Source organism: Sphaeramia orbicularis, chromosome 1 (genome assembly GCF_902148855.1).
Source record: "Sphaeramia orbicularis chromosome 1, fSphaOr1.1, whole genome shotgun sequence".
Classification (NCBI taxonomy): domain Eukaryota; kingdom Metazoa; phylum Chordata; class Actinopteri; order Kurtiformes; family Apogonidae; genus Sphaeramia; species Sphaeramia orbicularis.
In genome coordinates this window covers 279,468-344,704 of record NC_043957.1, presented here as the reverse complement: position 1 = coordinate 344,704, position 65,237 = coordinate 279,468, and the positions used below count along the sequence as shown (strand labels likewise).

Genomic DNA, 65,237 nt, shown 5'->3' with positions numbered 1-65,237 from the left:
CTGGAAGGTGTTGACTGTTTCCATACAGGATGGGCAGATGGATGGATGGATGGATGGATGGATGGATGGATGGATGGATGGATAAACGGACGGACAGATGGATGGATGCACGGACAGACAGACGGAGAGAGGGAAGGAAGGACAATCAATGAATGATGGAGTGATGGATGATGGACTGAAGCAATGATGGATGAATGAATGGAAGGAAGGAAGAAATAGTATAACATCCCTACAGATGTAAATGACTAGTGTATTTTCTTGTTCTTCTTTGCAGTTTTTTGGACGTATCATCTTCTACTGACTAACGTCTTTGTCCCAGAGTATCTTTCCTCCTGGTAGTTGTTTATTTAGAAGCTATAATCCAAATCATAACTGCTGACTTTCTGTCTTTTGTGTAAATTTTCATACAAAAGAAGCAGGTTCCACTGGTTTGAGATCAGCTCTGAATTCCTTTGTCACTATCTTTCAAGTAGAAAAAGACTAGAAACCCTGATGTAGACCACCCAAAGAACCACCAAACATGTCATATTTCAAAATCTATCCATATAAAAACCCCTCAACCGTTAAATGAAATCCATCTTAAAGTGTGATTGGATCATTTTCAGTTTCCATTCATGTTCTCCTGTGAATTCAGCTGTTAACCCTCAGGTTCAAACCCAGGGCTTTACCTCCAGATTCCATCATACCAGTAGAACATAAAAAAACAAAACAAACAAAAAAAAAAAAGACTCTCATCACATACAGTGTGTGTACAATAGGGCATGTCTGAAAAACAACAGAAACACTTCACAGGAAAGGTCAGAAGAATCTGACTCCATCTTAAAGGAAATCCACAGGTTTGATGTGATCCTGTCACTCTTAATAACCTGCTTTAGGTTCCACTTTTCCTTCCCTGTGAAAACGTGCAGATTTACATTAGGTTTGCGACCCTGTGCTTTGTGACTGATAGAAGTGACTGATTATGGAAAAGGCTAAAAGAAGCATCTGAATACAGCCTATAGAATCTCTGCACGTCTTTTTATTCGTTGTGACAGATTCTGTTTAGTGTTGTTTATCCAAATGACACATTACTCATGGTGTGTCAGTTTGGGTTTATGGTGGAAAATCAAGAAGCTCGTGAAAGTCTGGATGTATATAATGCCCTTGGATTAAAAGGAGAAATACCTGCAACAGTTAAAGCAAAAAAAAAAAAAAAAAGCATAGATGCTTCAAAAACAGTGAATGTAGTCACTAGGTTTTAATTCATTTGCATAAGTTTAACCATGAACCTCCACATCTTCATTTTATTTGTTTAATTAGTTGTTTTCATACACATTTCTAAATATTTATCCCATATAAATACACTACAAAGATAAAAACTACAATAAAAACATGTAATATAGCTTCTGAATTTTGATCACTTAGTATTTAGAGATAAAGTGAAGGCATGATCTGCTGCTAATGCCTAGAATAGAATAGAATAGAATAGAATAGAATAGAATATTGTTTGTCATTGTAACATGTGCCTACAGCCAAATAAAAATGACATCCAGTAAAAAAAAAAAACTGTAAGATCAGATAAAAACAACTAAAATAACACAACTACTCTTTCTGATCATTGTACATTTCCTGTATTGTACAATCCAGACACCCCCCCCCCCCCCCCCCCCCCCCCCAGTTCTTTGACAGTAAACATTCCTTCACATGAATCCGTCTGACTGCTCCATTACTCGTTCCTCCTTTTCTTTGCGGTTGCTGTTTTTTTTCTACTTTCACAGCGTAATTACAGAAGCACTCATGGCTTCGATGACACAGATGCTGACACACTATAGACAGAGCCCCCCCGCCGTGTGAACTGACAGTGACATATGGTCTTCAGTGAGGACCATTCATCAGCGCCAGAACCAGACTGGAAGTAGGACAAATGTCACCATGTTCCCACCACGTCTGGACTCGGCGTAACCGTCGGCGACAGCATCTCATACCACATCCCTCCATGCAAAGTGACACCAGTTAACCTTGACTTTTCATGTGCGCTGCATGCGTCGTGTATCAAACCTACGATATTCATTTACTTCATTAATCATTTCCGGGCAACAAATAGTAGTGTGCAATTTTTGTGTCCTTTTTACTGTGTTACATGCGGATTTTTGTATTAAAAATAATGTAATGTAAAAAAAATATAAAAATGTGTTCTATCTGAAAAATAGTTTCTCTTTTATCCCAGTACATATGTATTTTTCAAATAGACCCAAAGTGCTTCCAAACTTGCTTCATAGCATTCATCCACACCTGGTTTGAATTTCAAAACTAAATAAGTCAACTACAATGAAAAATCCAAAACTATTAGAACCTTGGAGTAGATCAGGGTTGCAGATTCCAGTTTTATGGATGTTGAACTGAAGGTGAAGCAGAACTTTAGAAATAAACCCCAACTCATGCTATGTTGTCGTCCTTGGACACATAGTCGCAGAAAAAACTAGAAAAGCACTCAGAGAGCGGAGAAACCCCCCCCCCATCACAGGCTAATGAATAAGCAACAAAATGAAGCCAAAAACAGGCAAAGTGATAAAGAAAATGAACAAAAATTAATAATAAACTAACAAAATAATAAGTAACATGAACAAAATCAGTCACAAACTGAACAAAATTGAAGAAAAGTAAAATAAAAAAAAACAACTGTATGAAGGAAAATACACAAAATTAGCAAAGAAAATAATAACTAACATGAAAAAAATTACTAAAATTGGCATGAAGTATTTGAATTTGGTCCCAGTAGTTTTTGCTTTGGTTCTTTTTGTCTAAATCAGTCCAGCTGTTTTTTGACACCTGTTTAACTCCATAAAGCAGTTCCACTGACAAAACTCAGTCAAAACACAGTAAAAAAAAAAAAAAGGAAAATCACCACAACTCTGGAAACAACAGGAAAAACAAAAAACACATGGAAAACAAAAAACAAAAAAGTCCAAACTGTCTATTGTTATGAGTCGGTGTCACTCACCGCTCTGTGTTTAACCCCTCATTCCACAGGTGGTGGGGGGTGAACTGAGCATGCTCGGATGTCTATGGAAAGAACAAGGTCTGTTCTATCTGCATGTTTGTAAAATTTTCCTATTGAGCAAACAGTTGAATTTAGATGAATTTTTAAAATAAATCCTACATTCAGAACGCTCACCACAGACACATCAGGGGTTAAAGCTGGAGAAGATACAAATATTCAAGTAAAGGACGAAGGGTAAAAGCTGTGTCAAAACTATCTATAGAAATAACATCTCCTTCACAAATGGAAAGCGTAGAGTCAGTAAAAGTTGCTTTTCTACCTAAAATCCAGCCATTAAAGTCAGCCTGGTGTTCGTCCAGCTCAAGACGCCAACAGAACCGTGTCTTTACAGAATGTCCATCAAATCCTTTAGCCAATCACCTGTCTGCATCAGACACTGAGGCTGTGGGTCCAACGAAGCAATGTTTGTCTGATTATTTCCACACTTTTCACACTTACCAACGATTTTATACCAGAAACTGAACTGATAAGAGGGTTTTTACTGAACTGTAAATACAACATATTAGATGGAAACAAACTAAAGTAACTTAACCCTCTGGTATCCAGGTGTGCCTTTTAGGCACACTTTGCACTTCGTTTTAAAAAAACTTCATATTATTTTTCACAATTTAAATAAGGTTCGAATTCAAAAGTTGTTCATTTTTGCATGATCTTTAAAATTCTCTCCACCAACTCAAATGTGCACATTGTAAACAAAAGAAAATTACCAGACTAGCATCTGTCTGCCAAGTGTGCCTAAAACGCACTGTTTCTAACTTTTGATCTGTATGATTAGGACTGACCTGGATTTACAAAAATAAAATCAAATTAGAGCAGAAAAATAAATCAATATATAATATTTAATAGTTTGATTTATAGGTGTGCATTTTACGCACACTTTGTGAATGATGCTAGTATTTTTGAACATTTGACCTTGCACCAAAAATAATAATAATGCAAATTAACCGATGTTGGAGTTAATCATTGACATATGCCAGGATGATAAAATCAAATAATATGTGATCCTCTTTTTATGGCGTATATTGAAAAAAAAAAAAAATTGTGTTTTTTTTCATCCAAAAAAAGAGATTTGTTTGCATTACAAACGCGGCATTTAAAGAGCTAAAAAAAAATGTGACAGTTATTGAGTATTTGGTATTTTTATTTACAGCTCAAGTGATTAAATAGAAAAAAGTGTAAAAGAATTAAAAACAAACTGTATGAAAATTCTTTTGACATTATTCCACAAGTGTGCCAAAAAGGCCCACTTGGTGCTTAGTAAGGGCCTTGGTGGACGGGGTACCGGAGGGTTAAGTTTGAATGTAATATCATACATAGATGGAGTCCAGCTACACACATAGGACATTTCAAACCTACGATATTCATTTACTTCATTAATCATTTGTGTGCAAACAGCGCTGTCAGGAAGTACCTATGTGGCCTACATTTTAGTGCAAACAAGGCAGACTTGGCTGTGATTCTTCCCTATTGTCATCATGCGGGCACGTTGCACATAAACGTGTTTATCACAGCCTCCATAAATAGAAGCTGTGCATTATTCCAAACAGGAGCGCGGCTTAAACATGTACAGTAATCCGTGTGTCATGGCCTGTACACACAATCCATCAAAGAGGAACGATCAAGGATAAACACAAATGAGGGGATGGTGTACACAGGAGGAGGGAACGGACGGCAGCAAAATCTGTACCAATACGTGTTGAAGGCGGCGTCGGTGATCTTAAAAATGAGATGTCAAGGATGTAAATAATTGCACGACGTCTGAAGAGGATGTAGCTTTCCTTTACAGCTGCTATTGTATTTGAGGATGTGATGAATATGGATTTATGCAGCCAGCGTGAACCATTTATCAGACCAAGATGGAGAGTCTGGGATTGGTGGATGTTTGTCCACGTCTTATCTGTTAATGGAAGATGGTTTGGTTTTCTCTCCTCTTTTTTTCCTGTTTAATAGGTCTGCAGGTTTGTTGTATAATTATTATTATTATTATTATTATTAATAATATATATATATATATATATATATATATATATATATATATATATATATATATATTTTTTTTTTTTTTTTTTTTTGTATTGTGTCTGTGTGGTCTCTTATGTCTAAGTACATGTTTAAGAAAATGTATAATTTAGAAAAATAAAATAAAATGGAAGAGAATTACAGCCATTCCTGTCATTCCACATTCTAAACCTCTATACTGTGTATATTTTTTCCCCTTTATTTTTCTTTATCAAATGAACTAACAAATAACATTATCCCAAATGCACACATACAGAAAATACATACCTAAAAGTCCTTACCATAAAATTGAGGGTTTTCTAGATAAATAGAAATAAATAAACTAAATAAATGAAACTAAATAAAAGAAATAAAATAAAATAAAATGACAATGCAATTATAGAACTAGAAAAAGCACTCAGAAAGTGCAGAGGATTGCCAAGGCAGATCACCCCCCCCTTTTGTGTTTAATAGGTCTGTAGGTTTGTTGTATTTGGGTTTTTTTTTTTGTATTGCATCTGTGTAGTTCCTTATGTCTAAGTACATGTTTATGTAAATGTATAATTAAAAAAAAAAAAAAATCAATTAAAATGGATGGAGAATGAATGGAGAATTACAGCCATTCCTGTCATTCTACATTCTATACCTCTCTCTCTATTTTTTCCTCTTTATTTTTCTTTAGCAAATGAACAAAGAAATAACATTACCCCGATTACCCCGATCCTGGCAGAAAAATACAAATACAAATGCACACATACAGAAAATACATGTCTAAAAATAATTACCATAAAATTGAGGATTTTCTAGATAAATAGAAATAATAAATAAAATAAATAAATGAAACTAAATAAAAGAAATTAAATTAAATGACAATACAATTATAAAACTAGAAAAGCACTCTGAGATTCGCAGACCTCTGCTAAGGCAGGTCACCCCCCCCCCCCCCCCCCCCCATCACCACCAGTATCAACATTTCCTGAAAATGTCCTGAAAATCCATCCATAACTTTTTGACTTATCTTGCTAACAGACAGACAAACCCAGATGAAAGCATAACCTCCTTAGCGGAGGTAATAAAAAAAAAAAAGCGAAAATGATTAGAAAATTTCAGTACAAAGTTATAAAATCTTTATAAAATGATTTAAAAATTCCAGTATCGTATTTGTAATTGTATTCTGACTCTGCACAAAAGCGACTCCAACACCAAATGATCGAAGCATGTGGAAATCTTACCTATCGTCACCGTTACAGTCTATATCATCTTTTTTTTTTTTTTTTTTTTTTTTTTTTTTAGATTTTTCAGGAACCACAAAAACTTATCCAGAAATTGAGTATTTGATGAATTAGGCAAAAAATAGTTTTTTTTTTTCTTTTTTTTAACATTTTTACATTTTTTGAGCATTGTAAAGAGGAGTTGTTAATATTATTTGTTTTGTTGTGGGTTTTTTTTTTTTTTGTTTGTTTTTTTTGTTTTTTACCTCCACCAGGAGGTATTGTGATCACTTTGCTGTGTGTGTGTGTGTGTGTTTGTTTGTTTGTTTGTTTGTTTGTTTGTTTGTTGTCACCTTTCCGGTAAAACTCTTCCACCCATCTTTTCCAAATCTTCCCCACAGATAGGCCTAGGCCCTGGGACCAACCCAGTCCATTTTGGTCCCAGTAGGACAAAGTTCAAGGTCACAACAAGGTCACAACATCTAAAGTTTTCCATCTGTCATCACTGAGACATTTTAGAAAATTAATCCAAAATTCCAAATGACTCCGATTAGCCTCCAATTTGATCCATCTGCAGTTTAGAACAGTATCTTGTATGTGGAACTAAATTGTCCACATCCACTGTGGAATGTGGACTCTGTGGACATTTACATTGAACATTGAAAATCCCATTTACCACACATTTAAAATTAGAACTCAACTAATATTGATCTTCTCTTCAAATTAAAATCCAACAAATAGATAAATAAAAACAAACTACAGACCCCCTGTATTGAAGACCTATAGTTCAAATCTTTTAATGCAATCAAACTATAACAATTTAAAACCTATAAAAATTTATTACCATGTTTGACCGCAATTTTTCTGCTGTATGGAACAACCTGGAAACTGTTGAATTTAAACAGAAATAGTCAATCCACACATGCACACCGTTCATGGTGCTTGGAGGAGGTTCGTGTTCTCTGAACACTTGTTTGTTTTTTTCTCTTTTTTTTGTGTTTAATAGGTTTGCTGTATAATTAGTTTTTGGTTTTTTTTGTATGGTGTCTGTGTGGTTCCTTATGTCTAAGCACATGTTTATGTAAATGTATAATTAAAAAAACTGTAATTTTTGTCAATAAATCTGCAAAAGCCTTATCCATGAAAAACTAAATGAAGTGACAAAATATTTTCTGTACAGATTTGCTAAACAACATAAAACGATGTGAGGTCAACGGCTGAATTCCTCATAATTCAGGCATAAATGGGAATAATCTTATTTTACGTTGTGTTATATTTGTTCTGTTTATCTGTGTTTGGTCCCACCAGCTTTTGATCAAAACACGTCGACGCTGACATAAATCCTTGTGTCTAATTTTTCTGTCAGACTGGAGGCCAGGTGTTTGACAGTGTAAGCATGGAAGTTGTCTTTTTAATCAATTTAAACCTGAGATAAAAGATTTTTTTTGCTTCTCAAATTCAAATATCAGTCGTTGAATCAGACTGACATTATCAACCAATGTGTGAGGGCTCAGGTTAGATTTAACCGAAGGATGAAGTGAAAGCGCTGGACTGTGGAGCAGAAGCGAAGGGAGGGATGTATGACCGTGACCTCCGTCTGGTCCCAGTCCTCCACCCCCCCTTTACTGACTGAAGGTTTATCCACCTGATTACCTGGCAGGTATCCCTGGGTCTGGTCCCTGTCTCTGCTGGTCTTTGCTCTGCTCAGCGTAAACGGCCTCTGACCCACAGCTTATTCCAACATCAGCTGCTTATAACATCAGTTGAAGATGGGCGGGCAGGCACAGTGACTCTGGTCCTGGTCTAGGACTGTGTCCCACACCTTACCCATAGTCACATACAGTGACTCTGGTCCTGGTCTAGGACTGTGTCCCACACCTTACCCATAGTCACATACAGTGACTCTGGTCCTGGTCTAGGACTGTGTCCCACACCTTACCCATAGTCACATACAGTGACTCTGGTCCTGGTCTAGGACTGTGTCCCACACCTTACCCATAGTCACATACAGTGACTCTGGTCCTGGTCTAGGACTGTGTCCCACACCTTACCCATAGTCACATACAGTGACTCTGATCCTGGTCTAGGACTGTGTCCCACACCTTACCCATAGTCACATACAGTGACTCTGGTCCTGGTCTAGGACTGTGTCCCACACCTTACCCATAGTCACATACAGTGACTCTGGTCCTGGTCTAGGACTGTGTCCCACACCTTACCCATAGTCACATACAGTGACTCTGGTCCTGGTCTAGGACTGTGTCCCACACCTTACCCATAGTCACATACAGTGACTCTGGTCCTGGTCTAGGACTGTGTCCCACACCTTACCCATAGTCACATACAGTGACTCTGGTCCTGGTCTAGGACTGTGTCCCACACCTTACCCATAGTCACATACAGTGACTCTGATCCTGGTCTAGGACTGTGTCCCACACCTTACCCATAGTCACATACAGTGACTCTGGTCCTGGTCTAGGACTGTGTCCCACACCTTACCCATAGTCACATACAGTGACTCTGGTCCTGGTCTAGGACTGTGTCCCACACCTTACCCATAGTCACATACAGTGACTCTGATCCTGGTCTAGGACTGTGTCCCACACCTTACCCATAGTCACATACAGTGACTCTGGTCCTGGTCTAGGACTGTGTCCCACACCTTACCCATAGTCACATACAGTGACTCTGGTCCTGGTCTAGGACTGTGTCCCACACCTTACCCATAGTCACATACAGTGACTCTGGTCCTGGTCTAGGACTGTGTCCCACACCTTACCCATAGTCACATACAGTGACTCTGGTCCTGGTCTAGGACTGTGTCCCACACCTTACCCATAGTCACATACAGTGACTCTGGTCCTGGTCTAGGACTGTGTCCCACACCTTACCCATAGTCACATACAGTGACTCTGGTCCTGGTCTAGGACTGTGTCCCACACCTTACCCATAGTCAAATACAGTGACTCTGGTCCTGGTCTAGGACTGTGTCCCACATCAAATACAGTGACTCTGGTCCTGGTCTAGGACTGTGTCCCACATCAAATACAGTGACTCTGGTCCTGGTCTAGGACTGTGTCCCACACCTTACCCATAGTCACATACAGTGACTCTGGTCCTGGTCTAGGACTGTGTCCCACACCTTACCCATAGTCACATACAGTGACTCTGGTCCTGGTCTAGGACTGTGTCCCACACCTTACCCATAGTCACATACAGTGACTCTGATCCTGGTCTAGGACTGTGTCCCACACCTTACCCATAGTCACATACAGTGACTCTGATCCTGGTCTAGGACTGTGTCCCACACCTTACCCATAGTCAAATACAGTGACTCTGGTCCTGGTCTAGGACTGTGTCCCACACCTTACCCATAGTCACATACAGTGACTCTGGTCCTGGTCTAGGACTGTGTCCCACACCTTACCCATAGTCACATACAGTGACTCTGGTCCTGGTCTAGGACTGTGTCCCACACCTTACCCATAGTCACATACAGTGACTCTGGTCCTGGTCTAGGACTGTGTCCCACACCTTACCCATAGTCACATACAGTGACTCTGGTCCTGGTCTAGGACTGTGTCCCACACCTTACCCATAGTCACACACAGTGACTCTGGTCCTGGTCTAGGACTGTGTCCCACACCTTACCCATAGTCACATACAGTGACTCTGGTCCTGGTCTAGGACTGTGTCCCACACCTTACCCATAGTCACATACAGTGACTCTGGTCCTGGTCTAGGACTGTGTCCCACACCTTACCCATAGTCACACACAGTGACTCTGGTCCTGGTCTAGGACTGTGTCCCACACCTTACCCATAGTCACATACAGTGACTCTGGTCCTGGTCTAGGACTGTGTCCCACACCTTACCCATAGTCACATACAGTGACTCTGATCCTGGTCTAGGACTGTCCCACACCTTACCCATAGTCACATACAGTGACTCTGGTCCTGGTCTAGGACTGTGTCCCACACCTTACCCATAGTCACATACAGTGACTCTGGTCCTGGTCTAGGACTGTGTCCCACACCTTACCCATAGTCACATACAGTGACTCTGGTCCTGGTCTAGGACTGTGTCCCACACCTTACCCATAGTCACATACAGTGACTCTGGTCCTGGTCTAGGACTGTGTCCCACACCTTACCCATAGTCACATACAGTGACTCTGGTCCTGGTCTAGGACTGTGTCCCACACCTTACCCATAGTCACATACAGTGACTCTGGTCCTGGTCTAGGACTGTGTCCCACACCTTACCCATAGTCACATACAGTGACTCTGGTCCTGGTCTAGGACTGTGTCCCACACCTTACCCATAGTCACATACAGTGACTCTGGTCCTGGTCTAGGACTGTGTCCCACACCTTACCCATAGTCACATACAGTGACTCTGGTCCTGGTCTAGGACTGTGTCCCACACCTTACCCATAGTCACATACAGTGACTCTGGTCCTGGTCTAGGACTGTGTCCCACACCTTACCCATAGTCACACACAGTGACTCTGGTCCTGGTCTAGGACTGTGTCCCACACCTTACCCATAGTCACATACAGTGACTCTGGTCCTGGTCTAGGACTGTGTCCCACACCTTACCCATAGTCACATACAGTGACTCTGGTCCTTGTCTAGGACTGTGTCCCACACCTTACCCATAGTCACACACAGTGACTCTGGTCCTGGTCTAGGACTGTGTCCCACACCTTACCCATAGTCACACACAGTGACTCTGGTCCTGGTCTAGGACTGTGTCCCACACCTTACCCATAGTCACACACAGTGACTCTGGTCCTGGTCTAGGACTGTGTCCCACACCTTACCCATAGTCACATACAGTGACTCTGGTCCTGGTCTAGGACTGTGTCCCACACCTTACCCATAGTCACATACAGTGACTCTGGTCCTGGTCTAGGACTGTGTCCCACACCTTACCCATAGTCACATACAGTGACTCTGGTCCTGGTCTAGGACTGTGTCCCACACCTTACCCATAGTCACATACAGTGACTCTGGTCCTGGTCTAGGACTGTGTCCCACACCTTACCCATAGTCACATACAGTGACTCTGGTCCTGGTCTAGGACTGTGTCCCACACCTTACCCATAGTCACATACAGTGACTCTGGTCCTGGTCTAGGACTGTGTCCCACACCTTACCCATAGTCACATACAGTGACTCTGGTCCTGGTCTAGGACTGTGTCCCACACCTTACCCATAGTCACATACAGTGACTCTGGTCCTGGTCTAGGACTGTGTCCCACACCTTACCCATAGTCACATACATTTCCAGGTAGCAGTCCCAGCAAAAGGAATTTGGGGTCCTTAGGAATTGTGAGGGTCATTCATTCATTCATTCATTTTCTGAACCTGCTTTATCCTCACTAGGGTCACAGGGGTGGAGCCTATCCCAGCTTCTTATGGGTGAAGGCGGGGTTCACCCGGGACATGTGACCAGTTCATCCCAGACTGAACATATAGAGACAAACACACTGTCACATTCACACCTATGGGGGATTTAGATGAACCCAGGAACCTATCAGAGCATGTGTTTGGATGGTGGGAGGAGCCAGAGGACCAGAGAGAACCCACACAGACACAGGAGAACATGGAAACTGCACACAGAAAGGTCCCACCCCCATGGACTAAAGGCCCCACCCCTATGTCTGTGAGGCACCAGTGCTATCCACTGCACCACTGTGTCACCCTGTGAAGGTCATAATACCCTCAATTATTTCAAAAAGCCTTTCTCAGAAAAATCTCAATTTTATACAAGTCCAGACAATATGAGAATGATTAGCATTTGCGTGACCACACTGTCTCCAACAATATTGTTAATGTCCCTTTACTTTAGTATTGATATGTGTTGGAATAAAGAATCTGATCAGGCTTTTCCACCCAAATTCCCTCCATCTTTTAGAGCTGGTAGATGTTTGTTGTGTGGCGCACAGCAGACCAATCACTCTCAGACAAGACAATACCCATCCCATCCTCCCATTTTGATTTCATATATAATGTGTTATATATAATAGTATATTTAATATATAATGTGTTGTTTCCTTTAATTTCTGGGCGGCTGTGGCTCAGTTGGTAGAACGGGTCGTCCAATGACCAAAGGGTCAGCAGTTTGAATCCTGACTCCGCCTGTCCACGTGTTGAAGTGTCCTTGGGCAAGACACTGAATCCTAAACTGCTCCCAGTAGGACCAGGCAGCGCCCACTGGTGTGTGAATGGGTGAAGGTGAGGAAGTGTGAAGCGCTTTGGGCACCATGAAGGTGTAGAAAATGCGCTATAGAAGTTCAGTCCATTTACCATTCTGCAGCCCTTTATATAATTTAGGAACAATTGTACTTGGCAGACCTTTGTAAGCATCTGTAAAAGTGTTTATGAAGTCAGCCCCAATACTTGAAACCCCTTTTCCTATTTAAATAAATACGCTTCTGAGGAAGACTGGAATCACAGTCGAAACTGTCAAGCAAGTAACATCTAAAAACTATACCTTGTCTGAACAAAAGAAAATAGTATATTTACATAAACAGAAGACAAAATGAACGTCTTTAGCCCTTTTCGTATTTCCGTATTGTAAAATGTTGTACTTGTAGATATCGATACAAAGTGTTTTCTTTTTTTACTTTGTTGTACGCTGCTGATCCATGTTGTGTTCTTATATAAAGTTGTATTACTGTCTGAATTGAAGCAGGAGGGAGGGATGGGACTCTGGCTGCCAAATCCTGGTGTAGATGAGGCGGCGTGGAGGCCCTGGAGAAGCCCAGCTCCAGTTAATGATCCTTCTGTATGCAAAGGCCACAGTTCAAAAGGGGCTGGGAAGATAGGAAGTGGCAAAACCCCATTAAGTCCATGACAGAAGCTGCCATCAGTAATATGTTCTCTTCCGCTTTGGTTGGGTCTGCGGCTTGTTTCATTTTCATTGTCTCACTCCGGTTCGTTGCGTTACTTCCTCTCTCCTCCTGTCTCTGCCAGCCTTCCTCCTCTGTTTCTGTCTTTGAGGAGATGCATGTCTTTGTCTTCTACATTTCCCCTTTATCTTTTCTCCCTCCTGCTCTACTTTTAACCCATAAAGACCCGAAAAACTACAGGTGACCAAAACCATCTACTGACCTAAACTGTTTAATACCTGTTGATCCATTATTCCTATCGATACATGTAAATAATTGGTGTAAAATACAGTTTTTCATCTTTTCATGGTCATGTTTCATTTATGACAGAACATAGAAAACATATTTAAACTGAGAAAACAGACCATTTTAAGGAAAAATAAAGATTAAAAGGGACAAAATGCTGGTACAATTAAGAAAAAAATTACTAAAAAAACTTGAAATGTGGTATAAAAGTGAAGAAATACTTCTAAAATTAGGGGGAAAAAAAGAACAATATACTTGGAAAAATGAGCAGAGTTCATTTGTTTTATTCATGGCAACATAGAAAACATGTTTAAAATGAAAAAAAAAGACTGTTTGAAGGACAAAATGCTGTAAAATGAAGAAATAATTATTATACTAATCCTATCAATACATGTAAATAATTCAATAAATCAATAAATTAATTAATCAATAACTCTCCTTTAGATCAGTAGCTAAGAGCTGATTTTTTTGCATTTTTGTTTATTTTAGGGGGAAAATGATCTTGTTTTGTTTGTAAATTTAAAACTATTGTTGTTCATCTAACCCTCAAAGACGTAAATATTCACCAGAAACTAAAACAATCCACTGATTTTTAATATTTAAGAGCTGTTGATCCGATAATTGGTGTCATGTTTTCATCGTCACCAGATCTATGATCCATCTGGACGTTCAGAGGTCATTGTTTTGGATCCCAGACCCCTGTTAGAAAAGAAACACCTGAATACAACATGTCCACATACTTTTGTTCATTTGTGTTTGACTTAGGTGTTTATGCTATGAGGCTAACGATATGTTTTTATCTATTTATTACCCCACCCCCCCGAAGGGGAGGCAAGGGCTGTTGTTTTTGGTTCGTTTTGTTTGTTTGTTAGTTTGTTAGCACTTTAGCAGCAAAACTGTTGGTTGAATTCATACCAAATTGGGTTTATAGTGATGCAGAATAGATGTGATTACATTTTGGTAAAAATAGGTTCAAGTTTAAATTTTTTCAGAATTTTTAAATCCTTTTCTCCTCCCATTTATTTATAATGGGTGAAAATTCACATGTCTATAAAAACATCCATTTTGTTTCAATTTACTTCAGACTTGGCACATATATACAGGTAGTTGATATGCTGACATCAGCACATGCATAGACATGACATCAGCTGGATCGATGCCAAACTAAGATACAATATGTGTGAGGGGCGGGGCTTGTTGTGCCTGGAACCGCCTTGCTAGTTTATTATGATGCTTTTTACCTTCACATTCAGACATGGAGGATTTATTTGCTACAACAGTCTTCAGCAGGTCCAGCTGAATGATTGAAAGTTTGTGTTATATATCACATAGCAGACGCTGAGGCCAGACGCAAAGACAGGGCCACAGACGGGGCATGATATGTCAGACGAACCCAGTACAGACACATACTAATGGTGTCAGACGAACCCAGTACAGACACATACTAATGGTGTCAGACAAACCCAGTACAGACACATACTAATGGTGTGGATGAACCCAGTACAAACACATACTAATGGTGTGGACGAACCCAGTACAGACACATACTAATGGTGTGGACGAACCCAGTACAGACACATATTAATGGTGTCAGACGAACCCAGTACAGACACATACTAATGGTGTCAGACGAACCCAGTACAGACACATACTAATGGTGTCAGACGAACCCAGTACAGACACATACTAATGGTGTGGACGAACCCAGTACAGACACATACTAATGGTGTCAGACGAACCCAGTACAGACACATACTAATGGTGTGGACGAACCCAGTACAGACACATACTGATGGTGTCAGACGAACCCAGTACAGACACATACTGATGGTGTGGACGAACCCAGTACAGACACATACTGATGGTGTCAGACGAACCCAGTACAGACACATACTGATGGTGTCAGACGAACCCAGTACAGACACATACTAATGGTGTGGACGAACCCAGTACAGACACATACTAATGGTGTGGACGAACCCAGTACAGACACATACTAATGGTGTCAGATGAACCCAGTACAGACACATACTAATGGTGTCAGACGAACCCAGTACAGACACATACTAATGGTGTGGACGAACCCAGTACAGACACATACTAATGGTATCAGACGAACCCAGTACAGACACATACTAATGGTGTGGATGAACCCAGTACAGACACATACTAATGGTGTCAGACGAACCCAGTACAGACACATACTAATGGTGTGGACGAACCCAGTACAGACACATACTAATGGTGTGGACGAACCCAGTACAGACACATACTAATGGTGTCAGACGAACCCAGTACAGACACATACTAATGGTGTGGACGAACCCAGTACAGACACATACTAATGGTGTGGACGAACCCAGTACAGACACATACTAATGGTGTGGATGAACCCAGTACAGACACATACTAATGGTGTGGATGAACCCAGTACAGACACATACTAATGGTGTCAGACGAACCCAGTACAGACACATACTAATGGTGTGGACGAACCCAGTACAGACACATACTAATGGTGTGGACGAACCCAGTACAGACACATACTAATGGTGTCAGACGAACCCAGTACAGACACATACTAATGGTGTCAGACGAACCCAGTACAGACACATACTAATGGTGTGGACGAACCCAGTACAGACACATACTAATGGTGTGGACGAACCCAGTACAGACACATACTAATGGTGTCAGACGAACCCAGTACAGACACATACTAATGGTGTCAGACGAACCCAGTACAGACACATACTAATGGTGTGGACGAACCCAGTACAGACACATACTAATGGTGTCAGACGAACCCAGTACAGACACATACTAATGGTGTGGACGAACCCAGTACAGACACATACTAATGGTGTGGATGAACCCAGTACAGACACATACTAATGGTGTCAGACGAACCCAGTACAGACACATACTAATGGTGTCAGACGAACCCAGTACAGACACATACTAATGGTGTGGACGAACCCAGTACAGACACATACTAATGGTGTGGACGAACCCAGTACAGACACATACTAATGGTGTGGATGAACCCAGTACAGACATACTAATGGTGTCAGACGAACCCAGTACAGACACATACTAATGGTGTGGATGAACCCAGTACAGACACATACTAATGGTGTCAGACGAACCCAGTACAGACACATACTAATGGTGTCAGACGAACCCAGTACAGACACATACTAATGGTGTGGACGAACCCAGTACAGACACATACTAATGGTGTGGATGAACCCAGTACAGACACATACTAATGGTGTCAGACGAACCCAGTACAGACACATACTAATGGTGTCAGACGAACCCAGTACAGACACATACTAATGGTGTGGATGAACCCAGTACAGACACATACTAATGGTGTCAGACGAACCCAGTACAGACACATACTAATGGTGTGGACGAACCCAGTACAGACACATACTAATGGTGTGGATGAACCCAGTACAGACACATACTAATGGTGTCAGACGAACCCAGTACAGACACATACTAATGGTGTGGACGAACCCAGTACAGACACATACTAATGGTGTCAGACGAACCCAGTACAGACACATACTAATGGTGTGGACGAACCCAGTACAGACACATACTAATGGTGTGGATGAACCCAGTACAGACACATACTAATGGTGTCAGACGAACCCAGTACAGACACATACTAATGGTGTGGACGAACCCAGTACAGACACATACTAATGGTGTGGACGAACCCAGTACAGACACATACTAATGGTGTGGACGAACCCAGTACAGACATACTAATGGTGTCAGACGAACCCAGTACAGATACATACTAATGGTGTGGACGAACCCAGTACAGACACATACTAATGGTGTCAGACGAACCCAGTACAGACACATACTAATGGTGTGGACGAACCCAGTACAGACACATACTAATGGTGTCAGACGAACCCAGTACAGACACATACTAATGGTGTGGACGAACCCAGTACAGACACATACTAATGATGTGGACGAACCCAGTACAGACATACTAATGGTGTCAGACGAACCCAGTACAGACACATACTAATGGTGTCAGACGAACCCAGTACAGACACATACTAATGGTGTCAGACGAACCCAGTACAGACACATACTAATGGTGTGGACGAACCCAGTACAGACACATACTAATGGTGTCAGACGAACCCAGTACAGACACATACTAATGGTGTCAGACGAACCCAGTACAGACACATACTAATGGTGTCAGACGAACCCAGTACAGACACATACTAATGGTGTGGACGAACCCAGTACAGACACATACTAATGGTGTCAGACGAACCCAGTACAGACACATACTAATGGTGTGGACGAACCCAGTACAGACACATACTAATGGTGTGGACGAACCCAGTACAGACACATACTAATGGTATCAGACGAACCCAGTACAGACACATACTAATGGTGTCAGACGAACCCAGTACAGACACATACTAATGGTGTGGACGAACCCAGTACAGACACATACTAATGGTGTGGACGAACCCAGTACAGACACATACTAATGGTGTGGACGAACCCAGTACAGACATACTAATGGTGTCAGACGAACCCAGTACAGATACATACTAATGGTGTGGATGAACCCAGTACAGACACATACTAATGGTGTCAGACGAACCCAGTACAGACACATACTAATGGTGTCAGACGAACCCAGTACAGACACATACTAATGGTGTGGACGAACCCAGTACAGACACATACTAATGGTGTGGACGAACCCAGTACAGACACATACTAATGGTGTCAGACGAACCCAGTACAGACACATACTAATGGTGTCAGACGAACCCAGTACAGACACATACTAATGGTGTGGATGAACCCAGTACAGACACATACTAATGGTGTCAGACGAACCCAGTACAGACACATACTAATGGTGTGGACGAACCCAGTACAGACACATACTAATGGTGTCAGACGAACCCAGTACAGACACATACTAATGGTGTGGACGAACCCAGTACAGACACATACTAATGGTGTGGACGAACCCAGTACAGACACATACTAATGGTGTGGACGAACCCAGTACAGACACATACTAATGGTGTGGACGAACCCAGTACAGACACATACTAATGGTGTGGACTTGATGCCATTTAGTCGCTGTGATACCCAGTGTGTCTGAAAATGCCACCGACTGCGTGCGTATAAATCATCATTCTCAGACACACACAAGAGCTTCAGTGTGTATTTACAAATAAAAATGAGCCACACAACCATTCATTACTCTGTCAAAAGCTGTTTTTCTCTGATTTGTTTGAGATTTTGCTGTAAATTAATTTTGTCGGGTTTAGTTTGGAGGACGTGCAAACACCGGCTTCAAAAATGACAAAAAGCAGAAAAAGAAACAATAATAAAAAGAGGCACAGAACTCATATGCATATAGTCTATTATTGTGTTGCAGTGTTGTTGTCATGATCATGACAACTGAAGATGACAAGAAAAGACCAAAGACGTGATACATACAGAAGTCACAATGAGATCATGTGACCACATTTTTCAAATATTACACATTTATATATTACCACCCCTCATCCATCCATCCTTTACTTTTTTTTCTTTAAACTAACTCTATCCAAAACTAGTGCACTGTTTCATTCATAGTCAGTATTACTGTGTATTTTGTTTTTTAAGGGTTTGGTGGGATTATTTTGTAAAAACCTCATTTTAATTGAAGTGAAAAGACAAGAGGAAAATGTGAAACACCGTCCTATTACTAGACAAACAAGACCGATAAGCCTCACTGAAGCATCTATAAATTAATTATTGTTGTTTGTGTTTGCAAAAAAAAAACACCGATACCTCATCCTCTGTTTTTTGGGGGTTTTTTTTCTCCCAAACACACACACACACACACACACACACACACACTTTTAACCTCCTTCAGTTAGATGTCACCAACTCGTGGCTTGACACTTGTTAGCGTCGCCATCCGACTCCAGAATTGGTAAGAGAGGAACAGAAGCTTTGGGGAGCGTAGTGGGAGAGCACAGACCAGGCCCAGTCTGTTGGATTGGTGTTGACAAATGAGCTTGGTAACGGAGCATTAGCCTTTTGCTGTCACAGGGGAAATCCAATGCTGCAAAATGACATCAAACCCTGGTCGCTCGCCGCCTGTCACAGCAGTAGAACTACTATCTGTCTCACTTAGGAATCCCAATGTTCAGGCACAAACCAAGTCACTTCAAAGACACTATGTTTTGTGAGCATCTCCAGAATATGGTTTCTTTCCTGTTTAGCTGCTGCTTTGTAAAAATCTACCATCCCGCTGACTTCCTTCCATCGCTCTGTGTTTTTGTGCAGGTCCTCAGCGGCAGAGTGAATGTGTGCGACTGTGTGATATTTGCTCAAAACCCACGTATATTTATTATAAAGGCACAGGAACTGACAGCCTTAGTTTTATTTCAAACAGGGAAAACCCAGCAGGAGTGAGTTAAAGGTGGTGAACTGTTGCCACCTACTGGTCAAATATAAAACTACCACAAAGGATGCAGTGGGACAGCAACATTAATAATTAACTCATAAAGACCCAGTGCTACTTTTGTGTTATGTTGTGTAACATCATGCCTATAAATAATGGTAACACCAATTTTCTCTCTTTGATTCATTGCAAAGAACATTCAATTCTGATCTCCTTTAACAATAAAACATCAATAACCTGAACAAATATGAACAACCTGGAATGTCTAAAGAAATATAAGTGTAATTTTAACAATATTCTGCCTGTTGTGTGTCTTGGTAGATCAGATCTGTAATGCACACGTACAAATCATAAGTTGAGGCAGAATATCGATCACATTTTTTAAATTATTATTTCTTCTTATTTTTCTTCAGAAATTTGTGTTTTTTCAGGTTATCCACATCTTTTGTTGTTTGGATAGTTTGTAAAATGTAAATGTTTTCATAATTTAATGTTATTTTTTGCATAAAAAATTTGGAGTTGTCATTATTTATAGGTTATTCTGTTATTATTTTCCTGGTCTGGCCCACTGGAGGTCAAATAGGGCTGAATGTGGAACCTGAAAGAAAATGAGTTTGACATCCCTGATGTAGATGTTCATAAAACATATGGACTAAAACCTCCAGGTTTAGGAACAGTTGTTTTCCTTCAGCTGTGTCACTGCTGAACTCTAGCCCTAAACATATACACACACATACCCAACAACCCACCACTCCCCCCTCTGGGGATAAACATTCTGATTTTCTGTGTTTATAGTAATCATCTCATTTGCACTACCGTACATAATAGACATTCAAGTAGATATACAGCATTCATACCACACTTCCTGTACACACTGTATAATAGGTATAATACCTATCATATACTATTTTTTTTACTTGTAATATAGAATTTTTAATCACTGCTAAAGCACTTCTGGTTAGATGCAAACTGCATTTCGTTGCTTTGTACTTGGGACGTGCAATGACAATAAAGTTGAATCTAATCTAACCTGAAAAATCAGATTAAAGTTGATGGTTATTCTATCAAAAACAGAGAAAACTGAAGAAAAACTGGCTTTTTTCAGTCCAATCTCTCATTAACTGACATAAACCCAGTGTGTCCATCCACTGTCATGGATCCAACTCCATGGGTTTTGACTGGGGAATCAATGTTTGTAGAAGATGACGGTGTTTCCAGGTAACTACAGAGCCTCTGAACATCCAAATATGGGTCATATCTGATGACCATGAAAAGATGAAGAACTATATTTTACACCAATTATTTACATGGATTAATAGGATTAGTGGATCAACAGGTATTAAACAGTTTCAATCAGCAGATGGTTTAAAGTCTTTTTTCAACTATTTTGTTTCATTTTCTCCTCATTTTCTCAGTATTTTTTTGCTTTTATACCAGATTTCAAGTTTTTTTGTTTCATGTTTTCTTCATTTTACAAGCATTTTGTACGTTTTAATAGTTTTCTCAGTTTAAACGTGTTCTTTGTTCTGTCATGAATATAACACATGACCATGAAAAGATGAATAACTGTATTTTACACCAATTTAAAATGGTGTACACACCATTATACATTAACATGTGTTGATGGGATTAGTGGATCAGAAGTTAATAAACATTTTACATTGATAGATGATTTTGGTGGTGGTTTGGGTCTTTATGGGTTAATCTACGACTGGATTCTTAAAGAAACAAAGGGAGCAAAGTTAAGTTCCATTTATTTTCTACTTGGGTTATAATCTAGTGCACAGGTGTCAAACATACGTCCCAGGGGCCAAATCTGGCCCGCCAAAGGGTCCAATCTGACCCCTGGGACGAATGTGTGAAATGCAAAAATTACACTGAAGATATTAACAGTCAGTCATGTAAAAATCATTTTATTTCAGGTTCCATACATACACATATAAACCAATTAGATCTCAACTGGGACAGACCAGAAAAATACTATCATAATAACCTATAACTAATGACAACGGCAGATTTTATCTTTGTTTTAGTGTTAAAAAAAAAAAAGTAAAATTACATGAAAATGTGTACATTAACAAACTATCCTTTAAGAAAAAATGTGAATAACCTGAAAAAAAATATGAACAACGTGAAAAGTCTTGAGAAAAGTAAATGCAATTTTATCAATATTCTACCTTTTACTAAATGTTTTGTGTATTTGTAATTGTAATGTAAGTTGTAATGCACATGTGTAAATGATAAACTGATAAACTGTTAAAACTGCACTTGTTTTCCTTAAGACATTTCAAGTTGTTCATGTTATTTAGATTGTTAAGGAAATGAAGTAGATGTAAATATTACCATAATGTAATTTTATTTTTTTTCACTGGTATTTTACTGCAGATCATATTGGGGTGACCGTGGAACTGAACTAAAATGAGTTTGACACCTCTGATCTAATGTAAATAGGTTTCATATTTTTTCCTCTAAATAAATGCTGCTTGAGGCCTGTTCATGCAGTGGAACTTCTCTGCTTCACTTTTGGCGCAGTGGTGCAACATTCAAACGGATCTAACCCACGATTATGCGGAAACGCACGTTGGTTCACTTCCTTTAGGTTTGACCGCTCAGGACGCAGCGCAACCTTCCGCGGACGCGCTCCAACTCCAGAACAGGGCTGGATTTTCTTTTCTTTTTCCTTTTTTTTTAAACCTCTTATTGCTGGAAGACGTGAAGCCGTTTCAGGACGCATTTGTCAACGCAACAAAGAGAAAGTCCAAACTGAACATTAGTGTGAAAACTTTGTCAACCTCTTCCACTCATGTTCGTGTTGCGCGTTCTCCGGGGGCGCGCACATGTGTGGCTTGTCCGCATCCCGTTACGCAGGACTTAAAGGGGGGAGTCCAGACCTGAAGGGACACACCTCATTTACTTTGCGTGGCTCTAACGGCACCCCCACCCCGCGTCTGTGCCAGGTAAGAAGAGACTAACCTCCAATTCTCCAAAGGGGAAAATGAGAATGTGGGTGGGGCCAAACCTCCAGCTGATGAGATCAGACACTGAACTTTTTTTTTTATTTTTTTTTACCTGTGAAACCTCAGGGATCAGGTATAATCAGTGACATCAGTAGATGATTTTGGTGGATATTTGGGTATTTTATGCATCAAACAAGGAATTGAGGGTGTCTTTTGGGAAACACATTTCCCATTTTAAGTCCAAACTATTAAGTGACTAACAGTAAATAATCAACCGATTAATAAAACAAGAAACTACGTACTGGGACTGATAACCACAGGACGCAATGTGGTTTTGCTGTTTCACCCACTGATGGCGGCTGTGAGAGCTCAGTTCATTCTGTTCTGGGTTGATTTACACACAGAGCCAACATTTACAATGTCAGAGTTTCACAATAAAAGAGATGAGAGGGCTGAACTAAAGGAAGCAGCCCACACATGCTTAGGCCAACACGCACAAATGAACAGGTCTTTGAGGGCCAAGAACAGAGCAGATGTGACCAGAGGTGTAAGAAAAGCTGCTCCGACAGGAAGTAGGTCCAGTCAGTGAAGGCCTCATAAAGATCTGCAGATGAGGAGAGAACAGAGTTCCACCCACAGTAATGGGGTCTTTGGAGCATTACTTAACATCACAGGGCGACTTTTCACAGTCATTTCTCATTTTATGGTGTATATTGATACAAAATGTGCTTAAAATGCCTAAAAGCAGCCAGATATAAGTTAACGTCACTTAGTTTTTTACTGTTGGTTTAGAATAGAATGTTTTTATGTCTTGATTGTCATTGTACAGGTACAACGAAATTAAAAAGAGCAACCGTCCTAGGTGCCATATAAAAAGTATAAGTTTAACCCATAAAGACCCAAACATCCACCAACAACCAAAACCATCTACTGATCTAAATCATTTAATAACTTCTGAATCACTAATCCTATAAATCCATGTCAATAATTGGTGTAAAACAGTTCTTCATCTTTTCATGGTCATCAGATATGACCCATTTGGACGTTCACAGGCTCTGTAGTTACCGTGGAAACACCATCATCTTCTTCAACACAGATTCACCAGTAAAACCCATGGAGTTGGATCAATGACAGTGGATGGACACACTGGGTTTATATAGATTAAATAAAATGAACAAATATAAATTTTAAAAACCTATACAAAATAATAAATAACATGAAAAAATATGCCAAAAAATTTACTAAAATGAGCTAAATTAGAAAAAGCAACGATATTAATAAAAAGATCAATAAAATGAACAAAAATGAACAATAAATCACAAAATATTAAGTTACGTGGACAAAACAAGCCACAAATGGAAGAAAAAACTATAAAAGAGGAAACACAATAAATAAAACAGTAATAAAATGAGTAAAGATGAACAAAATTAATAAAAACTGTGCAAAATAAGTGACCTGTTTAGACGTTCAGAGGCTCCGTAGTTACCATGGAAACACCGTCATCTTCTCCAACATTGATTCTCCAGTCAAACCCATGGAGTTGGATCAATGACGATGGATGGACACACTGGGGTTATGTTAAGTTAATGAGAGATTGGACTGAAAAAGTCAGTTTTTTCTTCAGTTTTCTCTGTTTTGATAGAATAATCCTCAAATAGAATCTCAGTATGATGATTAAGGTACATGATCAATAAGTCACATTGCATTTCCCTTTTTATTTGGTCGATCTTTAACTCTATTCAGTGTCTGTTTCTGAACGTCTTCAGTCTTTGTTCTATTCATGAGATCAAACGCAGCCAGCTCTTCCTTCAGACTTCCACCTGCTCTTCCCTCCATGTTTAACTCCACCTCTTCATCGACCATCCCAGAATAGATCCCTCCACATTAGGGATGGAACCATATGAAAATTTCATATCACAGTTATTGTGACCAAAATTATCACAGTTATCATTTATTATCGTCATATTGTTGAAATTGTGCTCAAAATGTTTAAAAAGTACTAGTACACACTGTAGCGGCCAGGGAGGCCTCCATGGGTCAGAAAAGTTAGAAATAAGACTGGAAACAGCTCTTTACCGTCACACTGCACATTTAATGTTTGCAGGGAAGCTCAGACATTCTTCACATGTTGCACAAGCACAGTTTTGTGGAGGAAAAACATGAAATCAATGTATTAAGAGTCCAAACTGATGAATAGCCGCAAAAAGGTAATGACAGTAACTGTGGTCTGGCCTCGAACTGTCCAGGTTACGTCCTCGCGTTAGCGTAGCATCATCATAGAAACCAAGAGCTCTTAAAGAGACATTACAGAGAAAGGCGATCAGTACAACACACTGAAACAATTGAACCAAGTTGTATTTAAAAAATAAATAAATAAATAATCGTCCCAATGTCCCTTCTGTGTCAGAAACATTCAAATATTAACCCTTAGTGGTCTATTTTGTCTGTTTTTCAGTCAGTCCTTTTGATTTGGCCTTTATATACTATATAAACAAATGTTTACTATACCCATGTTTGGGATCTGTTTTTTCAGCACAACTTTGTCTGTTATTTTTTCACTTTAACCTACTATAAAAAATAAAAGGACAAAAAACACATAAAATATAAAATCTGATTTGAAAAATGTATATAATTTATTGCATAAATAACACACAGATTTTTAATGAACCTTTTCACAGATTTTAAAAGTGAATATTGGTTCCGAATATAGGTATAGAAAATTAAAATTGTAATAAATTCAAACTATACTCAAATATTGACATAAAAGCAGATCTTTACTTCGGGTTTTTTCCACTAAAGTGTGGTAATCAAACACAGTTATCATGAGAATTAGAATTTGAATGGTAATACTAACTGTCTGCAATTTTACCGCTGTTTATCGTTATACCGGTAATGGTTCCATCCCTCCTCCACATCCACTAACCCTTTCCCACTGGTATTTGTTGTTCCCTTTACCCATCATCCTCTCTGCAGATCCGGGCTGGGGCTCGTGCACCCTGGGAGTGTTCATCGGTTTGGAATGTTCTGGGTCAAGTCTGTGAGCCTGTCCCACTGGGAGGAGCACAAGCTGCAGATGACACCCTCCATTTAATAAACCGAAAAACACACCTGAACAGGTTTGTTTTTTTTAGGTTTTATTATAGGTTTATCTTAACTCTTTATAGGTCACTCATTGAAATATTGAAAAAGTCAAAATTTCAACCTTAATGTGTTATTGGAGGACTTTATTTTGTGACATTTTTCAACATTTTTTATTGTCACGTTGAAAATAAAGGTCAATGAAGTTACCATATTTGGTTCCTTGCCCTAAAAAAAAAAAAAAAAAACACTCATAGAAATGCTCTGAAATTCAAAATTCCAACCTTAGTGTGTTATTGGAGAATAAAAGACTTTTTTACTTTTGCAAAATTTTTCCAAATTTTTTATTGTCTTGTAGAAAACCAAGTCAATGAAGTTACCATATTGGTTCCTTGCCCATAAATGGTTAAAAAAAAAAATCCAAGAAGTATTTGTAAAAAATACAAGATAAACACATGTAAGGTGAAAGGAACATGTATTTTCGAACATTACGTGTGTGGAAATGACCAAAAATAGTCACTTACCTGATAAAGGTTTAACACTCATAGAAATACTCTGAAATTAAACCTTTCAACCTTAGTGTGTTATTAGAGGACATCACAAAACTTTATTGCATTTGTGAAATTTGTCTTTTGTATTATTATTATTATTATTATGCAGAGAATCAAGGTTAATGAAGTTACCATATTTGGTTCCTTGCCTGTATGTGGCCAAAAAAAAAATAAAAATTAAGAAGTATATAGAAAAAAATAGAAGAAAAACATGTAATATGAAAGGAACTTGCATTTTCTAACATTAGACCCCTATGTGTGCTGTTCCAGACCCCCATCATTCCTTACATTACCTCATCTTCTTTCTGCTCATTTACCTCAAATAAATTAAAAATAATGGTCTGAAATGATCTGAATACCCGCTTTTTAGGCTTAAAAGACACTCAAAGACAAAATACGACTTTGAACGAATGATGAATGAGGAAAAAATGTGCAGTTAGCTTAAAAAATAGATGTATTAAATGAGAAGGAATCAATGAAAACAGATTTTTTTTTGGCCCAGATTTTAGGATTGGAAACCATTTCTTAGAACATCATGGAATATAAACAGAGATGATCCTCCCCATTAAAGAGCAAAAGCTGAGAAAAAAACACATTTTTTTCAGTGCTTTCATCATCTTCTCAGCAGATGCTGATGCAGAACGTTGGTTTGAAGCCTATTCATGTCTTTGCTGCCGTTCATTTTCTCAATTGTCCTGGAATAAAATGAGCTCCAATACAGCATGTCTTCAGAAGGAAAGTGCTTTAGATCTCACAAACACACCAAAATCATTAAATATCTTCTCCGTGGAACACTGAAGACTTTCAAGACCTCGTGAATAATAAGTCTATCAGTTGTAATAAATGTGACAACACCACATTTTTGCACAGATTCCTTTTTCTGGTGAAATGTTGCAGATAGTAAATGATGTCGGTACCATGCACGTCTTTTTTTATCTAAAAGTTTTCCTTCCATTTATCACCTTGGTTATCTGAGTTATTAGATTCTTTAAAGGTCAATAAAGGTTCAGTTTGTTTGTTTTTCTCCTTTTGCAGAAATAAAATCAAATACATCTGAGCCTGTCACTTGTCTGTTGAATCTAATTTTTCTCATTTCCTGTCTTTTTCTTAGTTCATGGCTGAGAACGTAATGAGGCGATGAAGGGTAAATACGAGTCGGCCGTTCCAGTCTACTACTACGAACCCACCCACAGAGACTGCCAGTCAGTTACCGTAGCAACGCATACACAGTACAGTCGTATGTAGAGTGTGTGTGACCATGTGTGTGTTTTTATGTCAAGGACTGGAAAAAACTATTCCAAAAAAAAGATGAAAGAATATGAGGGAAAAAAAAACACTGAAAAAAGTGTTCAGAGAACACAAACCTCCTCCAAGCACCCTGAACAGTGTGCATGTGTGGATCGACTATTTCTGTTTAAATTCAACAGTTTCCAGGTTGTTCCATACAGCAGAAAAGTTGTGGTCAAACATGGTAATAAGTTTTTATAGGTTTTACATTGTTATAGTTATAGTTTGATTGAATTAAAAATTTGATCTATAGGTCTTCAGTACAGGGGGTCTGTAGTTTGTTTTATTTATTTATTTATTTAATTTTTAAAAATTCATTAATTAATTAAAGCTGCAAGCAGCATTGCGCGGGACCTCGCACCGGACGTTCCGCCTCCCGTGCGTTTCACCTCCCTGACCGTCGACACCTCAGCTCCACTCACACCTCCCCGTCCCAATACGAGCTCCCACCGTTTTGTGTCCATCATCCTTACATCCATACAGCGACCAGCGACCCACCAGCGACCCTCTGCTGAAAGCACCATCACTTTTTAATGAGGATTTTATTTTGGAAAAACCCTACTGTGTGTGTGTGTGTGTGAGAGAGAGAGAGAGAGAGAATCAGTCTGAACTAGAAGCACTCGGAGAGCGCAGACCTCCGCCAAGGCTGATTAGTGGCCCCCCCCCGTGGGCCCCCCCACCCCCGATCACCACCAAAATTTAATTGTTTCTTCCTTCCCCCCAACAAACCCTGAAAATTTCATCCAAATCTGTCCATAACTTTTTGAGTTATGTTGCACACTAACGGACAGACAAACAAACAAACAGACAGACAAACAAACAGACAAACAAACAAACCCTGGCAAAACATAACCTCCTTGGCGGAGGTAATGAATTGAAATTATACAAATAGTTGAGCATAAAAGTCATGATTTACCACATTTAAGACTTTTATTTTGAAAAAAACTATTTTGTGTGTGTGTGTGTCTTTGAGAGAATAGTTTTTAATGAATTAAAACCGTAGAAACACTTGAGCGTTTGGCATAAAAATGGAGAAGTTATTTAATAGTCATTATGTATTATTTTTAATAAGGCTTTTATTTTGAAAAAATGTACCTCTTGTACTCTGCAATGTGTGCAAAATATCAAATATCCACAATACAGTGCAGCAAAACCTGTTTTAAAATGAATGGGGGAAAAAATAAATAAATAAATTTTGGGATTGGATTTGAACAAGGGTCCTCTGGTTCCATGGGCAGCAGCTCTAACCACTACACTATCCACAGACTCATGTGAACCAGGACCAGCAAGAGTTTTCAGGGATTTTTTTCAATGTGATCAGTAAAAAACAAGTACTCTTCAAAAAATTGCGATTATTCCATAACCGTAGGTCATATCTCAAAAATTCTTTCACTTTTGGATTCTGCAGACTTGTGGGAATTTAATGAAGTATAACATTTGTGAAAAACGTTGGAAATGAATAAGCAGTAATTGCAGAAACATAGAGTAACTTTCAAAGGCAGATTGCCAACTTCCTGTTGGAGTTAGGTCATCAGTGTCAGTGGATGATTTGTCGGCTCAATCAGACCAACATTTTGGCATTTGTTTCATGTTTCTGTGACATTCCTACTGGCCACTAGGGCAGATTTTGTGTGTTTTTTAGTACATAGGTGGCGCTACAGAGTCCATTTTGGCACCCAAGGGGTTAATTTGGATATTTTATCAAAGTGTTCACCAGCCATGAAATACATGGCAAATTTGGTGAGTTTTGGAGCATGTTAAGGGGGTCAAATGGCAGTCTAAAGTGGAAAAAGTATGAAAATAAACAAATTGTTATAAATCAATAACCATACATCGTATCTCAAAAATTTTTGCATGTGAGAGTTTTGGTTAATCCCGTGAAAGGATAGATATGTCACATGTGGGGAAAAACTCCAAAGTGAAAAATTAGTTCCAGACATTGCAACTTTCCAGGCTTATAAAAAAAAAAAACTAGGGCAGATCTGAAAAAGTTGTGAAATCACTTTTTTGAGGAGGGTTCACTCTATGTTCTGGTGCTATTTAGAAGTCAATACAACAAACAGTGTCATTGGAGTTAGTTTTAGAAATTTTATTTTGAAAGGCGTATTGCAAACTTCCTGTTGGAGTTAGGTCATCAGTGTCAGTGGATGATTTGTAGAGCATCATCCAACAAACATTTTGGCAGTGGTTCCACGTCTCTACAGCATTCCTACTGGCCACTAGGGCTGTTGGCATTTTTTCCACATAGGTGGCGCTAGAGAGCCCATTTTGGCACCTATGGGGTTAATTTTTACATTTTATCAAATTTTTTGCCACACCTGACGTGTGTGCCAAATTTGTTGAGTTTTTGAGCATGTTTAGGGGGTTATAATCCAGTTCAAAGTGACGCCGGAAAAATAATATAAGGGTGGGTGGGGCCTTTCTGTGTGCAGTTCACATGTTCTCCTCATGTCTGTGTGGGTTCTTTCTGGTACTCTGGCTCCTCCCACCATCTAACACAGCTCTTGATAGGTTATGGGTTCATCTAATCCCCCATAGGTGTGATTGTGACAGTGGTTGTTTGTCTGTATATGTTCATTCTGTGATGAACTGTCACATGTCCAGGTGAACCCCACCTTCACTCATAAGTAGCTGGGATAGGCTCCGCCCCGTTGACCCTAGTGAGGATAAAGCGGGTTGAGATAATGAATGAATGAATGAATGAATGAAAAACACTTTAAGGTGAAAAAAAACATCACTTTTGTAACATTACATCCACAACCCCCCGCTGGTTGAAAAAAACCTGACTCACGCATCACGTTAAAGTGAAAGTGAAAGTCTATAGACGCTTTATTAATTCCCACTGTTGTGCAGCTAATTTTCAGTTTCCTTCACCTTTGGAAACTTTAATTTCAGGGAGCAGGACGTGTGTTTACCTCTGCCCCAGAACCAGGTCTGGATCGGCCCGATCTCGTGACTAAATCCAATCTGATCTCTAAAACGGGGGGTGTCAAACTCATTTTAGTTCAGTTCCACGTTCAGCCTAATATGGCATAAAGTGGGCCAGAGCAGTAAAATAATATAAATAATAGGATAATAATAACTTTTAGTGAAAAAAAATTTAAATTCCATAATGAAAATGTTTTCATCTATGAATTGTACTCAAACAAATATGAACCAACCTGTAAATTCTTAAAAAAAGCAGTGCAATGTTAACCATATTAGGCCTTAGTTTATCATTTATACATGTGCATCACAACTTACAGATCACAGTGGATCTACAAATACACAAAACATTAAATAACAGGGAAAAGATTGATTAAAATTCCACATAATTCTCTTAAGAGATTTCGGTTATTCACTTTTTTTTTTTTTTTATAAAAGGCTTGTCTGTAAATGTAAATATTCTTGTGTAGTGTAACTTTTTTTACACTAAAACAAAGAGAAAAAATTATAGTTTTCATTATTTATAGGTTATTATGATAGTATTTTACTGTCTGATCCACTTTAGATTGAATTGACCTACAAAATTTTTTAACATCCTTGAGTGTTAAATATCTTTAGTGTAATTTTTGCATTTCACAAATTCATGCCAGGGGCCGGACTGGACCCTTGGTGGGGCCAGATTTGCCCCCCGGGCCTCAGGTTTGACACCTGTGTTCTAAAAAATGACAGGTCGGCAGCCGATACCGATCTGTAGATTGGATCAGGACATCCTTAATTTCAAGTCAATAATTTCCAATAAGAAAATGACAACGTCCAGATGCATGTGTGCAGTAGATATCTGCATTAACTGACAGATGTTGAGAATATTAGATCCTGAACTTGAGCAGATACAGTAATGTACTCATACGTACTCAAATGTTCCTCCCACTGTTGACCCTGTCTCCTGTCTCTTTTACTCCACCCCCCCTTTCCTCCAGGCTAAGGAGCCAAAAGCAGTGATTAAGGTGGACACCATCACGACGCGACCTTCCAGCCTGAGAAGATGGTAAACCGAACGGTCTGCAGATCGCCGACCTCAAAGACTACAGCACCCGCAACATCTTTTTTTATCATGAAAAACGGCAAGGTTTGCATCACTGTTCTGTTCTGTGTGTCGCCACTAGTTGACACTGTAAACCTTCAACCCTTAAAAAACCTAGTAGAGGTTTCTTGTCTGTGTCATTTAAGCGGGTACACACATAAGGAGTTTCCTAATCTGAGAGAGTTTTTCTGTGTTCCAGACCGCACACATGAACATAAAAAAGCAGGGCATTGAACAGTTTGGATGGTTCTGTGTGAGTTGAACTCCTACATCATCTCAACACAGCACACCGCACATTCCTTGTACCTGGACTTTTTTCTCTTTTTACATGATCAGATTTTCGAACACTTTCTCCATATAATTTCAAATTGGGGTTAATTTGTTCTTTTCCTGTGGCTATTGCCTTTTCTATGTTCAAATAATAACTCAACTCTTGCTTCCAGTGTGACAGTGAAGGTGTGTAGGTAGATTTCCAGTGCTCAAGTATCAGTTTTTTCAATACAACTGATGAAAAAAAATATAATCCACCTATGTGGATGCTTCACTGTATCTTGTAACATATCTTGAAATACACAAAGTGATGAATCAAAATTAAATTTCAAACCCGCACTACGGACAATCAGTGTTCTACACCTATCCAAATCTGCCAATATGCCAGACCAGTCTTGAAAAAGAGATTTGCAGTCACAATGAGCTGTTTTAACGTGGTTAAATAAAGGATATATGTATAATTCCTCTGTATTTTACTACATTCCGCAAAATGCATGGATTAAACAAGTCCCTAATTCCACATTTAAGAACACTCCCTGACGTAGCTTTGTTATATTTATTAATTTTATCTCTGAACAAGGTCTGTTCTATCAACACGTTTTGAAATGTTTCCTAATGAAGAAACGGTTGAATTTTTAGGAATATGTAAACTAAATTATACATTCAGAAACATGTCACCACAGATACATCAGGAGTTAAAGGATTAAATGTCAAAAACCTGTTCTAAACTAAATACTTTTCATTTTCAGGTGTGCAGTTGCAGGCCTGGACTTTGTTGGTCTTTCATGCAGTTGGAGAATGTCTTATTCTGCCGTTTGGTGATGGAAGTGTTTGCTCTGAGTTCCAGCAGAGCACGTCCTTTAAACCAGGGTTTCTCAACACTCCTGTTCTTTCAGGTTCCACATTCAGCCTGATTTGATCTCCAGTGGACCAGACCAGTAAAATAAGAACAGAGGAACCTAGAAATATATGTCAACTCCAAATTATGTCTGTTTCAGAGCAAAAAAAAAACCCAGATTAAATGATGAAAATATTTACTTTTATAAACTATCCAAACAAAAAAATTGTGAATAACCTGAAAAAAACTGAAATTCTTCAGTAAAATCAGTGTAATTTGCTCATGTCTTCTTCTCCACTTCTCATTAGTCCATGTGCATTTGGATCAGATCTACAAAGACACTTAACAGTGAGGAACAGGAAGAAAAGAGTTCAAATTTGGCTGAATTTAATACAGACATGTTCAGGTTGGACACATTTGTTCAGGTTAGTCACATTTTATTGGTACAGGAGAGTTTGGAAATGGAAATATTTTCATAAGTTAATGTGAGTTTTTGCACTAAAACAAAGACAAACATTTGCAGTTGTCATTATTTACAGACATAACTGTAATATTATTTTTCCCATCAAACCCAGTAGTAAATCTGCAGTCCTTCTTTTGTGTGGGTTCTTCTGCTGTTATTATTTGACTGTAGATCAGATGGTCTGGATGTGGAACCCACACTAACAGGAGTTCCACAGCCTGGACTGTGGAATTTATACACTGTGTAAATTCATCCAGGGGTCGGACTGGAACCTGTGATGGGACGCATTGATCCCTGGGACGCATGTTTGAGACCCCTGTTTTAAACAGACTGTGAATAAATGTAAAAAAGAAGACTTTAAAAGAAACTAGTTAATACAGGAAGATTGGATTGTTTTTGCATTAATGCATCATGTGTCTGTCAATTATTCCAGGTGTGTGTAACAAAAGATAACAGCTAACGGATGCCATTTTCCTGTTTTTTTCGAAGCTGTTCTGTTATTTAAACTGTGCCACAAGGGGTCTTTCAGTCCAGATATTTGTCATGTGTCATTTGAAGGGACAGACGGGTGCTGAATCTACCTGCTTTGTGTTGTTGTGGGCGAGTCTCCAAACCTTTTCCCACCATTTGTACTGATGTACAGGCTGGTGGAATCCATTAGCAGATGACATTCAGAACGCTAATTGATCATTCTGCGTCATTCGGAGACACATGTTGAAGTAAATGAAAGTGTTCGGTGTCACGTCAGGCTGAGAATGTAGTTTGTTGAGGTTTAGTGTTTGAGAACTGAGAGGAAACTCAAAATACTTTATCAGTGGTTTATTAATCTGCACATAAAGGCATCATGAGCTTCATTCATCATTGTTTGGAATATGTGGTGACTCGACCTTTGATGCTTTAATATGTGAACCTTTACCTGGAATCAGGGCTTAAAGGGATAAATTATCCACGTAAAAAAGGTGTACACTGCAAAAATCTAAATCTGACAAAGTGTATTTTACTCATTTCTATTTTTTATTTATTTATTTAACCTTTATTTAACTAGGAAATGTCCCATTGAGATTAAGAACCTCTTTTACAAAGGGTGTCCTGGCCAAGATAGGCAGCAGCAACACAGCACATAGTTACAAGAATACATACAACATAGACACACACTCGACAAAAACAGATGATAAAAATTGCATGTACAGGCAGATTAAGAAAAGCAGGTGCAAGATATGGAATTGGCCTCAAGAACTCTCAATTTGGACTTAAAAGTGCTCAAAGAAATCAACTCAGTTTCCAGTCTTTCTGTAACTGATTCCATTCATGAGGTGCAGAACAACTAAAAGCCTTTTTACCCATTTCTGTACGGGCAAATGGAACAGACAGCAGAATGCACTCATTTGCTCGAAGAGAATAATTTTCAGAATTTCTCTTGTCAATTAAGGAACAGATGTCCAAATATCTCATCGCACTTAAAATCCAACAGAATCACCTAAAGAGGAACTTTTCAGTGAGATATAAGAACTGATTTATAGACAATGGATCTGGAAAATCTGATTTCAACAAATCTTACCAAGATAATTTTCACTTGCTCCATTGGCAGATTTTTTTGTTTGAATTAAGCAAAAAACTGTTGAATTAAGCAAAAAAATTGTTTAATTAAGTAAAAAAAAAATGTTGAATTAAGCAAAAAAAAAAAAGTTGAATTAAGCAAAAAAAAAAAAAATCTTGAATTAAGCAAAAACTATCTTGGATTAAGCAAAAAAATAAAATAAAATCATGAATTAAGCAAAAAAAAAAAGTTGAATTAAGTAAAAAAAAAAAAATTGAAGTAAGCAAAAAAAAGAGTTGAATTAAGAAAAATATCTTAGATTAAGCAAAAAGAAATCTCGATTTAAACAAAATATTTTGAATTAAGCAAAAAAAATTGAATTAAGCAAGAAAAAATCTTTAATTAAGCAAAACAAATGTTTAATTGAATTAAGCAGAAAAAAATGTTGAATTAAGCAAAAAAAAAAAAAAGTTGAATTAAGCAAAAAAATCTTGGATTAAGCAAAAAAAATCTTGAATTAAACAAAAAAATATTTTGGATTAAGCAAAAAAAATCTTGAATTAAGCAAAACATTTGTTGAATTAAGCAGAAAAAAATCTTGAATTAAGCAAAATATCTTGAATTAAACAACAACAACAAAAAAATTTTGAATTAAGCAAAAAAAAAAAAAAAAAAATCTTGAATTAAGAAAAAAAATATGCCAACGGAACAAGTGAAAATTATCTTGGTAAGATTTGTTGAAATCAGATTTTCCAGATCTATTGTCTATAAATCAGTTCTTCACTGAAAAGTTCCTCCTTAGGTGATTCTGTCTGATTTTAAGTGTGATGAGATATTTGGACTAGAAATGAAAAATACACTTGGGAAGATTTAGATTTTTGCAGTGCATGGTTTAACTGGATTGGTGCGGTCCAGCTTCATTATTTAAAGGTGGTTTACAAATGATCTTCAACATTACCATTCATACATATCTTATCTATTAGAGCCCTTTTCATATATCTTATTTTATATATACAAAAGTGTAAAAAAACTAAACAAACTTATGAACTGGGTGCTTACAGTTTCAATATTTCTCACTTATAAACAATCATAGTGTTACAATACCTCTGGGTTCTTTAAATGTTACACATGTTTATGGAGAAAAAAGATAAAACAAAGAATAAATACAGGGAGAATTTTAAAAAAAGAGGACATTTTTAGAGGAGTGGTACAAATTCTGGGCAGCTAGAGGATATAAACTTGATCCATTTGTCCCAAATATAATAAAATTTATATGTTAAATCTGATCTGATCTGATCTCAGCGCTGTCAAACTCATGTTAGTTCAGTTCCACATCTAGCCTAATATGATCTCCAGTGGGCCGGACCAGTAAAATAATAACAGTGAAAAAAGTACAATTAAATTATAATAATGTTTAAATCTACAAAAATCTGAATAACATGAACAACTGGAAAATGTCTTATGTAAAACAACTGCAATTTTAAACAATTTTCTGCCTCAGATTATCAGTTTATCATTTACACATGTGCATTATAACTGACATTACAATTACAAATGCATGAAACATTTACTAACAGGCAGAATATTGGTACAACTGCATTCACTTATCTTAAGACATTTCAGGTTTTTCACATTTTTTGTAAAATAACAGTTTTTTAATGTAAACATTTTCATGTAATTTTAATTTTTTACACTGAAACAAAGAGAAAATTTGCTATTTTCATTATTTATAGGTTTAATATGATAGTATTTTACTGGTCTGACCTACTTGACATCTAATTGGTCTGTATGTGGAATCTGAATTAAAATGATTTTAACATCCTCGATTGTTCATATCTTCAGTGTAATTTTTGCACTTCACAAATCCATCCTATGGGTCGAATTGGACCCTTTGGCGGGCCAGGATTTGGCCCCCGGGCCGCATGTTTGACACCTGTGTCTTAGCTTATCTTATCTTAGCTTAGCTTATCTTATCTTATTTTATCTTATCTTACTGTTGTTTTCCTTGTTTCTTTCAACTGGTGCCTAAACTAACCAGGACCTTTCTAAAGTAAGGACACATGGAAAAGACAGGCCCTCAGGAAAGTTTACATCCCTGAGTTCACAAACAACTTCACATCTTCACCTGCTGTTTTTTCTCCATTTGCCTCTTTATCTTTCAAATAATTCCGACTCGTGAGGGAAATCTGCAACATGCATGAACATTGGTCACTACTGTAAATGACTATGTTCCTTTTTATTTTTTATTTTTTTTATTTTTTTTTAACTTCATTTTTTTTTTAGTTTTGCTCATCCAAATATACACAGCATTTTATTTTTAAATTTATTTAAAAATTTTTTTCCTTTTTTTTTTTTTTTTTTCTGGGCTCAGCTGGCTGACAGGCAGCTGTCTGTACCGATAAGGCAGCAGCCCACACCAACTGTACTCCCAGTCATCACTGCCCATTTTTCTAACACCTTTGCTTGTGTATCCTCTTTTATTTGGACATTTTACCAGGGAGTATCTCACACTATTGTTTTTTTTTTTTGTTTTTTTTTCCCTACTTGTCTTGTCCAGCGTTCTAACAGCAGAATGGTAGTCTGGTTCCTTTTGGTGCTGAACAAATTTCCTTTGCCAAGGGTAACTTCATAAAGTATATGAAGCACCCTTTGATATTCTACTGTGTTTATTATGAGTTTTGTTGAACCACATTTCGATGCCGGACCTGACATGGGGGGTGGGGGTGGGGGGGTAGAAGAAGGGGAGAGAACAAGAGAGAAGAAGGTGAAGACCCTCACAAGAAAGTATCAACAATACAAACAGCAACAACCATGGAGACAATTATAATGGTGACAATAACTACAACCAGAACTGAGTAAACTCGGCAGAAGAGAGAGAAAAACAAAACCAAACAAAACTACAAAAAAAACAAAAAAAAAAACACAACAATGAGATACATAAGACCTATGAAATGAAGAATATAAGAAAGCATGAACAAAATGTCGTATACCACATTCGTATAAATAATACCTATAACAAATAATACCAGAAACAAATCCACACACATCAGTTGTTCACATTCATCTGCTGTGACAGAGTGAACCAGGCAAACAGACTGAGGTGAAGAACACACACATGCAACCGCAACCGCACTCCCTCCAAGGATCAGGGACCGACCCGGAGGGCCCCAAGGCCCGGCCATCCAGCAGATACCACAGAGAGGGGGGATCCAGCCCCCCCCCCCCCCCCCCCGAGAGGCAACAGTGTGCCCGCCCCGAAGATGGTCGAGGGAGGCCCCCACCAGAGGCCCCACAGCAGCCGAGCACAGGCCCCAGGAGGCCAGGGACGCCAGCTGCCACCCCCCCGCCGGGGGCCGGCCACCCAGGGGCAGGCGAGGCGCCGGCCCCCGAGCCCCATGAGCCCAGGAGCCACCCGTCTCCCCGGGCAGGGGTCCCACCCAGCACACCGGCGGCCAGGCCGGCCCAGACCGCCATAAGCTGCAGGCCAGTGCGCACCCCGATGCCACAGCCAAGCGACCTGGGGGTCCTGAGGCCCACCTCCCCATCCCACCAAGCCCAACCCCCAAACCCCACACACACCCCAGTCCCCCACTCACCCACACAAGCATATGCACACACACACCCACTGACTCCCAGACATACACACCACCCATCCATATACACGGCATTTTACAAACATAAACATATCTAATCAAACATCCCTATATGGCATATGAAAAAATATGGATATCTGCAGTAGATACTGATTACAATTCATCACAAATGAAACATGAATGACACTATAAAGACCAAGAAAAAAAAAAGGAAAACAAAAACATACATGTATATGACCACTTCTGAATGCTTATTGTATTAAAAGCTTAATCATGTGACTCCATCTCTTGGTAAATATCTCTCCTTGAATTCTAAGTACATCAGTAATTTACTCTGATAGATTTCCCTCACTTTCTCAATCCAAATGTTATATGTGAGAGGTTCAGGTTTCAACCACTTGATAGTGATGCATTTACTGGCTGTTGTTAGTAAAATTCGCAGAAGGTATTTTCGGTTATTTCCCTCTAAACTTTCTGGGATTACACCTAAAATAGCAAACTTTAATTTTAAAGAAACTGTTTTAGTTGAAATCTGTGTTCACAGTGACTTTGTGGTGTTTTTGATGTGTGTTTTGTACAAATGGTATCTGAATGTATTTAAACAATCACATAACTGTTTTCATGACCCAGGAAGTGGATGCCTTGTGCATTTATTTACAATATGTACATATGACAGGAGAATAATTATGACTAAAACTGTACTTTAAAAAAAAAAACAAAAGGAATGGGTGACAATGGCTTGGATAACGCGACAGGCACCAGTAAACACTAAAATTAACCATGAAAATAACGAATAAATGCTTTGTTTACAAGAAAAAACATTAACATCTCATGTTTGATATGCTAATATGTGCATACTGAAGTATATAAACCCTTTGATATGCTAACGTGTCATTAACGAGCATAAAATGTTATCAGTGTAGAGCAGAAGTAGTAAAACTATATATAGAAAGTAAATCTATCGTGCTGGTTTACGTATTAAAAAAGGAAAAGCTCTACACTGCAAAAAACGGCCTGAACAAACATAAGAAAATTAAACTCACTAAACTCATTAAAATGTTTTATTTCAAGTAAAATTATCTGCCAGTGGAGTAAGAAAATAGCACTTATCAAGTTTTGTTAACATAAGAAAATATTATATAAGGATTATAGAATGATAACATTGTTATTTTAAAAAGAATATACTTGTTTCAAGTCTATCTATCTATCTATCTATCTATCTATCTATCTATCTATCTATCTATCTATCTATCTATCTATCTATCTATCTATCTATCTATCTATCTATCCATCCATCCATCCATCCATCCATCCATCCATCCATCCATCCATCCATCCATCCATCCATCCATCCATCCATCCATCCATCCATCCATCCATCCATCCATCCATCCATCCATCATCCATCCATCCATCCATCCATCCATCCATCCATCCATCCATCCATCCATCCATCCATCCATCCATCCATCCATCCATCCATCCATCCATCCTCCTTAGACCCAGTAACTACTACTACTAATAATAAAAAACAAACAAACATTGGACCTTTTTTTTTTTTTTAAACCAGTGGCCCTAATCCTCGTCCATAATACAGATCCTCTGTTTCCTCAACCCAGAATAAAACCACATTCTGTTGTTTTCCCCACAAGGGCATCATCAAAAACATTTATTCAGAAATTCTGTTTACTAATATAATCCCCATCAAAATGACCCTGGTTAAGGATACACAAAGAGCCGTTTATCTGTGGGTTCTTCTCTGAAACTGGTCCTAAAAACAGGACATTTGGACTAAAAATTCACACCAGATGTAGACAAATGTTATAAAACAAGTTTGGAAGCACTTTGGGTCTATTTGAAAAATAAATATTTACTGAGATAAAAGAGAAACTAATTTTCAGATAACACACATTTTTATATTTTACATTATATTTACTACAAAAATCTACATGCAAGATGGTCAAAAGGACACAAAAAAATTACACACTACTATTTTTTTTTAATATCTCTTTATTCTCTCACAGGTACATTTTTGGAATTGAACTATTTATTCAAGGCAGAGTGTTTCACAAAAATGACCGCTGTTGCAAAATCATTCCACACCAAGCCTGGAATGAGACTGAGACTGATGAAAACCCCACATGTGTGGATTAGAAAAACCACTAGGATCCACACACTGAACACAGTGTCTGTATTTAGAGTCAATAGAAGAGCATTTACACGTTTACACAGCTAATGCACTGACACCTAGGCAGATTTAATGTCCATATTTGGGTCCTAGTTTTGGACCCAATATTTGATTAAAAAATTCATTAATTATGGGATGGCTCAGAGTAAGAGTCTATTTTTTGTGCATTTCTCTGAGGTCATCATTAGGTCCATCCTGGGGGAAATCTGTCAACATTTACCTTTTATTATTGGGTCTAAACAGATGGAAAAGTGACAGATACTAAAACAAGTGTTCAGAGAATGCATTCTCTGAACACTTGGGATGCAAGCATCCCGAACGGTGTGCATGTGTGGATTGACTATTTCTTTTTAAAGTATGGATATGCAAAACAAATTTCATAATGATATTTCATGAATTGCATTTTTTATGATTTTTTGAAAGTGGTGCATAAAAAATAACAAAAGTCAACAGTGTAACGGAACAGAAATGGAGTGGAACGATATTTGGTACAAAGTTGAAGCTTGGTACCAGTCATCTGTCTGTCTAAGTAGATTCAATTCACGTCAATATTTGTTGAGTTCTAATTTTAAATGTGTGTTAAATGGGATTTTCAGTGTTCAGTGTAAATGTCCACAGAGTCCACATTCCACAGTGGATGTGGACAATTTAGTTCCACATACAAGAGATTGTTCTAAGCTACAGGTGGATCCAACTGGAGGCTAATCGGAGTCGTATTGAATTTTTTATGAATTTTGGAAAATGTCTCAGTGATGACAGATGGAAAACTGTAGATGTTGTGACCTTGCTGTGACCTTGAACTTTGGCCTACTGGGACCAAAATGGACTGGGTTGGTCCCAGGGCCAAGGCCCATCTGTGGGGAAGATTTGGGAAAGATGGGTGGAAGAGTTTTCCTATAAAGTTGATAACAATCAAACACACAAACACACAAACAAACAAACAGCACAAAGTGATCACAACACCTCCTGGCGGAGGTAGAAAACCCAGTTTCAGAGGAACACCCACTCATGCATGTAGTCGTCCACAGTTGTACTACACTTTTATTTTATTTTACGCTCACACATCAAGATGCTGGTAGAATTAAAAGGCATCTCTAAACAACCTGATCCACGGTGACTCCAGCAGTTTTACATTCCGACTCAGACTGTGTTTAGTCTGCGTCTGTCAGTCTGAGACATGAAAGGACTCACTATCCTGCTGGGTTAAGCTCATTTGCTAAATGGATGTCATAATTCATTTTTGTCAGACATGTGAGGCATGTTTGTGGTAGGAATCACTTATGTAGGTTTGTGCGACAGCTTAGAGAATCCAACAGTTTTCCGAGGATGGTTTGGCAGCAGAGTGTCGCCAGTTTGTGGAAGCTGGGCTCTCCGACTGAAAAGAGCTCAAGCTGCTCTTTTCACTTCAGTAAACTCGCCAAGAGACGCTGTGCTTATATTCTTTGATAGTTGCTATCAGCGTGGATTTTAAAAGGTTGTCCTCATGTAAACTTTCAACCGTGACAACAGAGTTTTGCTTTGTGAAAGTAAAAATGCAATATGTCTGAGGTTTGATCAAAGAAAAAGCCGAAAATGAACCAGGCTTATAGAATTTAGTATATTTGAACTTCGTGTGTAGAGTTTGATTCAATTTCAGCTGCGACTCAAAGGTATACAAGACGTCATAAAAACCTAAAGGCAGCAGAGCGTCTTACAGAAACTCCTGCAGGTTAAAGCGGAATAATCACCTGTAGTGTTAATGAATTCTAAGGCAGCGTTCACACCTTTAACTGCGTCCATAAGTATTTGGACAGTGACATTAGACATTTTGTACCTTTGCCTCTGTACAACAACACACTGGATTTAACATGAAGCAATGAAACGGTCACCTGACCTCAACTAGGACTGCACGATATTGGAAAAAACAGACATTGCGATTTTTTTAACCCTGCGATATTCAGGGTGTATCAAAAAAAACTATGCATTTTGAACTAGAAAAGCACTCGGAGAGCACAGACCTCCACCAAGACAGATCAGCCCCCCCCCCGATCATCACCAAAATTTAATCATTTGTTCCTTGTGCCAGGATCAACATTCATTCATTCATTTTCTGAACCCGCTTTATCCTCACTAGGGTCACGGGGGTCTCTTGGAGCCTATCCCAGCTACATAGAGGCGAAGGCAGGGTTCACCCTGGACAAGTCGCCCGTTCATCGCAGGGCTGAACATATACAGACAAACAATCACTCTCACATTCACACCTATGGGCAATTTAGATTAACCAATTAACCTATCAGTGCATGTCTTTCCATGGTGGGAGGAAGCCGGAGTACCCGGAGAGAACCCACGCAGACACGGGGAGAACATGTAAACTCCACACAGAAAGGTCCCACCCCCATGGACTAAAGGTCCCACCCCCCGTCAGCTGGTGTTGGAATCAAACCCAGGACCTTCTTGCTGTGAGGCACGAGTGCTAACCACTGCACCACCGTGTCGCCAGTATCAACATTTCCTTAAAAATATCATCAAAATCCATCCATAACTTTTTGAGTTATCTTGCACACAGACAGACAAACAAACAACCCCACCCCCCACCCCCACCCCAAACTTCAGCTCAAGATTGAATTCTTATGCAGCACTTCTTTCTTCTGGGGCTGTTTCCCATTTTAAATAAGTACAGTTTTATATACGAGTGTAAAATATTACTTCCTCGATGCTAGTGAAATTATTGTGAAATACAGATGTGATCAGAATGACCAAAATATTAAGTATAGGATTGAAGGAAAATAGTTTTAACCTCCTGAGATCCAGCAATGCATTATTGGCCTCCGTAGGGGAAAGAGTTTCACAGCTGTAAAAGACATTCCATAAAAAAACTAGAAAAGCACTCGGAGAGGGCAGACCTATGCCAAGGCAGGTCAGTCCCCCCCATCACCACCAAAGTTGAATCATTTGTTCCTTGTGCCAGTGTCAACATTTCCTGAAAATTTCACTCAAATCCGTCCATAACTTTTTGAGTTATCTTGCTAACAGACAGACAAACAAACCAATAAAGAAATGAACCCCAATGAAAACATAACCTCCTTGGCAGAGGTAATAAATAAAATTTGTATCTGAAAAACTATTGCATTATGCTTTTTCCAATCAAGACAATTATTTAATGTAAAAAAAAAGCCAAGACTTTCCTGGGTCTCAGCAGGTTAAAGGAGCAGTTGGTTGCGGTTGATTCTATCAAAAAACTAGAAAAGCAGTTGGAGAGCGCAGACCTCCGCCAAGGCAGATCAGTGTCAGAATTGCCCGGTTACAGCATGAACACTTTGGACACCATGTCAGTTTCATTTGTTTACCCATGGCAGCTGTTCCTGCCTTTCAAAGTTAATTCAACTTGTTTAGGTATGAAAATGTCACTGAGGACAGGACAAGTTAGGGTTAGGGTTAACCCCTGTTAATGCTGTAATCTGGCAATTTTGTGGAAAACAAGATGGATGTCCACTGGCCCCTCTCATGACCTTTGATTGGATTTAAATCCCACCGCTACCTCATGCAAATCCGTTTTAACTTGGATTGCTCAGTTTGCCCCTGCTCACTTATGCATGAAAACCTTGGTCTGTAAATTTGGACAAATATCCACCAATCACCTACCTACAGACACCCACAAAAGAAAATGACAAAAATTATCAAATGCGGAACTGGGGGTAATTTTTCAAAATGTGTAGTTTTTTTTGATACACCCTGTATATTGCAATATGAAAAAAATACCCATGCGTATATAGCAGCTGTGTGGTGCCGACATAAATGCTTAAACAAATGAGTTGTGTTTCCTCTGGTTATGTCAACGACTCACTCCAAACTGATTAAGAACGATTCACTTTAACCTACTATATCGACACAAAAGGGCAAAAAACACACAGATATAAAATCTGATTTGAAAAATGTACATAATTTATTGCATAAATAACACAAAGATGCTTAATGAACCCTTTCAAAGACTTTAAAAGTGAATATTGATTCCAAATATTAGGTATAGAAAATTAAAATTGTAATAAATTCAAACTATACTCAAATATTTGACATAAAAGCAGATCTTTACATAGGCGTTTTCTCCAATTTTCTTTTCCCACCCCTGGTCCTCCCAGTTTAGGGTTAGGGTTAGGGTCAGGTTTGGTGTTAGGGTCAGGGTTAGGGTCTCGTGGGGGTCATCCTCACCCTTACTCCAGCACTGTAGTTTAAATGTCTATCTGAATGTATCTCAATGTTGCTCAAAACACTATTTCTGTTTTCATAAATCTGTTTTTGTAAATTCGTAAATAAGAAAATGATGCACACATGCTGTGGTGTCTGTCACCACATTCAGATGGGCAGCAGAATTACATGGACTTGTATGAATGCAAATTCCATTAATATTGATTAGTATCTGTTTATATAAGTATGAGTGTAAAGCAGTTGAAACACTAAGATTATTAGTACTTGTGGACATTTGAAACATTTGACTATTAAGTATTTATGATTGATTATATGTTTGAAAAGTTTAAAAAAAATTTTTTTCTGCTTTTCTAAGATGGTGTCTATTGCAGGTCACGTCTTCTACATATCAACTGCATATAAAACACCTGCGTAATTTTATCTGTCCTCAGTGTGATGAAGGACCTCAGACCCAAACATCAGCTGGTTAAATGAAAATAAATAAATAAATAAATAAATGCATGCTTTGGGAGCTCACAGGTTGTGTGGACCTTCCTTTATTTTTTCTTTTTTTTTTTGGCATCATGCACACCTCTTATTCTTTGGATGTGCGTGTCCATCACCTCTCTTCATGATCATCCTCACCCTTACCTGTAATGCTAATGCAGTTTTGTTTCTGCCAGTTTTTTCCATTTCGAAAAAGGACAAAAAATGATGAAGATATGGTCAGAAATATAATACCCCCCCCACCTCATTTTCATACTTTTACTCACATATTTTTGCTCTGAGTTCAAACTGTCATATCTCCAGTTGTATTTGCTCTGTCAACATTAAATAAAAAAGTTGGACAGTGTTTCATGTCCGCACTTTCAAATGCAATTGTCCCCAGTGGTCTACGTGACCGACTTTCGATGCTACGACGTGTTGAAAATGTCATGTGATTGAGTCATGGGGCCGTGACCGTGGACCCCTAAGGGTTAAAAAAAATAGAATAAGAATAATTAAACAGCATAAAGAATAAGCTATAGGAGGATATAAAGCAGGGCTGTCAAACTCATTTTAGTTCAGTACCACATTTAGCCTGATTTGATCTGCAGTGGGCAGAACCAATAAAATAATAACAGTGAAAAAAGTAAAATTATATTATGTTACGCCCCGGCCTAGGGGTTCACCAGGGCGAACATAATGTGCTCAATTTTGACCCCTTCCAGCTCCCAACCACACACGTCAGTCAAAAACTAAAGTTTACAATGTTTATTACAATTATTTTTCTCTAAACAACTAAGGAAGGGTTAGGGGAGGGAACGGCTAAAACAACAAACAAAATATCTTCTGTTAAGTTTAGACTAAATTACCTACTCCAAAATAAATGCAAGAAATAAAATACAGAAAACTTACCTAACTACCTAACCAAAAACAGGAGAAAACGGGAAAACAAAAGAGCCGACCTCCCCTACCAGAAAAAGGATCAATTTACGAAAAAACAACTATTTACAACTATGCACAATCGAAGTGTCACACAAGCACACGAAGACTGACGGTCACACACACGAACACAGGTTTGAAAGCTGGAAGGAGGCAAGAGAGAGCATGGATGGAAGCTCCAGGGCCATTTTTAAAGGGGCCGGTCAATCACAATCCACCAATCAGCACCTGCAAACAAACAGACACAAAAGGGGCACAGCACACCTACAGGACGGGGGAGAACACACACACTGAACAGAAAACACATACATATAAATAGACAAATTATGACCCAGGGTCATAACAATTATGATCAGGTTTACATCTACAAAGTTTCCTTAAAAATCTGAATAACATGAACAACTTGAATTGTCTTAAGAAAAACAAATAGAATTTTAACAATATTCTGCCTCGGTTTATCAGTTTATCATTTACACATGTGCGTTACAATCGCATAAAACATTTAGTAACAGGCAGAATATTGGTACAATTGCATTTACTTAAGACATTTCCGTTTGTTCATATTTATTCAGGTTATTCACATTTTTTGTAAAAGTATAGTTTGGTCATGTAAACATTTTCATGTAATTTTACTTTTTTACACCAAGAAACAAAGAGAGAATTTGTGGTTGTCATTATTTAAAGGTTATTCTGATAATACTTTACTGGTTCTGACCCACTTCAAATCTAATTGGACTGTTTGTGTCTGTATGTGGAACCGGAATTACAAGGATTTTGACACCATTGATTGTTAATATCTTCAGTGTAATTTTTGCAATTTTTCACAAATTCATCCTGTGGGCTGGATTGGACCCTTTTGCGGGCTGGCCCCCAGGCTGCATGTTTGACACCTGTGATATAAAGTGTACATATCAATCTAATTTACAGCCTCATTAGATTTGATGTTGATTCATCTGATGTTGGTCTAAACCTGTAAACACTGACTTGAACTCCATTGTTCTGGTGTTTTTGTGTCTGTACTTCCTTGTGTTGCTTCGTCTCTTTCCTCATATCTGACTCATTCCCTGTTCCTTTGTTTGTTTGAACAGCAAACCGAAAGCTTTAAGAAGCGCTGGACCACTCTGGACCACAGACCACTCATGGACTTCAAAGACCCACTGGTACGTCACCTTTCAACACCTACACCTACACCTGCATTTGAGCCGTTTGCTTTAGTGTCTTCGTCACAAACTGCCCACAGTGGGGCTGTGGTTGTGGACTCGAAGACGATAGAAATGAAAGGTGGAGGAGAAAGAGGAGGAGGAGGAAAAGAAAGGGGAGGAGGAAGAGGAGGAGGGTTTGTTTCCATCAAGTAAATTAGATTAAGTTGATGATGCTGGGAACATGAAGTCATTGCTCAGTAGGGAAAGATGGATACACAGTTAGCTAATTTCATTACCAATGCTACATTATTCATAAGGAATTTGTTGCTATAGCGTCACAGTGTAAACGGATTCAGAAGAAGCTGAAGTGTTAAAGTGGGGATTAATATTGGCTCCAACTGAGTGAGTTATACACAGTGTTGGGAGTAACATGTTACAAAAGTAATGCATGACAGTAACAGTAATGCATGACAGTAACAGACTTTTTGCTGTAACTAGGGATGTAACGATTACTGGTATGACGATAAACGGCGGTAAAATTGCAGGCAGTTAGTATTACTGTTTAAATTCTAATTCTCATGATAACTGTGTTTGATTACTGCACTTTTTGGGGCAAAAACACGATGTAAAGACCTGCTTTCATGTCAAATATTTGAGTATAGTTTGAATTTATTAGTTTTAATTTTCTGTACCTAATATTTGGAACCAATATTCACTTTTAAAGTCTTTGAAAAGGTTCGTTAAACATCTTTGTGTTATTTATGTAATAAATTATATACATTTTTCAAATCAGATTTTATATGTTTGTGTTTTCTGTCCTTTTATGTTTTTATAGTAGGTTAAAGTGAAAAAATAATAGACAGATGATATAGATGAAGTTGTGCTGAAAAAACCGATCCCAAACATGGGTATAGTAAACATTTGTTTCTATAGTATATAAAGGCCAAATCAAAAGGACTGAAAAACAGACAAAATAGGCTCAGACCACTAAGGGTTAATATTGGAATGTTTCTGACACAGAAGGGACATTGTGACTTATTTTATTATTATTTTTTTTAAAAAATACAACTTGGTTAAATTATTTCCGTGTGTGTATCAGTACTTTTTGAACATTTTCAGCACAATTTCAATAATACCATGATAATAATGATAACCGTGATAATTTTGGTCACAATAACCGTGATATGAAATTTTCATATCGTTACATCTCTAGCTATAATGCAGTAGTGTAAGGCATTACTAATCAATTTTCAGTCATATTTTAATAGCGCTTGAGTTACGACACACTTTTCACCCATAATTTAACTGCTCAAATGAAAAAAAAAACAAAACACCAAGACCGTGCGACCTTCAGGAATCCAAAATGCGTCAGCACAGTTCTATTTCCGTTGGTGTTCAGCCAATGGGTGAAGACAGCAGAAGACAATCTGTTGTCCACATGGACATATGCTCATTACTAACACTAACCCTACTTTAAACCTAGTAGAGGAGCTAAATCAGTTCTTTGCTAGGTTTGAAGTTAGCGAGGAGGAGAGTGCCCCTATACCGCTACCTGCTAACAACCTGGCCCTCACTGTGAGCACGGAGGAGGTCAGGAAGGTGCTCCGGAGTGTGAACCTGTTGAAGGCTGCTGGTCCCAATGGTATCCAGGGGAGGGCACTGCGGGGCTGTGCAGTCCAGCAGGCAGAGGTTTTTACTCCCATTTTTAACCTCTCACTGGCTGCCTGCACAGTCCCTAGCTGTCTAAAATCTGCCACCATTGTACCCATCCCCAAGAAACAGTCGGTCAGCAGTCTGGATGATTACAGACCCGTGGTTCTTACTTCAATTGTGATGAAGTGCTTTGAAAGACTGGTGCTATGGCACATCAAATCTTTGTTGCCTCCCAGCCTTGATAAGCACCAATTTGCATCCAGAACCAACAGGTCCACAGGTGATGCCATTAACACAGCCCTTCACACAGTGTGGAAACATCTGGAACAACCTGGCACTGTCATGCCTGCAGCCAGATGCTAGTCTGGTCTTGTCTGTCTTTCATGTTTGTTTGTCACTTCCTGTTTTATTTAGTTAAGTTTCCCCTCATGTGTCTTGTCTGTCGTCTTTACTTCCCTTCCTGGATTGTGTTCACCTTTCCCCTGATTACCTGTCTCCGCCCTGATTTGTGCCACCTGTGTCTAGTTGTCTTCCCTCCCTTTTGTGTATTTAAACCCTGTCTCTTCCCTCTGTCAGTCGCCAGTTTGTAACTCTCGCAGTTCTTACCAGCGTTCTGATCTTGTCTGTCTGTTTGATTCCTGTTTTTGACCCGTTTTGCTTGCCCGGTTTTTGTCTACTGCCTGCTCCCTGTCGGTTTTGTCTGCCTCATCTGATACCCCGGTTCTGATCGCCTTGCCTGACTTCTGGTACGTGAGTTTTTGTCCAACCCTTATGTCCTGTCGCCTGTTTGATAGCTTGCCTGTGTATGACCTGTTTCCGTCCCTGACCTCCCTCTGCTTTTCCCTAGTCGGGAAAAAGGCCCCGGTAACCGTACGGAGAAAGGGATTAACGTCCTCAGACCGGAGGACGAATCCGAAGAGGAAGCCCCCATCAATTATCCTCAAGATTGTGTCACTCATTATTATCCTCTATCTGTTTGTGACTAACAAATCCTTTGAACTTTATATTCCGCCTCTGAGTTCTGCATTTGGATTCTGTGCCTGTACTAGCGCCATCACAGGCACTTATGCGAGGATGTTGTTTGTGGACTTCAGTTCTGCTTTGAATCCACTCCTTCCAGCAGACTGGTGTCCAAACTACCCAGTCCGGGTATTGGCGAGCACACCTGCAGATGGATCAGAGATTTTCTCACCAACCATCTGCAGTCAGTCAGGATGGGGCCTCATCACTCTTCTGTCCTGACAGTGAGTACTGGGGCCCCCCAGGGCTGTGTGCTCAGCCCCATGCTGTACACCTTCTACACCCATGACTGTGCACCAATCCACAACAGCAACATCCGGGTCAAATCTGCAGATGACACTACTGTGGTGGGGCTGATCCACAACAATGATGAAACGGCCTACAAAGAGGAGGTCCTGAACCTCACCACCTGGTGTTCCCTTAATAATCTGGCACTCAACTCCTCCAAAACAAAGGAGTTGGTGCTGGACTTCAGGAGGAAGAGGGAGGATCCCCCTCCCCTTCTCATCCGAGGGGACACCATGGAGAGGGTCAGTGCCTTCAGGTTCCTGGGTACATACATTTTTCAGGACCTCACATGGGGCAGAAACACCAGTACCCATGTGAAAAAGGCACGGCAGCACCTGGACTTTTGAAGGTCACTGAGAAGGGTGAACCTGTCCCAGGAACTGCTGCTGTCCTTATAGATGTTCTGTGGAGAGCATCCTTACCCACAACATCTGAGTGTGGTACAGGAGCAGCTCTCAGGCTGACAAAAAGGTTCTGGAAAGAGTCAGGAAGTCAGCCCAGAGCATCATGGGAGTCCATCTGTCCTCTGTGTCAGACATCTATAACAGCAGGTGTGTGTGCAGGACCAGAAGCATCACCCTTGACGGTTCACATCCTGGACACAGCCTGTTCTCACTGTGGTCCTCAGGGAGGAGGTCCAGGTCCATCCAGGCCCACACCTCCAGATTTAGCAGTACGTTTTATCCAAGTGCAATACGGGTACTGAACACACTGCAATGACAGGACCTCACAAAGGACATATATGTAACATATGTCATAGTGTTCAGCCAGGGTCACAGTGCAATAACAATATACACTTACCTGGACTGTTTTCTTGGTTGGTGACATGCCTGTTTTTATTCTGTATATATATATTTACACTTCTTTAAACTTTTGCACTACGCACCACCAGAGAGTTGTCTCTTATAATTTCATTGTACATATATGTAATGACAATAAAGGTATTCTATTCTATTCTATTCTATTAAGAAGCTAGTTAGAATGTTAGCATGAGCCCTGTGATCAGCAGTGACGAGGTAAGATAATGTTTCTAGGACTAGTTAGAATTCTTTATCAATTGCAGATGTATGCACTGCTGTCCTTGGCTCCGCCCCCTGTTTGAACATGTAAAATGTAAAAAAAAAAAATGCAAGTGTTCCTGCTGGAATTCAAACATCGTAGACTGTAGCATTACTTACTGAGCCACATATACTTGGGGGGGGTTCCCACATTTTGTTACCTCTGCCAAGGAGGTTCTGTTTTTGCCGGTGTTGGTCTGTCTGTCTGTCCGTCTGTGTGCAAGACAACTCAAAAAGTTATGGACGGATTTGGATGAAAATTTCAGGAAATGTTGATACTGGCACAAGGAACAAATGATTACATTTTGGTGGTGATTGGGGGGGACTGATCTGCCTTGGCGGAGGTCTGAGTGCTTTTCTAGTTTTGAGTTTCTTTCAAACTTATAAAACAATGTAATATATAAAATAGGAATGGTACACTTTTTATATATATATTATATAAACATATAAATGAACAGATGAACAAAATAACATCATTTAATCATTTGTTCCTTGTGCCAGTATCAACATTTCCTGAAATTTTCATCCAAATCTGTCCATAACTTTTTAAGTTATCTTGCACACGGACAGACAGACAGACAGACGGACGCCGGCGAAAACAGAACCTCCTTGGCGGAGGTAATAAATAAATAAAAATATATATATTAAAATAAATAAAATAGAACATATTAAAGGTACAGAAAGTGTGTGTGGGTTATTATTTGATTTATTCTGGGACAGTAATACTGTAAGGTAAGGAATTACTTTTAAATACCAGTAGCAAGTAATCTGTAATGGATTACAGTTTGGGAGTAACTTGCTCAACACTGGTTATACATGACATTTGAAACCTTTACTGAATTTAGCTGATATCACTTTTCCGCCCAGTGTAAATTATCTGTGCAGTAGAGTTTGTATTGGGGCAGTTAACACACAGAAACTGTTCAAAGTCTTTGGGGGTGGGGGGTAAATTGCCTAAGACTTGGATAAATGCACTTCAGATAACCAAGTCAAATAAGCTCACACTGTGTCTGATGTAAGAGTTCAATGGAGAGGTGCAATAATTATAGGTGCAAAGTGACTGAAATGTCCGACTAACCCAAGAGAAAAGGCGGTAGATGAAAGGAAGAGGAAGTGTAGTTGGGGGGTCGGGGGGTGGACAGGGAATACATGAAGGAAACACAGAGTCAGGGCGATCGGAGCGCTGGGATGAAATACAAAGAAACGCAAAGTGAACTGTAGTTTAGGCTTTGTTCTTCCAACAGGGGAAGGATTATTTCAGATGATGAAAGCTGCGTTCACACTGTCCGTTTCAGAGCTGGATTCAGATCTGGTGAACTGTGAACCGGATCAGATTCCAGTGTGAGTGGAGTCACATGTGCAAACGTACTGGTGTAACAACTGTTCTGGTGGTTTCCGTCAGTAAAAATGCAGACAGAACTTATCCAATAAAGACCCAGAGCTACCTCTGTGGTATTTTCCAAATGAATTTTTCTTTGTATTTAACCGTTCTGAAGTGATTTATCACCATAGGTTGTAATATTATCCCACTTGTTTTGTTTTGTTTTTTTCTGTGTAAATCATGTTTTTTATATTTAATTCACTGATCATGTAGATGTTCGTAAAAGCTTAGGTTAAAGTTGAGGGTTATTATATTGGAAACGGAGAAAAATGAAGAAAATGTGACTTTTTTTTAGCAAAGGTATAAATAATTGAATGTAAAATACTGCTGCCACTAACAACTGTTTCTCTAATGATTAATTTTTCAACTAATTGTTTGATTAGTCGACTAATCTAACCAACTAATTCAAAAATGTATAGTGTTTCTTATTTTGTTGTGTCCGTTTTCATCTGGGTTTGTTTGTCTGTTAGCAAGATAACTCAAAAAGTTAAGGATGGATTTTGATGATATTTTCAGTATATGTTGATACTGGCACAAGGAACAAATGAAATTAAATTAGGTGGTGATCGGGGGGCGGCTGATCTGTCTTAGAGGAGCTCTGCGCTTTCCAAGTGCTTTTCTCGTTTTGAATACAACTCAAGGGCCAAAACATAAAATATCACCTGTACCATGGCAAATGTAAACAATGTAAATAATTTCATTATTAGCAAACAAAAAATTACAAAGTGGGATGTTTTCCATGTGGGGTGGGGGGGTGGACAGGGGATGTACAGGGGATGGACAGGGGATGGACAGGGGATGTACCGATCTGTGGATCCAAGGGGGTTAACTGTAAGAGCGGGAGAATGAAACTCAAGACACTTATAAGATGGATCTCACTCTCTTTCTCTCTCTCTCTTGCTCTCTCTCGCTCTGTCTTTCTCTCTCTCTCTCTTGCTCTCTCTCTCTTGCTTTCTCTCCCTCTCTCTCTCTTGCTCTCTCTTTCTCTCTCTCTTGCTTCCTCTCTCTCTGTCTTTCTTGCTCTCTCCCTCTCTCTTGCTCCCTCTCTCTCTCTCTTGCTTCCTGTCTCTCGCTCTCTCTCTCTCGTCCACTCATGCTGCTTCATGTCACCTCAGTAGTATATTGTCCCTCGCTCTTCTTGCGCTCTCTCATTCATTCAACTCCACAGGTCCATCTGCAACCCTATTTCTGAGTAATGACACCAGAAAGGTGGTTTGGAGTGCTGGCCCTTTAAATGCACAGGAGACACTTCAGGCCCCGCCCACTCCAGGTTATTGGCTGTGCTGCTCTGTCCCGTTCAACCAACAACTGAACATTTTAGGTAATGGGCTCCAAATTACTTGGAGAAATGTTGGTCTGAAGTCTGGACCTCATATGTGCAAATGTCGTGACACAATTAGTTATAGATGTAACAAATTAAGAAGGAATTAAAATGGGTTGTAAAAATCCACTGGATTTTTCTAAAATGAAAATAAAGATAGTTTTGCAGCAGCTGGAGGGTTCAAATTCAAACTGTATGAACTATTAGGGTCCAAATACACAAATAAATGAAGCACAGACTAATAAATGTGGGTTTAGACAAATATGAGCCCTTTAAGGATAACTAAGGCCTTAGTTTAATGCAATGAAATATAAGACTTTTGAAGGATACCCCTCACCTTCACAACACCTTTTAATAGACAGTGACTGGCAGATAAAAGAAAAGCTCAGAATGGATTTAATAAAACACCTTCATGAAAATTGTATTGAGATTAAAGCAGGAGAATTTAATGAAAAGGAAGCTAAGCAAAGAACTAGGCCTTTTTGAGATGTTTCAAAACCAAAACCATGTCTATTTGATTATAAACTACATTCACTGCTATCAGATTAAAATAAATCATAAAAAACCCTCTCTGTCACCAGTCAAAACACATGAACCTCAGCACAGATCTGCTGGTCCAGGTTTCCTTTAAGTCAAATTTTAGTTTTTGTCTATTACACAAATATTTAGAGTCATTTGAATCTTCTGTTCCTCCACGACATGACTTTTCTAAATCTAATTTCCCTATTGTCACATTTCATGTCCCAATGTTATTTATTCTATTGTGATTTAATGTTCTGTGTGACTGATCGTCTGTTTTGAATGGAAGGCACCGTACATCAAATCATTTGTTTTCTTTTGCAGTTGTGCTGCTGAAGCGTGAAACCAGCGTCGTTTGCATGTGATATGACCAGTGACGGCTGTGTGTGGATGATGAATGAGCTCAAATCACACAGGTTTAAATAAAAAAACAAACTGTATAGAAACAGGTACAGTAAAGGGAAACGACCAGGAGGTGTTAAAGATGTGGGGGGGGGGGGCAGGTCTTTACATCCTGCTGAGGTGATAAAAGCGGTCATAACTCATTCATAAACCTCTTCAAGAAGCTGTTTTTCACACTGTGAACTAAGGGCATTGTGATTGTGAGTGTGGGGGAGTGTAGAGGTGAACACTTCCACCTCACTAACAGAAGGTTCAGGACCAGAGAGGGTGTGTGTGTGTGTGTGTGTGTGTGTGTGTGTGGGTTGAGTTTTGTGCAGTCAATGGAAGGTACTGTGTGTATTAGGAGTAAAATACAGACCGAATTTAACCCATGGCGACCCAGTTGTACTTTAGTGGGACTTCCCAAATGAATTTATTTAACTGTAAAGGGCTCATATTTGTCTAAACCCACTTTTATTACTCTGTGGTTCATTTATTTGTGTATTTGGACCCTAATAGTTCATACAGTTTGAATTTCAACCCTCAAGGTGCTGCAAAGCTATCTTTATATTCATTTGGGCAAAAATCCAGTGGATTTTTACACGGAGTGGATTTAATTCCTGCTTAACCCTATAACACCATTCATTCATTCATTTTCTGAACCCGCTTTATCCTCACTAGGGTCATGGGGATCGCTTGGAGCCTATCCCAGCTACATGGGGCGAAGGCGGGGTTCACCCTGGACAAGTCTCCAGTTCATCTCAGGGCTGAACATGTAGAGACAGACAATCACTCTCACATTCACACCAATGGGCAATTTAGATTAACCAATTAACCTATTAGTGCATGTCTTTGGATGGTGGGAGGAGCCAGAGTACCAGAGAGAACCCACGCAGACATGGGGAGAACATGCAAACTCCACACAGAAAGGTCCCACCCCCCGTCGACTGGTGTTGGAATCGAACCCAGGATCTTCTTGCTGTGAGGCATGAGTGCTAACCACTGCACCACCGTGTCGCCCCCTATAACACCAAACATATCATATTTGATACATGAGTTTTGAAGCCCTCTACATGATCAGTGTGATTTTTTTTTCTTGAAAAACCTGATGTATACAATTAGATACAAGCAATACACAGATAATCCACCAGGGGGAGGAATATATTCACCAGAGGCCTTTAGTGATACTACAAGACTGTCATTAACAGTGTTGGGAATAATGGTGTTAAAAATAGCAGCGTTACTAATGCTGTTATTGTTTTCCAGTAACGGGTAATGTAATGAATTACTATTTGTAACTTTCCAACACTGTTCCCGTTACCGGCAGTGAAATGTGGCACATTACTATGCACTGATATCTAACAGCTGTTATCTGTCTTGACTCAGACAGGCAGCAGAGGTGTGACGTTCACGGACCAGTCGAGTCTTTTGAATGGCTCTCTTCAGTGAATGATAAGAATCGATTCGTTGCGAGCCGTTCATTAACGAACCGTTCTCATTTTCAAATCCCCCACACTGCCTTCATGTTTCAGCTGTGTGTCCATGAGTCTGAGTTGTCCACGCCCCCTTCATCTGAACGATTAATGACGTCTGCGAGTTTGAGTTGAACCAGCACAACACAGGCACCTGAACGCAGCTATGTGTGCAGCTAATTTAGGGGAGGGGTTATCTGCTAATTTAGGGAAGGAGTTATCAGTGACAGTCTGACTGACTGGACTGCAGACATTTACTGCTGTAGGAGCGACTGAAAAAAGTGCAGATGTGGATTAACTGGAGGAGCATCTGTTTCTATAAATGCAGATATGCACTTATGTGGTGGAAAAGACGGGCCCTGGTGGACCCCACTCTGGCTCTGGTGAACCCCAGCCTGGCCCTGGTGGACCCAGCCTGGCCCTGGTGGACCCCATCCTCACCCCAGTCCTAGTCTTCAGTACCTGTCTGCTGTTCTACTCTATAACTGCTCTGTGAAACACGCTCAAAAATCTTTCCTTTTACATATTTGAAGGTTTTTCAAAAAAGTAACGCAATAGTTACTTTCCCTGGTAACTAATTACATTTATGAAGGAGTAATTCTGTTATCAGTTCAATTACTTTTTTGGGAAGGTAATTAGTCGCTATAACTAATTACTTTTTAAAAGTAGTTTGCCCAAAACTGGTCATTAATGAGGAAGGAGGAAGAATTTTAACATTTTGAAAAGGAATTACCAGTTTGTTAGACATGTTTGTGTTGTATTGTTGTTTTTTTGGGGGGTTTAAAAACAATATGTGAGCACTGAGACCCAATGGATCAAATATGATACAAAATTGAAACTCATACGTGGAAATTGATGTTTGAAAAAACATTTTCTTTGGTTGTTCAGAAGGACCAATAAAGGCTCCAGTTTCAAAGAACTGGAATTTTCTGTCAATGATTTAATGGTTCTGGCTTTACAAGGTTAATTTGTTATGTTTTATAACTAGTTACGTCACAACATTTGCACATATAAGGTCAGGACTTCCGAAGAACATTTCTCAGAGTACGACATAATTGTTTATCATCAGCAGCGGTTGTAGTCCAGACTGAAAATATGTCCAAACTTTGAGCTTATTACCTCAAATGTTCAGTTGTTGGTTGGACGGGACAGAGCAGCACAGCCAATAACCTGGAGGGGGCGGGGCCTGAAGTGTCTCCTGTGTATTTAAAGGGCTAGTGCTCCAAACCACCTTTCTGGTGTCATTACTCAGAAACAGGGTTGCAGATGGACCTGTGGAGTTGAATGAATGAAGAATTCAGAGCCAAGCAGAGCATTTACAGTTTATGGAGACCACAGGGACATGAGGGAAAAGGAAGAATTCCATTTAAAAAAGCAAAATATCACTCCTTGAAGTGATTTATCATCATTTCTAAGTTCAGATATCTCTAAAACTCTGACTTCTATATCTGTGAATACTCTATATTCTATTCATTTACAGACTTTCCTGTAAATTGTGTTTGTGATGTTCTTCACTGCTGCCTCCAGGGTTAGGGTTAGGCTTGTATATCTGAATACTCACACTTTCCTGTGAATTGTGTTTGTGCTGCTCTTCACTGCTGGCTCCAGGTTTTCTGTCATTTTGAGAACGTGTGGATCATTGTCAAATGAAAACATCATGCAAAACATCACAGTTTGCATTTGTGATGGTTTATTGTCAGCAGCTGCCGTTCGGTGAGCACAAAGAACAGACACCAACAGGTTGGTATTGAGTATTTTTCTATTTAAATTTTCTTTTATTCAGAATGAATCAACCTCATTGTAGTGATTTGTTTATAAATGTCTTGAATCTAAACCTCAGTGCAAAACTGTTAAAACGACACTGTACAGTTGAATATTTCAATATTATGAGGAATTAATAGGGTTTGTGTCCTATTATTTTAGCACTTCTATCAGTCACTTTTTTATTATTATTTTTAGCCTTTTAATTGAGGTTTTTTTAGTTTGTTTCTTTCACATTTAGTTTTAAGTGCACATAAATAGTTTGTATTGTACGGAACTGACTTGCTGTAAATCTTGTATTAAGATTTTCACATTAGATTCAATACTGATCCATTTTTTTCTATCTTTGCAGGAATTTGCATCCACAGCTAATAACTGGGCCCAGTTCATATCTGTTAACTAATTGTTTATAGTTTTATGTAGAACCTTAAAATAGTCTTTATTGTCATTGTGTGAACAATGAAATTAGGAGTGCTACTCAGTGCAACGATATGAATAAAAAAACCTAATACTTCAGAAAATACGAATATAAAAAAAGAATATAAAATTGCAAAAACTAAATAAAAGATATGAAATAATAGAATATCAAATTTTACGAAAAGCACAATATAATAGAACTAAAGCAACTATATTTTTGGACAGTTATTGTGTATATTTGTTTAATTACTTTATTACCTCCGCCAAGTGTAACGGCGGAGGTTATGTTTTCATCTGGGTGTGTCTGTTTGTTTGTTTGTCTGTTAGCAAGATAACTCGAAAAGTTATCAACGGATTTTCATGACATTTTCAGGAAATGTTGATACTGGCACAAAGAACAAATAATTAAATTTTGGTGGTGTTGTGGGGGGACTAATCTGCCTTGGTAGAGGTCTGCGCTCTCCGAGTGCTTTTCTATTTGATAATATATTATCAACAAATTGCTGTTTTAAATATTGTCTTAATAGAGTGTTTTAATATGTATATCTCATAGATAGATAGATAGATAGATTTTTTTCCTCTATTTTTGTTGTTGGATTGATAATTTCTATCCTGCTTCTTTGTATTAAACTTGAATGGAGGGACTGTAACACCCAATAATTCTCCCCATGGGATTAATAAAGTATTGTGATTGTGATGATTCAGAAAAGCAGAACAAAAATAAGAATACACATAAAATACCAACAGACACAATATTAACAGTACGTTGATGGTCTAATAATTTTTTCCGTGACTGTATATCTATGAACTCAAGTCTATTTAAAACAGTTCATTTATGTTTGGGTAAATATTGAATAAATATTACATTGTTATTGCCAGGAAGATTATTGCAGAAATATAGTAGACCATGTAGACACACATCTGTATTCCACTTGGTTCCACCGTCTTCTAATCCTTTGTGTTTTTTCAGTTTTCAGAGTTGAGGACCTATGGAGAACTCTTCAGTGTCCACGTCCCATGATCTAACCCCTGGAGTCTTCATGTATGTTTTCATTGGTTCTGTTCATTACACAGTTGGATTTCCTCTGAACATCTGGGCTCTGTGGCTGATTGTCTCCACCCAGGCCACCAGAACGGAGATTTTAACCCTAAACCTTATACTGATGGAGATTCTGAGTTCTGTGGGATTTCTTCTCTATGTGGTCGACTCTTTTAGCCGATCGTTTTCTATTAATCGTCTGTCACTCTTCCATCAAGCGTCGGTGGTGGTGGGTCGAGTCCTGTTCCCCTGGCAGGTCTGCATGGACCGGTACCTGGCCGTCGTCCATCCGGTGGCGTTCATTAGGTAGGTCACACACAGGACGACACATGATAAGAAACAGGACCAGCGCCCATGTATCTCACCATCATGTTCAACCAAGAATCAATATCAAGTAGAATGTGTGAGGTTGTCAGGTTCTGTCTCTGTGTTCCAGTCCTGTGGTCTGGATGCAGGAGATCAATCTGACAATCGAAGTGGGCGGGACTTTCACTGGAGGAGAACTCAATGAATTCAATCAAAGTCCATAAATAACTTCAATCAGTGATCAATAGGAACTAGACTGATATATGTAATCATTTCCATTTTATAATCCATCAAAGTATGGACCCTTATAAGTAAAGGCACATTTTTAATATTTAAAAAAATTGCAAAAAATTAGAAAATCTAAATTTAAACATTGAAATCTAGACATTGGTGACCTTGTGTTTGACCCTTCAAGGTCAAAGGTCATGGAGCCAAATGAAAGTCCATATATTACTTCCTATCAGTGCTCAATAGTGACTGTACTGATATCTGTAACCATTTACATGTTATAAACCATAAAAATATGGAGCATTATAAGTAAATTCAATTGAACTTTATTTATAAAGCCCATTTCATGCACAAGACAGTCTCAGTGTTCTTCACAACAGGTATATAACATAAAATATTGATATGAAAACAAACAGTCAAATAAACAGTAGAAGAAGGGAATGGATTAATGTCCCGGGCATCCCCCCTCCTTCTCAGCAAAAAACCCCCTCCAAAAACCCAGTGGGAAAAGAGAAACCTCGGGGAGAACCACAGTGAAGGCACCTTTCTTTTTTTTTTGGGTTTTGTTTTTTGTAAATATTTTTTGTTGATTTTAGAAAAAGAAAAGAAAGAATCATCCCTCAGTTTGGAGGAATACAGTACATTGTGGCATTTTACATGTACAGTATAAGGGACATTTTTAATATTTCAAAAATTCATCAAAACATTTTAAAAAATCCACATTTCTCAGAGCTGTGAGCAAACCTTGTAGACATTATCCCAAGGAAGCTATACACATAAAAAAAAAGAAAAAAAAAATCAATCCAACTAGTAGTTTCATCAGAAAAAATGCTTAAAAAATTGCTGATGAAGACACAACACCTTCACAATAACTTGGCCCGTGAGATAAAAAAAACAAAAACCCTATCCACTGCTAGACATTCCATAAAAATTATCATGCATCATCATGAAAAGCATCAGGCTGTTTCCCATAAAGATAATTAAGTTAAAAAAAAACAAAAAAAACTTTTACTTCCCTGGGTCTTAGGAGGTTCATATGTTCATTTTTGCACATTTTTATGACTTTGGGAAGACATCATTGAAATTCATGCTACATAAATTTATTTATTTATTTATTTTTCATTCATTCATTCATTCATTCATTTGGGACAGTGCATATTAATGAACATGTACTACAATCACAGCTGTAAATATGTATATGTGTTCATCTGTAGTCCCTAGGCAGGTGACAAGAAAGACAGTTGACAAAAAGGCAAAACCTCATATTAACACACAAAACACAGTGAGGATGAAGGACTGAAGGTCACAGGCTTGGGTTTCCTTCAGAATGTCATTTAGGTGGTTTTTATTGCTGTCAAATGTCCAGCCTGAACTAAAAGTCTGTTTTAAGTTCAGGACTTCAGTGTTTGTTCTGAATTTCCAGTGTCTGTCCCTGAATCCAACACGTCTTCTCATTTAAAGGTACAAACAGATCCAGTATCGAGGATCTTGTCTGGCTGTTCTGTGGCTTTTTGCCATCGGTAGGAAAATCCTTTTACATTATGTTTAATAAGTGATAAATTCCTCTTAATTTTGCTATAATAACTACTATAATCACTGTTATATCTGCTGCTGTTTGATCCATTATTCACTTCATATCTGTTACTGTATTGCACTAACACTTCCATTGTGAATAGATCAGGGATAGTTTAGGTTCCACATTCAGTCCAATATGATTTCAAAGGGGTCGGCCCAATAAACTAATTACCTAATGACATATGAATAATGTCAACTCCAAACATTTCTCTGTTTTAGTGTGAAAAAAGTCAAATTACATGATGAAAATATTTAAATCTACAAACTATCCTTTAAAAAAACATGAATTATGGGAAAAACCTGAACTTTCTTAAGAAAAATAAGTGCAAATTTAACAATATTATGTGTCAGTTTATCAATTACACATATACATTACAACTTATATGGATCTACAAACACACAAAACATTTAGTAACAGGCAGAATGTTGTTAAATTTCCACTTATTTTCCTTAAGACATTTCAGGTTGTTCATGGTTGTTTAGATTATTCACATCATTTATGAAAAGATAGATTGTAAATGTAATTATTCCATCATCATTTTTCACACTTAAACAAAAAAAAAGAAAAAGATGTTGTCATTTATTGGTTGTTAACACATCCTTGATTGTTAATATCTTTGGTGAAATTTTTGTGTTTCACAAATTCATCCCACAGGCCAAATTGGACAGTTTGGTGGGCCAGATTTGGGGCCATATGTTTGACACCCCTGAAATAGTTATAGCTTATTCTTTTTTTTTTTTTTTTCTTAACCCATAAAGACCCAAACAGCCACTGACAACTAAAACCATCTACTGATCTAAACTGTTTAATACCTGTTGATACAATAATTCTATCAATACATGTAAATAATTGGTGTAAAATACAGTTTTTCATCTTTTCATGATCATCATTTGGATGTTTAGAGACCCTGTAGTTACCTTGGAAACACCGTCATCTTCTCCAACATTGATTCACCAGTCAAACCCATGGAGTTGGATCAATGACAGTGGATGGACACACTGGGGTTATGTTCAGTTAATGATATATTTTACTGAAAAAGTCACTTTTTTCCAGTTTTCTCTGTTTCTGATGCAATAACCCTCAACTTTAATCACTAAATTAAATCAAGGAAAATACCCGATGTTCACTGAAAAAAAACCACACAAAATACAGAGAATTATGACATAATAAATTATGATAAATCACTTAAGAAAAGTTAAATATAGAGAAAAAAAAGTATTTTGGAACTGCCACAAAAGTAACACTGAGTCTTTATGGGTTAAAGAACAATTAATGTTCCATTTTTTAACAAGTTGAGACAGAAACAGCATCTTTATTCTCAGTATGTGCTGTGCATCTAGTGAACTGACAGTAAAACATCTTCAAATCTTTCAGTCTATAAACATGTTCTTTCTGCTCATTTATAGGTTGTGGCCTGATCAACATCTTCTTACCCATGAATTTCACGGCGGTTTCCATCTTCGCATTTGCCGTGTTTCTTCCCATCCTGTCCACAGAGATCTTCTGCAGCCTGTCCATCGTCCGGATCCTCAGAAGATCTGGTCCAGGACACAAGGAGTCCCAGGAAAAGAAGGAGGCCAACCAGCAGAAGAGGAGAGCCGTCCAGGTCATCTGTGTGGGTCTGCTGATGCTGGCTCTCAATAACTTCCCCTTCATTCTGGTGCCTTTTTTCAATGTTGACACAGAGGAGTTCCTTACTGCAGCGTTAGGGTTGTCGTGTCTGGGAAGTCCAATCCAGGCTGTTTTGTTCCTCAGTAGGTCTGGGAGATTGTCCTGCAGAAGCATCTGCTAAAGGAAACAGAACATGCTGCACACTTTTAATATCCCAAATATAGTGTCAGATTCTGTTGAAAGTTACTGCCCTCAAGGTCAACTATTTTCAATATTCTTCTGCTCCATGCCAAAATACATCCACAGTGTAAATTTGGTGCTGATATCTCAATGCATTCTTCAGATAATGTGATTACGTCGTTGAATGGACAGAAGGGCGGACGACAAAACGATTACAATACTCCTTTGGTCAGAAGTTGGCCGAGGGGTAAAAACTGGCAAATAGAAGATGGTTTAGGACACGGGTTCCCAAAGTGGGGTACGCGTACCCCCAGGGGTACTTGGAGGATGCCCAGGGGGTACTTGAAGTTTTGCTGAAAAAATATATTTAATAATTCATCATGTTCCAAATACAAAATAAACAAGTGGTTCCAGGCACAACAAACCCCGCCCCTCGCACATATTGTAGCTTATTTTGGCATCAATCCAGCTGATGTTATCGTATCAGTCGCCTCTATATATGTGCCAAGATTGAAGTAAAGTGAAACAAAATTGATGTTTTTATAGACATTTGAAATTTTGCCCATTATAAGTAAATGGGGAAAAAAAAAGATTTTAAAAATTCATAGAAAATTTTAACTGTGACCTACTGTCTCCAAAATGTAATGAGAGCTATTCTGGGTCACTGGCAATCTATAAACCCAGTTTGGTATGAATTCAACCAATAGTTTTGCTGCTAGAGTGTTAATAAACAAATAAACAAACATGCTGAAATATGAAACACAATAAATGCATTCATGTAATAGTTTTATTGTGCATTATCTTGTTTAAGCTTTGGTAACATTTGAAGAACATTTCTATTTTATTTAATTCAAAATGAGTTTGTTTGAATAGCTAATTAATTATTTTTTGCTAATTTATTAATGACCAATTTATTTATTTTTCTTATCAATGAAAGAGGGCACTTTTCAGTTTATATTTTGCACAAAATTTACTTTAAAAATATTATTTTTTATATATTACAGTTAAATATATGTTGTTTGTTTACAAAGTTTTGAAAATATAAACAGACATCTTTGGCACAGGAACAAATTTTGCCTAATTTATTTTCAGTCAAAAATGCTGACACGACAGTTGGGGGTACTTGGCTAAAAAAGTATATTTCAGGGGGTACTCCACTGTATAAAGTTTGAGAACCTCTGCTTTAGGATGATTACGTCTGTTGGGGAGAGAGACGACAATTTACCATTTTTTCCTGTATGTTGCATGTGTTTTATTGTGATAATTCTGAAAAAAATATGATTCTTTAGTGCTGCAGTGACGTTCTGATGTTCTCACTGTTGCCACCAGTTAATCTGTTTGTCCTTTTTCACCAACATAAAGCCCATTACAAACTATTCAGGGTACATTTACCAAAAATAAAGTGATGCAGCAGCTGAAGTTAAAAAAATACTACCCTCATGTTCATACATTGCTGTGTCAGTTTGAAGCATGGTCTGATGTCAATTAATACACATATTTAAAACCACCAAAATCACTATAATCTGTGCAGTGCAATAATACGTTAAAATGTTTTTCATAGTTTGTTTTTAACTTTTGGTTATTTATTTATTTATTTATTTATTTATTTTGTATTTCATCAACTTTAGCCATAAACAAAAATACCAAATACTCAATAACTGTCGT

At 38.6% G+C, this 65,237-nt stretch overlaps 1 protein-coding gene and 1 long non-coding RNA gene across 9 annotated transcripts; both read left to right on the top strand.

Annotated features, from left to right (window-relative positions):
* The first annotated feature begins 25,792 nt into the window (after positions 1-25,792).
* LOC115418309 (uncharacterized) lies at positions 25,793-31,721 on the top strand. The gene is made up of 3 exons (XR_003935282.1): positions 25,793-25,938; positions 27,563-27,688; positions 31,641-31,721. It is a non-coding gene; the product is annotated as an uncharacterized LOC115418309 (long non-coding RNA).
* Positions 31,722-47,317: 15,596 nt separating this feature from the next.
* LOC115417878 (G-protein coupled receptor 35-like) lies at positions 47,318-63,705 on the top strand. Of its 8 annotated transcripts, none has more exons than XM_030132416.1 (5): positions 47,318-47,379; positions 49,873-50,995; positions 59,603-59,977; positions 61,667-61,725; positions 63,188-63,705. In XM_030132416.1, the coding sequence occupies exons 3-5, from the start codon at positions 59,622-59,624 to the stop codon at positions 63,571-63,573; spliced, it is 801 nt and encodes a 266-aa protein (XP_029988276.1). In that variant the 5' UTR covers positions 47,318-47,379; positions 49,873-50,995; positions 59,603-59,621; the 3' UTR covers positions 63,574-63,705. The 8 variants fall into 8 exon arrangements, with proteins under 8 accessions (XP_029988276.1, XP_029987966.1, XP_029988357.1 ...); XM_030132344.1 differs by having other exon boundaries at positions 47,355-47,379; positions 49,862-50,995; XM_030132266.1 differs by lacking the exon at positions 47,318-47,379 and adding an exon at positions 49,708-49,760 and having other exon boundaries at positions 49,862-50,995.
* The last annotated feature ends 1,532 nt before the right edge of the window (positions 63,706-65,237 follow it).

Bases quoted from the DNA above. Each gene is read 5' to 3' on its own strand.
- LOC115417878 (XM_030132416.1), top strand. From the start codon at position 59,622: ATGGAGAACTCTTCAGTGTCCACGTCCCATGATCTAACCCCTGGAGTC. The intron at 59,978-61,666 runs GTAGGTCACACA...TCTCATTTAAAG, and splicing joins CATCCGGTGGCGTTCATTAG to GTACAAACAGATCCAGTATC. The intron at 61,726-63,187 runs GTAGGAAAATCC...GCTCATTTATAG, and splicing joins TCTGTGGCTTTTTGCCATCG to GTTGTGGCCTGATCAACATC.